This window comes from Phaseolus vulgaris, chromosome 2, assembly GCF_000499845.2.
Source record: "Phaseolus vulgaris cultivar G19833 chromosome 2, P. vulgaris v2.0, whole genome shotgun sequence".
Classification (NCBI taxonomy): domain Eukaryota; kingdom Viridiplantae; phylum Streptophyta; class Magnoliopsida; order Fabales; family Fabaceae; genus Phaseolus; species Phaseolus vulgaris.
In genome coordinates this window covers 24132509-24204597 of record NC_023758.2, presented here as the reverse complement: position 1 = coordinate 24204597, position 72089 = coordinate 24132509, and the positions used below count along the sequence as shown (strand labels likewise).

Genomic DNA, 72089 nt, shown 5'->3' with positions numbered 1-72089 from the left:
TATGTCTTTTAATTTTGTAATCATGTCAAGTTTTGTCTTAGTCATGTTATTCCATAATTGTCATTACTTCTAGTAGTACTTTTATTGCTTTCATTGTTTCTTGCTTTGGTTTACTTTCTGTTTTTTTGAGTTTATTGCTTGATCCTTTGTGCATTTTCATTTTTAGATTTGAGTTCATGCTGTTATTTTCATTCTATACAAGTTCCTTTACACAATTTCCATTATGTCTTTGTTAGTCATCATACTGTTTTTCATTCCTAAATAGGCTCCTCTGTTTTCTTACAAACGTGCTACTGTTTTCAATTTCCTGCAATTAATTGGCTGATAGGAAATTTGTGAAAATTTGGATTTACATACTTCAAAGTGTTACAAAAGCATAGAAAAAAGAATCACTCAAAAATTCCAAGTACACAAAAAATGATAAATAAAATAGGAAAAGTGTACAATACTGCCGAAAAGAATACGGTAATTGGGCAGCAATTTTGAAAAAATTTATTTCTCTCAATTGGCTTACTGTTTTACCTCATTCCAGTGCCATTTTTGAGTTAAGACATTGAAGTTTCTGTGGTTAATTTTTCACATTCCAGTTCGCTTTCAATCGGTACAGTTAAATCTGTAAACATAGCACAGTTTGCTTTAAAAAAAAAAACAAAATTCCAGTAGCTGTTTTCTGTTTTCTTTAATCTACTCTAGCACTTTTCTTTAGGACTCTTTTTGTGTGCCTTCTTTATTCATTGAGTTCCTTATTTTCTTGATTGTCTTTCATTCATATTCTTTCTAGTTTGTCATACATTACTCTCTGTTTTTGGTTTAGCTTTTATTGTTTACACCTTTTCTTGCTTGTCTTTTTGTTCTTCTAAAAGTTGTGTGGAGACTTTCTTAAGTAAGTTGGTTTGCTGTGACCTATTTCACTTGAAGCTACTCCATTCCACAAGCAAGGCTTGGTTGAGGACAGAATACTTTCTTGGAGTGGTTTGAGTGCTTTCTTGGGCATTTTCCAGCAACCTATATCTCACTGTTTTTAATTGTTTAACAAGTTTCTTAACTGTTTTGTTTGCTGTTTTTGTGTATTTTCTGCTCATGGCTCATTTCTCTAGTGGAGAGTCCTCCAAACCGTGCTCACCACAAAAGGCAGCCCTTTATGAAGACTTAAAGAATGCCAAGCAATCCAATGCTCACTATCTTGAGGTGATAAGGAAGATGGAAGCACGGCTCCAAAGTTTGGAGTTAAACCGAGAAGAAATGCATCAAAACCGTGAGAGAAGAACTCCTCCTCCTAGTCGGCATTCTTCAAGGCACTCCCATGGTTATTATGAAGACAATCCAAGGCCAAGACATCATCACCATGAAGCGAGGCGCCAACATGTGGCTGACCCTTGTTCTCCTAATGTAAAACTTCCTAGTTTTAGTGGTGAAAGTGATCCCAATGTATACTTAGGATGGGAGGCTAAGGTTGACCAAATTTTTGATGTAAATGGGGTTAGGGATGAGCATAGGGCTAAGTTAGCTTCTTTAGAATTTTTGGACTATGCCATGCAATGGTGGCATCGATATCTCATGGACATTGAACTACACAAGAGGCCGCCCGTGGTCTCTTGGAACGATTTGAAAGCTTGTTTACGCGCTAGATTCGTACCCCCACACTTTAGGAAAGACCTATTGTTGAAACTCCAACGGTTTCATCAAGGCGCGCTAAGTGTGGATGATTACTTTAAACAATTAGACACGCTTTTAATTCGAGTTAATATGGATGAGAGTGAGGAAGCTAAGATAGCTAGGTTTGTGAGTGGCCTTCGAAGGGACATTCAAGACGTGGTAGAGTTACAAGAATATTCTTCTTTGGAAAATGTGGTGCACCTTGCTAGTAAAATTGAAAATCAACTTGCAAGCAAAAATGCTTTCAAAAATTCTTCTAAGGATAACTACTACCACTCTTCTTGGAAAAATAAAAATAACTCTTTTTCAAATATCCCTTCTAAGGACTCTACTTTCAACCCTAGAGAGTCTAAGCCTTCCACTTCCAATTCTAGGCCTAAATCACCACCTAAATCGTCTAGTAAGAAGTGTTTTAAATGTTTAAGCTATGGACATATTGCTTCTAATTACCCTACTAAACGAACTATGTATATGCATGATGGGGTAGATAGTAGTGAGCATGAGTCTGAATCTTCTAGACATTCCTCACCTTCTAGATCCCCAAGTGAGAGTGAGAGTGAAAACCCACATGAGGGTGACCTATTAGTAATAAGACGCATGCTTGGTCAAGTTTTAAAACCTTTTGATGAAACTCAAAGAGAAAATATTTTTCATTCAAGGTGTCTTATTAATGATAGAGTATGCTCTTTGATTGTGGATGGGGGAGTTGTGCAAATGTGGTAAGCACAAGAGTGGTAGACAAACTTGGATTACCTACCATCTCTCATGCCAAGCCCTACAAATTACAATGGTTAAGTGAGGTAGGTGAGATTGTTGTTAACAAGCAAGTCCTCATTACATTTTCTATTGGTAAATATAAAGATGAGGTCTTGTGTGATGTTGTCCCAATGGAAGCCACACATATTCTTTTAGGTAGGCCATGGCAATTTGATAGAAAAGTTTTTCATGATGGCTTTACCAACAAAATGTCTTTTAACTTCCATGGGCACAAAGTCATTCTTAAGTCTCTCTCTCCAAAGGAAGTTCATGAGGACCAAGTTAAATGAGAGAAAAGAGAGAGAAAGAAAATGATATAAAAAATTCCAAGAGAAGCCTTCTCATGTCCACACAACAAGTTAAAAAGGTAATAGTTACTCAAAAGCCTATTTTTTTAGCTATTCCTAGGACTATTGAATGTGAGTCGGCTAAGGATAGTCCCACATGTTTGGACAATTTGGTAAAAAAATATGAAGATATGTTTCAAGATCCTCCTAAAGGCTTACCACCTCTAAGAGGGATTGAACACCAAATCGACTTCATGCCCGAGCTTTCTTTACCAAATAGCCCTGCATATAGGACCAATCCCAAAGAAACTAAAAGAAAAAATGAAAAAACAAATGAAGTACATGATAAACCGAGTCATAATACCTTCTCAACTAATTCAATTTTGTTGACTCGTGCTACGCCTACAAGGTATCCTTCTTCTTTGTCTTGTTCATTACCCAAGGTTCCTACTTATACACCATATTGGATGAAGAATGTTAAGGATGATTTTTTCATACCTTCTAGTTTTCCAAATAATATCATTTCTAAACAATCTTTTCCAACATGGGCTATGTATAGGACATCTTTTTCTGAACTCCCAACATTTCAACGTACTAAGTCATGTTTGCCTATTTCTTCTTGTATTCTCTTATCTAATTGCAAACATACTTTGTTTTATGCAGGAGTACTGAATTCGTGGACGAATTCTCTCCAACTTGGGGAGTATGATGAGAATCAAAAAGATGTTATCAATAGAAGAAATGGACAAGGGACAAATCATTTAAAGTTCTTCTTATTAGTCTTTGCAAAAGATGAGGCCCAAGCCCAAAGCCCAAGAAGGCCCAAGCCCAAGAAGCCCAAGTCCAAACCATGAGGGGCAAGGCCAAGCATTAAATAAAAGAGCATCATTTGAATGACTCTTGTAGGAGGTGTGGATATTAAATAAATAGGTGTGAATGTATTAGAGAGAGTCACTTTGTCCATGTGACTTAGTAGGGGGGTGTAGGTGTAGTTTTTAGGAGGTGTCATAGTAGAAAAAGGTCACACCTCCCATGTGACTTGTTTTTTGTGGGAATTTCAAATGAGTTTTATTTGAAATTTCCCACCTATTTTTCAGCACCTCTAGGCTATAAATAAAGGTGCTTAGCTTGTACAATTCAGATTGGAATTTTATAGTAGAGAGACTATACTCAATTTTGGAAAGAATTTGTGAGTTTTGAGTCTTCCTCTTCTTTGCCTTATCTTGTGAGCTATGGTGAGCTTCAAGTGGTGGCACTCCATCACTTATCTTGGTTCAAGGTTCCAAGTGGCGTGAATGGCTTCTTCCAATTCTCAAAATCCAGCAAGCATCTTATTCTATAAGTGTTCTTCTTCCCTTTTCTTCAATTTTCCATTCGGTAGTTTTGATTCCTAGAGTTTACTTCTTTTTCTACCATTTATTTTTGTGTTTCCAGCATTGTGTTCTTAATTCTGTTTTGGTTCAGTAGCTATCATTTAAATTCTGTCCAGTTTTAATTCTAGTTCTTCTTTCCTTTTGTTTTGATTCAATTTGACAATACATGGACTTCAATATGAGTCTTGGTTGGTGCTTAGTTTTGGTGAGTTCTTGAATTTAGAACATTGATCCAATTCTAAAGTAAAGTGCCTTTCAAATCCAGCTCAAGTTGTTCCTAAGAATGTCAAGAATCATGTGTTCTTGTAGTTACATTCACATCAGTTGGCCACCCTCAAGGCTGCAAAGGACGAGGCCGAGGACGAACTCGAGCACAACTTCGAATAGATCGAGGAGTTGCTTAGGCAGAGCTTCCTCCGCGTTGTTCGCCTGGCCCACGTGCTTTATGGAGGGCCACCGGCCTCTGGTGCATTCGACCTCGACCACGAGGTGTACCAGGGTCGGATCATGCCTATCGCCGAGATGAAGGCCTTGGCAGCGCAGGAGGATGGGCCGACCGAGGACAACGAAGACGAAGGTAATCAAGACTAGGTTTGCCTTCGGCCGTGCTGTGGCCTTTTTTCTTTGTAGTTTCTCTCTCCTCCGAGGCCGAGGTGTGGCCTCCCTCTTTTGCTATCAATGTATCAGTCTTCCTTTTATATTGTGTCTTCGATCTAACTGATTTTAAGAAGAAATTTCACAACTTTAAAGATGTTGGTCTCCATTTGATTGGAAGGTCGGCCTTCAATGCGAGACTTAAATTTGAACAAATTGAACTGGCTGTCGGCCATTAATATGATTGCTTAATCGAACAAGTTGAATGGGCGGTTGGCCATTAATGTGATTCCTTAATCGAACAAGTTGAATGGGCGATCAACCATTAATTGATTCCTTAATCGAACAAGTTAAATGGGCAGTCGACCATTAATGTGATTTCCTAATCGAACAAGTTGAATGGGCGGTCAACCATTAATGTGATTTCCTTAATCGAACAAGTTGGATGGACGGTCGGCCATTAATGTGATTCTTTAATCGAACAACTTGAATGGGCAATTGACCATTAATGTGATTGCTTAATCGAACAAGTTGAATGGGCGATCGACCTTTAATCGTGAATCCATAGACTGATTTTAAGTTTATTTGTGCCAAGTTACAAGGTTAACTTGGGTGTGTTGATCGGTTTCGACAGGGTATGCTGGTTAAGGCGTCGTCCAGACCGAACCGAGTGAAAGGTGTTGGCAGGGTATGCTGGTTAAGGCTTCATCCAGACCAAACCTAGTTGAGCAGTCTTGACAGGTATGCCGGTTAAGGCTACATCCAGACCGAGCCGAGTGAGAGGTGTTGGCAGGGTATGCCGGTTAAGGCTTCATCCAGATCAAACCTAGTTGACCGGTCTCGACATTCTATGTCGGTTAAGGCTACATCCAGACCGAGCCGAGTGAGAGGTGTTGGCAGGGTATGCCGGTTAAGGTTTCATCCAGACCAAACCTAGTTGATCGGTCTCGGCAGGCTATGCCGGTTAAGGCTACATCCAGACCGAGCCGAGTGAGAGGTGTTGATAGGGTATGCCAGTTAAGGCTTCATCCAGACCAAACCTAGTTGGTCAGTCTCGACAGGGTATGCTGGTTAAGGCTACATCCAGACTGAGCCGAGTGAGAGTTGTTGGCAGGATATGCCGGTTAAGGCTTCGTCCAGACCAAACCTAGTTGATCGGTCTCGATAGGGTATGCCGCTTAAGGCTACATCCAGACCGAGTCGAGTGAGAGGTGTTGGCAGGGTATGCCGGTTAAGGCTTCGTTCAGACCAAACCTAGTTGATCGGTCTCGGCAAGGTATGCCGGTTAAGGCTACATCCAGACCGAGCCGAGGATGTGCAGGAGAATGATGCTAGTACTTTGAGAAAAATGCCTAGTCAAAACCTCCCTGGTAGGGTGAGGAAAGAGTGCGTGACTTTATTTCATTTAGCTGTAATAAAATTCAAGGTGTTTGGCATTCCACGTCCTTAGTACCATTTTGCCCGAAAGCCATTCTAAGTGAGAAGCTCCCCCCTTTGCGACTTCTCGAACTCAGAAAGGTCCCTCCCAGTTGGACGAGAACTTCCCTTCGTTTTTTCTCGCATCGCTACGCATCCTCCAAACGAGGTCTCCCTTCTGGAAGCTTCTCGACCGGACTTTTGTGTTGTACCGTCTTGACGCCCGAAGCTTGCTCGCGATCTCCCGAATCTTACTTTTGTCACGAAGCTCACTTACAAAATTGAGGTTGACCGCTAGGCTTTCTTCGTTTAGGGTGAGGTCGAACATTTGTCTTCTTATGGTGGGCTCGCCTACTTCGACCGGGATCATTGCCTCGGTCTCGTATGTCAGGCTGTATGGCGTTTCCTGCATGGTTGTCTGGGGGGTGCATCTGTTCGCCCAGAGTACTTCTCTCAACTCCTCGGTCCATCGGCCTTTTGCCTTCCCCAAGTGTTTCTTCAATTCGTTCAGTATGACCTTGTTCGCGGCCTCGACCTGCCTATTGGTTTTTGGGTGCTCGACCGAGGTCGTGATTGACTTGATACCGAGGTCTTCGTAAAAAGACTGAAGTCCTCGGTCAATGAATTGTCGATCGTTGTTAGTTATGATTGTATTCGGAATACCGAATCGACACACCATGCTTCTCCAGAAAATTTTTTGAACGCTTTTGGTCAAGATGGATGCAAGTGGCTCGGCCTCGATCGATTTGGTAAAGTAGTCAACTCCCACTAGGAGGAACTTGGTCTGCCCTTTTCCTAGCGCGAAGGGACCGATGATGTCCATCCCCCAGATGACGAACGACCATGGGGAGATGACACTATGCAGTTCTTCTGGCTTAGTATGGTGGAGGGGGCCGATCTCCTGGCACTTGGAACATTTTTCACGTACTTGGCACAGTCCCCCTGGACGGTCGGCCAGTAGTAGCCTGCTCTCAGGACTTTAGAGGCCATCGTCCGTGCCCCCGAGTGGTTTCCGCAGACACCTTCGTGGAGCTCGGTCAGGATGTACTCGGCCTTCCTGCTGGTGATACACTTCAGCAGGGGGGCCGAGTAGCCTCTTCGGTATAAATCATCGTTGATCATGGTGTACCGGGCACACTGTTGCTTCATTGTTTTTTCTTTTTCTTGCTTGCATGTGTCGTCCTCTAGGTACTGGATGATGGGTGTCATCCAGTTATCAGTTTCGGCCTCGGCTATTGCAAGACATTCGGTCTCTGACACATTGGGGTGCCTCAGCCATATCTGTATGACTGATCTCTGGTGGCTCTTCTTGGTGACCGACAACCTAGACAAGGCGTCCACCCTTTTGTTTTCCTCCCTCGGTATGTGCTCTAAGGGTGCTTTGTTGAACCGGGCGATGCAATTTCGGGCAGCATGGTGGTAACGTATTAGTAGAGATTCCTTCACCTTGAACTCTCCCTTGACTTGGTCGACCATAACCTGGAAGTCGCTTTTGCACACGACCTCGCGTGCTCCCATGTCGTAGGTTAGGTTTAGCCCAGTGAGCAAGGCCTCGTACTCGGCCTGGTTGTTGGTCGCCTTAAATCCAAATTGGAGTACTTGCTCTAGGAGGAGGTCGCCCGGTCCTTCCAGGACAACTCCCGCTCCACAGGTTGTTTTGTTGGATGAGTCGTCCACATAGAGTGTGATGTGAGTTGAATCAAGCATAGACACTTTTCAGAATATGAAAACAACATTATATGTGTAGAAAGAGAACAATTAAGAGTTGTAAACAAGGACAAACAATTAGGAACAAGTGGAGGAACTTAAGGAATCATCATTGAAGTACACAGTCTTCTAATAGATGAATCAAACTCAAGATTGAGTGTCATTCCACATTGAACCAAAACAACACAAGGAATTGAAAACACAAATACCGAATCAAATTAGGCTACAAGTGCATAATTGAAAAGGAAACACAAGAATAACAAGAGTAATCAGTGGAAATTGAAGAACAACACAAAAGGAACAAAAACAACCGATTGGAATTGCTAAAACATGATTCGAAATGGAAATAGAGATGGAATGAAGAAGGAACTTATTTGGATGAAGACTTGAAGGAGATGGACACACCACTTGGATGGTGAAAGGTCCAAGATGAGTGCAAGTTGCCGCCACTTGAAGCCCTCCAAAGCTCACAAGATAAGACTAGAGAAGGAGATCAAATCTCTCACAGTTCTCTCTCAATTTGAGTAGAGTTTCCTTTCTTCAATTTCTAATTTTCAATTTACATGAGCATTGCCTCTCTATTTATAGTAAAAGAGTGAAAATCAAAAGGCACAATTCAAAAACTATACTATTCAAAATTGGCGCCAAAACAAGTCACATGAGAAGTGTGACTTGTTTTCCTACTTTGGCACCTCCTAAAACTACATCTTCACCTACTCTTTATGTCACATGGAAGGTGTGACTTTTTTTTGTACATAAGCACCCCTTATTTAATATCTACACCTTCCTTTTAAAGTTCTACTAAAAACTACACAAAAGTAATTACAAAAAGAGACATCCATTGATGTTCATTTATTAATGCTTGGCCTTGCTCCTCATGGGATGGGTCTGGGCTTCTTGGGCTTTGGGATTGGGCCTCCATATTAAGAACACTAATAAGAAGAACTTCAAGTGTTGTGGTCCTTGACCTTTCCTCCTATTGATGGCCTCTTTATTTGCTTGTTGAGATGACCCTTCAAGTATAACATCCTTGATCATCTTCACGTATTTTTTATTCACATTATACTCCCCAGGAACGAAAGAATTCGTCCACGAATTTAGTAGGCCTGCAAATAATAGAGTAAGTTTGCGCACATTAGATGGAGAATGTAGGGGTAAAACAAACTTATTTTCATTAAGTTTAGGGAGATGATATGGTTGAATTCTAGTGACAAGACATGTTTGGAAAGAAGATTTTGGGATAAAATATTTTGTGAAAATCCTCTTAAAAGGTGAGAACCTTTAGGAGGGTTTGGAATAGCATCCCTAAACTTCTTAAACAAAAATGTCAAGTACTTAGAATGTTTAGGAAATTAAAAAGATAAGGAAGGAAAACACCTTGGAGGTGAAGGGATGAGACCCATTGTATCATGACCTTCTTTTTCATTTTCATTTTCACTTTTGGTTTTTGTTTTAAGGTGGTATTGTTTTACCTCATGTAACAATGTGGATCTTTTAAGGGGAAAATTGGAAATGATGTGCCCAAATTTTAAACACTTAAAACATTTTGTTTTTGAAGTTTTGGTGGTTGACTTAGGGGTAGAAGGATTTTGGGTAGAAATTTTTTGGGAAGAAATGGTTTCTTTGGAAAATTTGGAAGGAGAATGTTGAGTATAAATTTTGTATGCATCCTTCCTAGAAGAGTTGTAGAAACCATCATCATGAGTATTTTTTAAAGTTGTTTTCAAAAGGTGTGATTCTACCTTGATGGCTAGGTGAACCACTTTCTTTAAAGAATAATACTCATGTAATTTTACAAAATATTTAATTTCTCTTCTTAAATCACTTACAAATCGTTTTATCTTTGACTCTTCATTATCATGCATATTTGATAAGTGCCAGTGTGTAGTTTTTATGATTGAGAAAATTGAACACTTTGGAACTTAATTGTTGCTTAATGTAAGAAAATTACCCCAATCTGAGAATTATTGAATCTGATTATATATTTTTTGAACCAAGAAACAAATGAAGAAATTTAATCTCAATTTTTGTGTAAATTGCAGATGAATATGAAGCATTGAAAGAATGTATTCAAGCTGGCATTGAAAGAAAAAAAAGTAAAAACTGAATTGGATCACAAGAAGATTTAGCTCAAGCTAGAGGATTTAGCTCAAGCTAAAACTGTCCAGAGTTGATTAAAGGTGCAGTACTGATCTAGCTCAGGCTAGAATCGCTAGCTCAAGCTAAAAATGCACCGAAAAATCTAGCTTAAGCTAAAACGGGCTAGCTTGAGCTAAAGTTGATTATATAAATTCTGAAACATAACTCAAAACCAGCGGTGGAAAACAGATTGGGTCTTTTAGAGAGACCAATGAGAGAAAGAGAAGAAACCTCTGTTCTTAGGAGAAGAACTTGCTCAGATCAGCCCTTCTTATGCAATCCAGATCAAGAATGAAGATTGAAGGAGCTATCATGAGTGGCTAAGTTCTTTCTAACTTGGGATTGAATGTAATTTATCTTGATCAAATGTATTCTTGGTGATATATATATAAAATTCTCTTTTCTACTTGTTCTTGGTATTTTCGTTTTATGCTTATTGCTTGATTCTGTCTGATCAATAGAGTCTTGATTTTGATCCTTAAATTTAATTGGAAAGTACCTTTAAGGATCTGAAATACACGAAAATGCTTGATAACTTGTAATGCTAGGAATAGATTCCAGGTTATTGATTGCATTATAATTCTGTTCCTAAAACTGGATGATTTGTTAAATATATGAGGAATCAGTGTTTGAGAAATTATCTTATGAATTTCATCTGTGAGGAATCAAGATGAATGACTTTAAATTAAGCATCAAGAATAAGTAGTTTTGAGTATTATATATTGTATTATTCAACATACAGATGATTGAGATAAATGCAATTCAATCCCAAGTATCTTTCTCTATATTTGATAAGTTGGTTTTGTTACATCCAGAATCAAACCCTAAATCTTTGAGTTCTTGTGAAATCTTTAATTTGGTTATGAACAAAGTCTCAAAATTATTTTCTATACTTAATGAGTTTTATAACAGAACATCTTAATTAGAATTGTTCTCTGTGGGTTCGACATTCGTACTTTAAAGAGTACTATATTACAGTTGATTCGGTACACTTGCCGAGAATAATCAACAATATTCATTTTAGTCAAAGTTGTTTCAAAATCTTTAAAGTATTCATCTACCGTCCTATGTCCTTGATGAAGCCTTTGGAACTTCAACAAGTGTTCCTTACTAGAAGGAAGAACAAACCTCGCACGCATACATGTCTTTAAATCATACCAAGAGACCGCAGGCGACCTCTTGTTTAGCCCAATGTCCAATACAAGATGGTGCCACCGTTGATTGGCATAATCTAAGAAAACTAAGGAAGCTAACCTAACCTTTTGCTCTTCGGTGACCTTATACACATGAAAAATGGGTTGACCTTCCTCCTTATGGACTGGGCTTGGGCTTTTTGGGCTTAGGCTTTGGGCTTGGGCCTCCATATTAAGAACACTAATAAGAAGAACTTCCAGTGTTGTGGTCGTTGACCATTCCTCCTATTGATGGCCTCTTTATTTGCTTGTTGAGATGATCCTTCAAGTATAGCATCCTTGGTCATCTTCATGTATTTTTTATTCACATCAAAGTTTCCACCCGACCGACAGGGTGGGTAGCGGTGTCAGCTCGGCTGAGAAGTCGTCCAGGGACAGGGACTTAATAGCCCCCCTTAGTTGATAACGAATGTCGAACTCGGACAACTCGACCGACCATCCTATCATCCTCACTGCAAGGTTCGGTTTAGACAAAATTTTAAAGATGGGGTAGTAGGTCCTTACGGTGATTGAATGGTTTTGTAAGTAGAGGCACATCCGTCTCGCTGTGAGGACCAGGGCGACCGCCACCTTCTCGATCATTTGATACCTCGTCTCGGCCGCGTTGAGTGTCTGGCTAACGAAGTATATTGGTCGTTCCTCGCCCTCGACCTCCTGTACTAATGCAACACTGATTGCCTCTTCCGACACCGCTGATTGGTTGGTCGGGTCTTGACTTTTGTATGACAGACGAAGATGTTAAGAAATCCTTCAACTGCTTGAAGATTTCCTCACATTTGTTGTCCCAGTTGAACTTTGCGGCCTTCCGAAGTAGCTGGACCATCGGTCTCGTCCTCTCGTCCAGTTGGGGGATGAATCTTGAGAGGGCTGTCAAGCGCCCTAGGAGTTGTTGCACCTCCTTGATGTTTTTCGGACTTCTCATGCCGACTATGGCTTGACATTTGTCGGGGTTGGCCTCTATCCCCCTATGGGTGAGCATGAAGCCCAAGAACTTCCCTTCCTCAACCCCGAATGTACACTTCTCGGGGTTCAGCTTCATGTTGGCCCCTCTGAGGGCCTTGAACACCTCCACGTGCTAGTAGAAGGAGTCGGACTTTACCACTATGTCGTCCACGTAGACCTCTACACATTGGCCGATCAACCCTCGGAAGATCTTGTCCATGAGGCGCTGGTAGGTTGCCCATGCGTTCTTGAGGTCGAACGACATGACCTCATAGTAGTAGTTGGCGTCAGCCATCATGAAGGTCGTCTTCTCCTTGTCTTTGGGGTGCATACTTATCTGGTTATAGTCAGAATGAGCGTCCAGGAAGCTCAAGATTTTATGGCCGGCCGCCCCGTCGTCCACTAGGCGGTCGATATTGGGTAGGGGGTAGGAGTCTTTCGAACATGTGCTGTTGAGATTTCTGTAGTCGACGTACATCCTCCAGTTACCATTCGTCTTGGTGCCATGACGACTTTGTCCATCCAAGTCGTGTACTGGGCCTCCCGTATGAACCCGGCCGACAGACGCTTCTCAACCTCTTCTTTCGTTGTTAGGCGCTTCTTATTGCCGTAATCCCTCTTCTTCTGAGAGATCGGTCAGGCTTCTTTAAATACTGACAGATTATGGGTGATGATGTTCGGGCTTACTCCCGACAAGTCGGTCGGTGTCCACGCAAACAAATCTATGTTTTTCTTTAGCGCAGTGTGCATTATCTCGGCCTCGACAGCTGCCATGGCCTTCCCCACAACAGTACTGTGTTCTTCATCCAGGAATGGTACTCGCCTAAAATTTTCTCTGGCTTCCAGCCTGTCCTTGGTCGCTCGAGGGTCCAGGTCTACCAACGCAACGGTTGTCTCCATTGACATCGGCCGGGCCTCCCGGGATGAGCGGTCCTTCCAAGAGGATTTTCTCTTGGGAGAGATGTCGTTCCTCAAAGGCTCCACCCGGAGGCTTTCGGCATAGTCCTCTCTTTCCTCCTTCTGGTCGACATGGACTGTAAGAATATCCCCCGTCTGTGAAGGGAACTTCATTGCTAGGTGAGGAGTCGACACAATGGCCATCAGCCGGTTGATGGATGGTCGACCGAGGAAGATATTGTAGGATGTATTGGGATTGATGACCAGATATCAGATACTTATAGTCTTGTTGTTCTTCTCTTGACCGAAGGTGGTGTAAAGCTCAATGTAGCCCATGGTACCCAACCTTTCACCCGAGAACCCGACTACATGGTCGTCGTAAGGCACCATCTCAGCCTTGGGTATCCTCATGCCTTTAAACGTTTTCCAGTAGAGGATGTCTACTGAACTCCCTTAGTCCACAAGGGTCTTCCTTATGGTAAATTGGTCAACCGATATCACCATGGGGTCATCTTGGCAGTAATCCACACCTTTGAAGTCTTCATCTATGAAAGTGATGGGTGGCATCCTCGATCGAAATGTCACAACATTCACCTGGTGTACCGCCCGCAAGTGTTTCTTTCGGGCGTTGTTGGTATGTCCTCCTCCGGCGAAGCCGCCGACTATGGTGTTGATAACCTCTCGGTTACCTCTTCTTTCGGCCTCCCTGGGAGGATCGTCCCTACAGGAAGGGTCGTCTCTCCAAGATCGGTGGTCGTCCCTGCGGTCTCATTCGTCTCGGTCCCGTAGAGGTGATCTCCTTCTCTTAGAGGGCTCCTCTCTACGAGGTGAGTATCTTGCGTCTCGGCCATTCCTGACGAATCGACGCAGGTTCCCAGCCTGGATGAGTTCTTCAATCTTATCTTTCAAAGCCTGGCATTCCTCAGTGGAGTGCCCAATGTTCTGGTGATACCGACACTGCTTCCTTCAGTCGGCATTGTTTGGGTTGGCCACCTTTCTGGGGGAGGGATCAACTCAACGTTGAGTGCCTCGTCCAGAATTCTTCCCCTTTCGACCGTCAGAGGTGTGTATCTCGAGAATCGAATTGCTCGATCTCTATTATCTCTACGCCTGTCACCCCGCTGGCCTGATTGGCCTTAGCAGTCCTTTATTTCCTTGTTTTGTTCTCTCCACTGGCCTCAACACGGGCCTGGTTGCAGAATGCTCTGAGCTCTTCTAGCTGCATATACTTAGCGGCTATCTTCCTCAACTCATCCAGGCTAGCGGCTGGCTACATGCACATGTTATCAGCAAAGGGTCCTGGGCGCAGGGCTGTCAGCATGTGATGTATGGCAACGTCCAGGCTGAGGTTCCGGATGATCATTGCCACTTTGTTGAACCTATCAACAAAGGTTCTCAGTGAATCTCCTGGTGAATGCCTACCAAGGCGATGGAGGTCAGGTGATGTGGCCTGCTGATGACAAACTGAGTCTCAAATTTTGTCACGAACTTCGTCACGAGTGTGGCAAAGCTATATGCTCGTCCGGGTTAGTAGACCCGTCATATCGGTCTCGGCTGAAACCCTTCCACTTGTTTGGTAGTGGAGCTTCAATGATTGTGTTGGTGAACGGGTGTCGGCGGGCCGAGTCTATGGTGATGGTCGTCCTGACCGACTTGTTGAGAAAGAATTCTCCCTTCATCTTATGGGTGAGAATATTGTCTTTTGTCTCCTCCACCGGTCTCAGGTTGGGAGGAGAGGTGAAGGACTTGCCGACAACATTGGTGGGTCCATGGACGGTCTTCCCTCCGTCAGCCTTTTCTTCATCTCTTCATTCTCCCTTCGGAGAGCTTGCATCTCTTGTTCGTTTTGCTGGACAGCTTCCTCTGTCCTCCTCTTCATCTTGGTCATCTCTCTCTACAGAGACAACAACAACATTGCCTGGTCGGCTTCAGTCACCCTTTCCATGCTTCTGGTTGAGACCATCTACTTTCTCTCTTCAGCTAGTTTCTCTCAGTCCAACGGTGCGCACCAATTGTTCCTGCTAGGGAGATGGAACCTAGAGAACTATTGAAGTCTTCGTCTTCCTCCTTCCTTCGCTAGGGCTTCACTGGGGAGGTACATGCAGAATGCACTCCGACACTCAAGTCAGTAAAGAGGGTGTTCGACACTCGGGTAGGTGTACGGTAATAATGGCGTACCTTGTTCCTTCAAATGTGTGATATTTATATAATTTTAATGGGCTTACCTTATTGGGCTTGATTAGTAGAATGGATCACACTTATGGTTGCATTACCTAATTCTTAATGGTAGTTTAGCTTCACTGACCTTGGTTTGAGCGTTAATGGTTATATGTGTCGGTCGGCCAGGCCGTCCGTGGGTGTCTCAATCAGCTCGGTCAGGGAGATCGAGCCACGTCAGCATTTCGGTCGGCCATACCAGTACAGGTTTGATTTGAAGTTTCTGGTAAGAAGGGATCCTGAGTATATAAATTCTAACTTGCATCTTAGCAGAGACAATCATTTTCAAGAAATTTGTGTCTTGAATGTGACAACCATTAGAGTCAAAAGTAAGAACACAAGATAATTTATCAATCAATTTTGTTACTGAAAGAAAATTAAAAGTGAAGCAAGGAATATACAAAACATCGTCTATGACATGATTTTGATTGAGGAAAACACTTCCAGAATAATTGGCAATGACTTGATTTCCATTTGATTATTTGACGGAAATAGGATTAATAAGATGATATGAAGGGAAATAAGTTAAGGATGAACAAATTTGATTAGTAGCACCACTATCAATAATCCAAGAACTAAATGAAGAAATAAAGTCATTACCAGTTTGTGTTGTCAAGTTGGAGAGAATAAGAAAGACTTCACTAGAAACATTGCCACTGGATTTGGCCTGTTGTAAAAGAGCTAACAATGTTTGATATTGCTCAGGAGTAAAACCAATTTGTTGAGACTCCACTTCTGACTTCGAACCTTCATGATTCTGCTCATTATTATTAAAATTTGTATTATGAAAAACTGCATTAGTATGACTCTGATCATGGTTCTGATTTTTAAACTTGAAATGAGGTGGAAAACCAAGCTTTTTATAGCATGTATCAATGGTATGGTTTGTCTTTTCACAATGACTGCAAATTTTGGCAGTATATTCTCTTCCATAGCTTCCTCTTCCATATCCACCACCTCTGCCATAGATGGTAGCATTGTTTTCATAACCTCCTTTGCTAGTAGCAATCATTGCCTTGGATTGATCACCAAAAATTTGTCTCTCTCGTTGTGTAACAAGAGAGCAAACTTTATTCAATGATGGATTATTTGATGAACTAACATCGTAAAGTGAACAAAGATCTTGTAAGGGATCAACAACCTCACGCATAGATAAATGTAGCAACCAGAGCTCTGATACCATATTATAAAATAGAACAAAGATAAAAGAAAGAGAAAAAGGAAGACAAATGATATGAGAATGAATATCTCTAATCTTATTCTGTTGAGATCAAAACAAATGGTCTAAATATATACAAGTAGTACACTCATTCTAAGTCTATCTAAAGAGATAAATAATCAATCAAATAAATACTAGAATCATAACAGACAAAACAAAATAAAGGTTATTCACCTCTATAAAAAGAAACAACTAATAATTAGAAAAGACACAATTAATATTAAGATCCTTCTATAACTATGCTACCCATATCCTTTAATAATTGTTCTTGTCTTCTTTGTTTCAAACTAGGTTTTTAACCCGTGCTATGCACATAATGGCCAGTCTTAGTACATCACACATAAATAACTATAATGGCAAGCTTATCATATAATTGTATTGCTTTCAAATATTGTAAAAAATTTCACTGTAAACAACATTTTCTGTCTTGTATGTTACATTCTCATCTTCATCAAGAATTAGAATTTTCAATCATTCTTTTGTTCTAACTCTAAAAATAGCTACATACAACTGCCCATATGTAAAAAATGGATGTGGAAGATATAAACCCACTTTGGTCAATGATTGACCTTGGCTTTTATTGATTGTCATTACAAAATAAAAAGCTACTGAAAATTGTCTTATCTGAAATTTGAATGGCATACCTGCATCTGAAGGGATCAAATTCATTCTTGAAATGAAGATTTTATCACCAATATTTGATCCTATTAGAACTGCTGCACATATTGTTAGAATATATGACCTTAAACAAGAGGAAGGTGAATTGTTTATAAAAGATTTTCGCAAACTTTGAAGGTATAATAAAAGCCAATGAAAAATTACATAGAAAGGAATCAAGGAAAGCAATGCACAAAGCTGTTTTAGTTGATTTCCAGAAAATCAACTGATTCTTTTGTTGAAACAATCGATTGTTTTTATCAGCAGTTAATAAAAACAACTTAAAACAGATATATGTGAGATCAGGGAAAGAGAGAATCACACAAACAGATTTATACTGGTTCACTCTTACACCAAGAGCTACATCCAGTCCCCAGAAACCACTGGGTAATCCACTATGCAATCAAAACCATATTACAAACACCACACACCAAAGTAGTGACCTTGAACCCCTCAAGAAACACACTACCTTTGGCAAACCACACCAAGAATGTTGATCTTGAACACCTCAAGAACACACAACACTCCTTGGCAACACACCTACAGAAATATAGTAATCAAGGAAGAAGGGAATATAATACACCTAGGTATTACAAAGCTTAAAGTTCAGAATTACGACCCAATCCGATTCCACACACTTAAGAATGATCCAAAGCTCTTTCAAATCTTGGAAAAACTGTTTTGATAAACTTTTTCTCTTACTTCAAGATTAGGAGCGTAAAACCACCTTTATATAGACCAACCAAGTGGTCAAAAGCATTTAATAAAGGAGCCAAGTTAGTTAGGATCATTAAAAACATATTAAAACCACTTAACGGAATTCTGTTAAGGTTTTCAGGAAAACAATCGATTGTTTCAAAACAATCGATTGATTTGGTTTGACAGTAAAGTCAACCAAGTCAAATAGCTTTCAACCTTTTTCAAAAACTACTAATGTAAAACAACCTGTTGTTTCGAAAAACAACCTGTTGAAATTTTGACAGTTTTTTAGAAAACACATCTTTTCAAAAGGTTAAAGATTCAAATGAACTTGGATCATCTTAAGGAGTGAATTAAAAAGTTTCAAACAACTAGACAACATACACACCCAACAACAAGGTCTTCAAGATTTCCTCTTGGATTTGGAGACATCAAAGCATCTTGTTCAACAATCTCCCCCTACTTGATGAAGACAAATCCCTGGTTTGTTTGTGTTGTTTTTTTTGAACTTGTAAGGTCCTGCAAAACAGAATTTGTGCATATACAAAGCAAGTATACCACCAGGATACCAAGGCACACAAAACCAGTTTTCTGCATATGCCTTTAAGCAGAAAAACCAGCCAAATAACCATAAAAATCAGTACCAAAAATAGACTTGTGTGCAGAAAAACTATGGTGAATAAGAGCATGGCAACAACAGAATATAAACCATGATAAAACCAGATAACACCAGAGTGTAGCAGTAGCACTACAACACATAAAACCACACCATTCTCCCCCTATTTGTCTTCTCAAATAGAATGAAAGAAGGGATAAAATCATGATTAAGAAAAACCAGAATACCAGTATGTGTAGCAGCACCATTGCAGCAACAAACCTGTGATACCATATTAGAATTGCAGCAAAATCTATGGTGTATCAGAGCTATGACAGCAACAGAATCAAAGTACCATAAACTCCAAGAAATTTCAGCAAGGAGACCACAATTTCTGCCCCTACCTTTTCTTCATCCAACAATTCAAGTTGGTTAAACGATTGCTCAAGAGGTGGATTTGGTAGAAATATTCTGTCTTTTGGTAAGAGCAAACCTTCCAAACGTTCCAAAGATTCATCTTTCAAAGTGATGGGAAAGGCATAATGAAATACATTCATACCTTTGCATTACCTCAAGCATGTTTAGAATCTCATTTGGTCTTATGAAGCCAAAAGCATACAACTTACTTTACATAGGATGAACATATACAAGTTAATAAGTCTCTCATACCACACTGCCTTAGAACTTGCTTAAGCCCATACAAGGCCTTTTTCAGCTTGTATACATGGTTAAGATGTTGATGATCTTCAAAGCCCGGTGGTTGTTCAACATAGACTTCCTCATTGATAAATCCATTAAGGAAAGCACTCTTATCATCCATTTGAAACAATTTGAATCCACTCAAACAAGCAAAGGCCAGCAGCAACCTTACAGCTTCTAATCTTGCAACTGGAGCAAAGGTTTTACCATAATTTATGTCTTCTTCTTGATTATAACCTTTAGCCACAAGCCTTGCCTTGTTCCTTGAAATTACTCCAGATTCATCCAGCTTGTTTATGAAAACCCATTTGCATCCAATGATGTTCTCCACTGAAAGATCCCTTGGAATTTTTCATTCCTTTGGCAGCTCTTCCTGTTGCAGAATTTCAACCGGTTGTTTTTCTGGACAGGATTCCAGCTTTCTCCAAGGTGATGTTCTACTCGTCTTCTTCTGCATAAACCTTTGTAGAACTTTGATCACTATGAATGATTTCATCAAACACCACATGGACAGACTCCTCCACAGTTATAACCCATCAACAACACTAGATCAGACTCTTTATTCTTGAAGTTTGTTTACATAGGTCATCAATTTTGACTTGTCAAGAATATGAATAAGGTGTATATGCTATTGAACCATAAGCATTACTTTGATTATTCTTCATCATAGCACCTGTACTTGAAAGGTTTTGCAACACATAATTGATGCATATACAAAGCAAGTATAGCAGCAAGATAACAAGACACACACAAACTGGTTTTCTGCATATACAACATTAGTATAAAAACCAAAAAAAGTGAAGTGTTCAAGAGCTTTCAAGTGCATAATAACAACAACATAATGCACATATTTAAAGCTAACTATACAACCAAATCAAGCATAAACTTCTCCCCCTATTTGATCTACAAATAGACAATGAGAAGGGTTGTACAAAGCAGAAATCAGAATGGTAACACAGTAGTTTGACAGTACAAACAATTATGACATTTCAAGAATAGAACATGTCATAGAGCTTTCAAGAAAATAAGTTGATATAATATTTTATTATAAGATTCTAAGGCACATTCAATGTATATTTGTCCAAAAGAAAGATTTGAAAAAGAGGAATGGTTTAATCATGCATAAGCAAACTTTGCAGCATAATACAGAGGTGTCAGAGGAAAAACAATCGGTTGTTTCGAAAAAAACAATCGATTGTTTTACTATGACAGCAAAAAGAACATTTTTCATAACCAGAAATTATCTTTTAAATTGATGAAAATGCAGTATGCATTTTGTTCATACATTTGCACAGAGAACCCCAATAGATTCACTAAAAAAGAAGACTTTGAGATGTTCATATGGTCACAAGGCACATTTACATAAATTAAGAAATGAAAACACACATACTCTCTTTTAAGTTTCTCTTTTGATCAACACTATGCATGTGCCAAGGATGTCTCTTGACATTCAAAGAACCTTGCAAGACATATACAATTGAAAATACAGGCACAGAGACAGACTTTGCTTTTGATGGTTTTCCCTTTAGCAATCACTCTTCAAGTCCAAAAGTGATTCTTGGCTGCCAAGGATACCTACAAGAAAAGATTAAGAAGCAAGATTTGGTCCCCTTATGAATTTGGGTCCTATGATGTTAGTAGGAGTCTTAGAATCCTTAGGAACCCATTTCAAAATACCTTTAGGAATAGAAAACCTTCTTACTCTGCAGAATCTAATAGTGTGGCCCTTTTTCATGCAGAAATGACAAATTTCAACCGGTTGTTTCGATAAAACAATAGGTTGTTTTTCAAAGAAACTTGAAAAGGGTTTTGAAACAGATTTGTTCTTGCTGTTTGGATTAAACTCCAACCCAGCCTTGCCAAAAACACATTTTTGAGAAGCAAGAACAGTTTCAAGATTGGATTGGCCTTTGGAAAACTTGTCCATGGTTTTTAAAAGGTAGTGGACTTTCTTTTCAAGTGATTCGCAATTTTCACAAAAGCTAGAATCACACTTGCAAGAAGAGATTTTGTAAATCATTTCCAAACTTTCAAAATCTGTTTTTGAATGGTTCAACTCTTCTTCCAAAGTCTTGACTCTATTTTCCAATGAGTTGTTTAAATCTTTCAACCGTTTATTTAAAAGGGCCAACCTATTAGCTTCCTTATGAATTTCATTAAAGGCTTGAAGAAGTTGACTATAATTTTCAGCATTTAAAGAAGTACAAGAACTTACACTACTTGCATCATCTTCTTCTTTGGCCATCAAACACAGATTGACTTCTTTTTTATTTTTCTTTCTTTTCCTTCTTGCTTGACTTGATCCAAATTCTTCTTTTGTCATAAGACAAACCTCCTTTCTGGATTTTGAAGAGAAAGATTCAGCAGAAGATTCTTCTTTGTCCATCAAGGCACTCCTTGGATTCTTGTGATACTCTTCAAGGGTATTCCACATTTCGTTGACAGAACTACATTCTGAAACTTTGGGCAATTCATTAGAATCAAGTGCAGATACAATGATGTTCATAGCTACAAAATCAAGATGTTCTCTTTCAGAAGAAACATTTTCAGATATAGGCATGAGATAGCTATTTGTAATAACATTCCAGATTTTTCTATCTATAGATTCAACAAAGAATTTCATTATAACCTTCCATAATTGACAATTCAGTCCAGAAAACAGAGGTGGTCTATTAATTGAGGCACCCTCCCCAAAAGGTAGTTTTTCAGCCATAGAAAAAAGATTTAGGATCGAAAACTTGAATAACTTTCAAGAACTTAGCTCTTGATGCCAATTGTTAGAATATATGGCCTTAAACAAGAGGGGGGGTGAATTGTTTATAAGATATTTTCGCAAACTTTGAAGGTATAATCAAAGCCAATGAAGAATTACAGAGAAAGGAATCAAGGAAAGCAATGCACAAAGCTATTTTAGTTGATTTCCAGAAATCAACCGATTGTTTTGTCGAAACAATCATTTGTTTTTATCAGCAGTTAATAAAAACAACTTAAAACAGATATATGTGAGATCAGAGAAAGAGAGAATCACACTTGCAAGAGCTACATCCAGTCCTCAGAAACCACTGAGTAATCCACTATGCAATCAAAACCAGATTACAAACACCACACACCAAAGTAGTGACCTTGAACCCCTCAAGAAACACACAACACTCCTTGGCAACACACCTACAGAAATACAGTAATCAAGGAAGAAGGGAATAGAATACACATAGGTATTACAAAGCTTAAAGTTCAAAATTACAACCCAATCCTATTCCACACACTTAAGAATGATCCAAAGCTCTTTCAAATCTTGGAAAAACTATTTTGATAAACTCTTTCTCTTACTTCAAGATTAGGAGCGTAAAACCACCTTTATATAGACCAACCAAGTGGTCAAAAGCATTTAATAAAGGAGCCAAGTTAGTTAGGATCATTTAAAACATATTAAAACCACTTAACATAATTTTGTTAAGGTTTTCAGGAAAAAAATCGATTGTTTGTCGAAACAATCGATTTATTTGGTTTGACAGCAAAGTCAACCAAGTCAAACAACTTTCAACCTTTTTCAAAAACTACTAAGGTAAAACAACCTGTTGAAATTTTGACAACTTTTTAGAAAACACATCTTTTCAAAAGGTTAAAGATTCAAATGAACTTGGATCATCTTAAGGAGTGAATTAACAACTTTCAAACAACTAGACAACACAGACACACCTAACAGCAAGGTCTTCAAGCTTTCCTCTTGGATTTGGAGACATCAAAGCATCTTGTTCAACACATATAACATTTTTCTTCAAATCAATAACTTGCAACCTTGTTTCATTACAAAGACCATTGGCTTGATCAATATTTCTCAAAAGCATAATAGGCACAACAATTTTCAAATGAAGGCAGTGATTTGGTATCCCTGGACATTTTATCCCATTTAAGAACTCAGACGTGAACCATTCACCTTCAATTTCCTGATCTTCATCTGATTGGCAAGGTGTATCTGAGCTAAGATAAGTTTTTTCTTTAACACTTAACAAAGATAAAATAAATTCATTCACTTGCTCTACTGATTCAGTTGTCGAACAAAGTATTGCTTCACCCTCAAAGAAACCAGGACACATCATGTCAGTCAACAAATTAGGATAAACAAAATTCACTAATGAAAACAAAGGTGTTTTTATGGCCTCAATCAATAGATCATGTGGAATTTCCACTACACACTCACCATTTTCTTTCAAACCAATTCTGCCATCTCCAATTTTGAGGATCCAATCAACAAATTCTTTGATATTGTCTGCACTTACATTAGATTTTGCATTGTTTAATCTCATGTTCTAAGAAAGTTTTAAGACTCGACAACTCAGCCACAAATGAGAAGAGTTGATTGCTAACTTCACAACATCATATCTTGATCCTTTTTTTTTACAATTGGCAATATTTGTCTGAAATCACCTCCCAAAACCACAACCTTCCCACAAAAAGATTTTTGGTTATTTCCTTCATTAACTATTCTCATAATATCTCTTAAAGTTCTATCAAAGGCTTCAAAACACATTCGATTCATCATTGGTGCTTCACCCCAAATAATCAATTTTGTTTCAATCAAAGGTCTAGCAGGATGACTTCCTTAAGGCATATTGGAAGTTGATTTTTCATTTATTAGAATAGGAATGCAAAATCTAGAATGTGTTGTCTTCCTTCTAGGCAGCAATAAAGAAGTGACTCCGCTTGATGCTACATTCAAAACAATCTTTCTTGTACATCTAACTGCAACAGACAATGTTCTGCACATAAAAGTTTTTTCAGTTCCACCATAACCATATAGAAAGAAGAAACCAATTTTTTAAGAAACAACTGATGATATGGTCTCTTCATAAACATTTAATTGCTCAATAGTGAGACATTTCAACAATGACGCATGCTCTTTTGTCATTTCATCTTTGTTGTACTTAAGTTTGTCCATAATAAAGCTATTTTGAAATAAAGATGAATCAGAAGGATCAAGTTGAGGAAAACAAACAAACTCTTGTAATGAGCGCCCATTTGCAATTAATAACTTTTGTATTTTTAATAGGCAAAGATCATGTAGTTGCTTCTCATCGAGCTGAAGACCTTACATTATTTATCAAAATATACATAAGGTTCATAATTTGTAGTGAATATATGTAATTAATTATAGCATTTTAAAAATTCAATACCTGGCAATCAGAACTCTTTTCGTTTGTGGTATAAGATTCTGCCTGACATTAATTTCCAAGAAGCTTTCCAAACAACTTCCGATTTCGACATTGTGTTCATGTACAATAATGAAACAAATAGACGCCTGAGTTCATGACCAGAAGCTAATACACTTGCTTCTTTTATTGCATCAATGAATTCTTTGTCATCTTTCAATAGTCCTAGTGCATAGGAAGCTTCTTCATATGTATTGAATGTTTGCTCATTTACTATCCTTATGCTCGCATAGTCAAGAAAACCCTTTTGAATAGTGAATAATACTCTCATGTAATAAAGTTCTCCACATCCAGGTGGTACATAGCTTAGTCTACCAATGTTGTAGCCTTGCTTCCTTGGTTTCCATTTTCTCTATTGAGCAATCCATACAAACTTGCTTTGAAATTCAGCATATGTCAACTTCCTTCCATCAGCATATTTTTTTTCCTCAAACCAAACTAGAAACATGGTCTTCATAGATTCATTATTTTGCCACAATTGATCAAGATTGTCATGATCTTTAAACAAAAATTGTTGTTGCTTCGACAAATGAAATGACAACCTTTGTACAGCTGGCCATCTATGATGTATATCAAAGCCAAAAGTTCGCCAAACAACTTCACACGAAGATAAGTATCTACAATCATAATAATTATTGATTTCGTCAACATTGGTTTTCTCTTCATCTTTTGTAGTACCATTTCTAATTTTCATTGTAGTCATGTTAAGTCCTTTGTTAACATATTTGAAAAGATATTTGATAGAATTTGACTTGTTGCAATATTTTGTATTCACATGTGCTTGATACCTCATAAAAAGATGTGGACTATATGGAACAACATTGTTGTTATCCATTTGGATACCATTTTTTTCACAAATATTCCATTATTCTGACGTTTATAGATTGGGTATTTGTCTTCATCAATAGTAGTCACAGTTGCAAACATTTTTGGAAAGAATTTTGAACATTTACCTTGTTTCATGCAAGGTGAATTTAATTTAGCCAATCCACATGGTCCATGTATCATGTAGCTTGTAACAACTTTGAACAATTTCGGATACAAATGTGGGTGAAGTAATTCAGCAGATATGACATTATCAATGTCTGTTGCATTATGCATCTTGTTTGATCCATCCAACCATAATAGTATATGAGCATGTGGTAAACCTCTTTTTTTGAAATTCAATGGTGTACATGCTTGAAACAAAAGAAGAGGATAAGCCAATTGATTATGGTAATCTCATACTGTTAAACATTTGAGTATAAATATTTAATCTAATAATATGCAGTTGTTTGACCAAAGAACTTATTCTTCTTGAAATCTATCATCATTAGATCAAGTTTAAGTTTGAAGACTCTGCAAACAATATCATGTCTATCTGATGGACTTAATCCTTTTGGTCCAAGAACATCACGAATTTCAAGCCAATTTACATTGCATGTTTTTGTTATGAACAAATCAGGATAACTAAATCTTCTACAAATGGTCATAGCATCTTGACAATTGTTGAACATGTAACGCATTCCATCAGTAAAAGATGAAGGCAAAACAATACGTCTACCAACGCAAGAAGGATCTATTTCTCCCTTATTAATTGCTTCTTGTAGGCTATTCAAAATTTCAGATTGAATTAGTTTTTTATTTGACCTAATGAGAGACAAACGTTGTGCTTCAATCATGGTACAACAATCCACCACAATTTGCTGAAACAGCCTACGTACATGTACTATGTTACCAAACTCACAATGTTTTGAATCCGAAAGGCAATAAATTCCCTTAAGGAAACACACATTATTTTTCTACTTTCACTACCACTATGACATTCCCTTATTGGAATATTTTCTTGATAACCATCTTCTCCAAAGGGAAACATCAAAGGATATTGTAGTGGGATGAAAGCAATGTGTGTTTCATGAAGCCTTGATAAACCACCACTAAACTTCTTCTCAATTATATCTCTGCCTACGTCCATGTTTGCGAAATCCCCCACAATTAAAGTAGCTATCTCATTTGATGACGACATGTTATACACTCTTGGATGGTGAATCCTCAAAGACAGATCTCTTACTCTTCGAAAGGATTTAGCAAGAATATTGTATTGATCAACCATCTTTATGAAATCACCAACCAAGGATTTCTCAAGTATGGATTTACTGTTAGTTAACCTAAAACCATATGCAACAATTTAACAATAAACAATGAGAGCATTTGAACGTTTAGATAGCAGTAAATACAGACATACTTACTCAAAATGGCTCATTCTATTACTTAATTCATTCTCTGTATCATATATATACAACTGTGCAAACTTGGGATTGGAACCTGCAACTGGTAACAAACTTCCAATACAGTGATAATTTTGCCTACTAAGTATGAACTGAGGAGGTGCAAAACCATTATTCATAGAAGAATCAATCTTCCCACCTATTGAAGTAAATGAAAACATATTGTTGTAAGTTCTAATGTCTAAGAAATGCTTGCTTCTAGAATCTTCACCGTTTAATAAATTGTTTAGTAGTTCTGGAGGTCTTTGTAAAAAAGGTAGTTGTACTTTTTCCTTTCGGCAATATATAGAAAATTCCACTTCTCCTGAACGTTTTGCTTTATCAACACGTTCTTCGTACCAGAGAATAACTCAAAAATGAACACATTCAATTGAAGGTTCACCAACATGAAAAACTTATGAAAATTACAAAAAAAAATCAGATAAAACATTAAACTGCAATCAAGACTTATATTACGATGTTTAAGTTCAAATATATAGGTTAAAGTCATGAATAACATAACACATTTGACAGACACAAATAACAGTATAAAAATATAGACTGCTCCTAGGCATATCATTGACTTATTCACATTAATAATCAAATGTCAAATAAATTACACATGTCTAAAATATTGTATGTCTAATACAAATTTCATGTGTTTTAAAAAAATTGTACAAACAACTTCAGTCACCTAACTCAATCGATCAGGAACTTTGCCAAATTAATAATAATATACATGAACAATCCTCAATCTTATAACAATGTCGTGGAACATTATGGTTCAACTTTGCAACTATGCTATGATAGAACTTTCAGCATACTCTCACAATCTTCAGCCATTTAGGAACAAAACAAACAAACCTACAAAATAGCAATACAAAACTATACAATGCAACATAACATGTCATACATAAGAGTAATCATAATATCCTCAAAGCATCAAATGTCATACATAAGACTAATCATAATATCCTCAAAACATCAAATAGTTCTTAAATTTTTTTGCATACAATTCAAATCTACTGCAATATTACATAAGTAATGTAATTGGTCTCATATCCTCAAAACATCAATTGTCACTTCTCAATTTTAATAGTTCTTTTGAATGTCTTAAGTGGCACATTGTCCTCTAAAACTTGCACCAGGGGTGGAGGTTGTCTCTTAAGTGGAATCACCGTAACACTATCATTGCTCAAATCAACAGTTTGAGACTGGGACTCATTGCATTCACTCCCAAACTTTTGGAACAAATCTTGTTTCAATACAGACACGTTCAAAACAAATCTTTTCAATTAATGTTATTATTTATCACAATTTATTTATACCTCTCTGATGTTCTCACAAGAAGCATCAGTCATAGCCAACTTTCCTTTTCCATTATTACCATCCTGATCATATATTTCCTTATCAAACAAATGATGATTTAAAGAAATCAGTAAAGAACATATATTTTATATTTTATATTACACACATAGTACACGACAACATAACTTACCAATGAGTTGTTATTGTCACTGATGAAACGTTGAATGATCTCTTCATCCACACAAATTTGTTTAACTTTAAATGATTGCTCAAACTTAAAGCCTTTATCCATTTTTAATCAACCTTGAACAAAACCTTTTTGTCCAATATTTCTGCAAATTCTTTTGGAAGATTTCCGTTCTAAAAAAAATGAAATTCAAATTAACCAATGAACAGGTTATATATAATTCACATGTAAAGGTGCACAACGATAACCTTATCATGGCTTTCAAATATTTTAGCATATGATTTATTCAGATGGGAGCTTGCTTCTTTGTCAAAAAGCATGGAACTTGTAGAATCAATGTCATCAATCACATGAAGTTGCACTTTATACTTGACATAGAAATACAATATGATCAAAGCAACACATCAGTATTGTACTGAATAAATCAGTAATAGATATTTCAAAGCGTGTACCTAAAGGTGACCTTCATTATGTGCTTAATCATTTTTAACAAAAAAAAAACATTTTGGAGTTGGGGTTAACTGCCTTGTTACAGATGCAGACAGTATACCACCAATCATCATCGTCCACAACATGTTTTATAGTTGCAAGAACTATGAATGTGTTGACCTGTTTTAATAAAATGTAAATATGAGTCAAAACAAAACCAAGATCAAGAATTTAAAATATATAATGAGGTTTACTTCTCTACAATCCTTCAACCCTGTTATAGTGTTCATGACGGTGATCTGAAGAAACTCATTTTCATGAGTTTGCTTTAAAGATTCACACAGTGGGCTGAGTCCCTGGCATGGAGAGTCTGTTGTTTCTAACATCCTTTACCATTCAAACAAAATTGTAATGCATTCAAAACGTCTTTTCAGCAATATCAAATCATGATATTTCTAAAGTACTTTTTCTTTAACAGTAAGGCTTCTTCAGACAGTACATTATATTCCACTCTTGTGCAATCAATACAGTTCTGGACATAGATGTTGTCTATATAATAAAAATTAACATTAACATGTAAGAACATTTTTAAATCCAAACTAATAAATAATAGAAATCAAGCAAAACCTAAGAAACAAACTATTGAGAAGGAAAAGATATTAACATTCAAAGAAGTGTAGATAAAATACCACAAAATGTATGCGAAGTGTGCACAGTGGAAAAAATACAAAATAGGAAAAATAAAATTAGGCAAAACCCAAGAAATAGACTATTGAGAAGGGAAACATATTAAAATGCAGAGAAGTGTAAAAACAATACCACAAAATGTATGAGAAGTGTGCATAGTGGAAAAATACAAAACAGGAAAAATAAAATTAGGAAAAACCCAAGAAACAGATTATTGAGAAGAGAAACATATTAACATGTAGAAAAGTGTATAAAAATTACCACAAAATGTATGAGAAGTGTGAACAGTGGAAAAATAAAAAATAGGAAAAATAAAATCAGGCAAAACCCAAGAAACAGACTATTGAGAAGCAAAATATATTAACATGCAGAGAACTCAATGAAAAGATAAAGCACAAAAAAATGCATAAAAAAATAAAAAAGGAAATACAAACGAACCTATTTGGTTGCATGACCTTCCTTGTGAACAGAGGCAGGATGTGTGGACGTAGTTTGCCATAGTAGAACGCTCCAAAAGAATAGGATAGTTAGGGATTAGAATGCAAAACAAAATACTCAGCAAAAGAAGAGAATAGGTTTAAATGAGATGTATCGCCAGAAAGAAGATATCAATGAGATGTGCACAATGCCATGTGCACAATGATACGTGGAAAAAACTTTCGTTTGTGCTACCTAGAATTGTAACAAGTATAGATTTTTTTTTTTTGCAGAAGAGTGTTTTTTTTACTGTGTTGCGCATTTTGAGTGGTGGTGGTGGTGAACTGGTTGTTGTGGTGTGGAGTGAAGCCATACTTTTAAGTGGGGTGCAAATCTCTTCTGAGAGAAGGAAAACCATTTACATTTTTCATTTTAGCTGATAATGGTGTTAAACAGTTATCGGATCCCGATATCCGAAAGGCTTCATGTTTGCTTACAGATGTAGAAATCCAAAAGAGATTGTTATATACTTCGGATTTAGATATCTAAAAGGTCATTTTCGTGCTTCATTTAAACTTATGGATGACCATATTCGAAAGTGAGTTACGAGTTTTGGATTTCCATGTCTGGAATGGCATGTTGTAAATTGTTTTATGGATCGAGATTTGGAATTCATATATGTTTGCTTATGGATCTTGACATCCAGAAGGTCATTTATGTTGTCCAGGTAAGCTTTTAGATGGTCAAATTCGAAAGTGACATATTAGTTCCGAACTTGCATATCTAAAACTTTGTGATTTGACTTACGGATATGAATATCCGGAGACAAAATCTTTTAAATCATTAAGCATGTGTTTGCTTATGGGGGTGACACTGTTGTCGATAACGGATGTGTGAGTGCCACCCCCGTTTGGTTCCAGGGTTGCATGTGGGTGAGGGAGGTGATGGAGAGAAAGTGGAGGGACTAGGGGATCATCTGAAGAATGAAGAGAAAGGAGAGAGTAGTGAAGGGAAATCCACATCACACATGAGAACTTACGAATCTACCCTTCCTTTTCTTCATTTATTCTTCACGAGGTTGTCTTCCATGCAACGAAAAAACACTACCACTGCCATGCATTGTTGCATTGTTTACGCATGACATGAGATTCCTGATTTTGGCTCAGGAATCGTTTGACCACAAAGTGCATTTGAATGTTATCAATGTAGCAGGTGAGAGTAGATGTGTGCCAATAAATTGTTGTTTCAGAATTGTGAAACTTCATAATTCACTCAAAGTATCTTTACAGACTTGTGAATTGGTTCACTGGGCTTGGAGAGGTTTGTGAGACATCATAGTGGTAGGGGAGTGAGTTTCGTAGTGGTTTTTTGGTCTCAAGTTAGCATTGCCTTGGTTTTGTATAGCAGATAATTGATTATGAGTGAAAAAGAACAGAGTACATAATCGATTATGCTGTTAAAAATAGTGGATAATCGATTATGCTCGTGGCATAATTATTTTTTTCGAACATAATCGATTATGTACTCTGTGTAAAACTGAGGGTAATCGATTATGTTTTTGAATAATAGATTATGTTGGTTTTTTAATTTTAGAAATAATTGATTATGCCTCTGAAATTTTGGATAATCGATTATGGTGTTTTTATAAGACATGGGTTAATAAGTTATGTTCAAATTTTTTTCAAATTTTTTTGTTGCTTATTTTTGTTTTCAAACACAACTTTGTATTGTGTTCTTGTGGTGTTGTTCTTCATCCTAGTTGAATTGATCTTCTTCGGTTGTTGTTCAGTTTTTTTTTTATATTTTTATATGTATTTTTTGTTTGTGTTTTAAATTTGTGGTTTAGATTTATATTCTATTTGGATGATTATGGTTTTATAATTTAATTTGTCTAGGGTCTAGAGTAGTTATTTATATTAATAAGTTAGTAAATTAATTTTTCCTATTGAGTTGTTTATGTCATTTATTATTGTATTTTTTAAGATTTTTATTTTATGGAAAGATTTTAATTTTTAATAATATGTATAGATAGTTATTATTTTTTTAACATTTAATTGTTTATAAGAAAAAGATTTATTTATTTAAAATGAATATTTTTACATAATGGAAATAGAAAATTGTAATGTTTAGTTTTTTTTTTACAGTTTACATAAATTATTAATCTTATAATTAAAAAAATTAAAAAAATTAAAAAAAAATGTTGTAGTAATTTAAGAAAGCAAAAAAAGTTTAGATAAGAAATTTGAATTTTTAATAATAAAAGTAGATAATTATTATCTTTTTAACATTTAATTCTTAAAAAAAATAGATTTATTTATTTAAAATGAATATTTTTACAGAATGGAAATAAAATTTGTGATTTCTAGGGTTTTTCTTTTATATTTTACATAAATTATTAATGTTATAATTAAAAACATTATAAAAAATGTTGTAGTAATTAAAAAAAGCAGAAAAAGTTTAGAGAAGAAATTTGATTTTTTAATAATAAATGTAGATAGTTATTATTTTTTTAACATTTAATCCTTTATAAAAATTATTTTTTTTATTTAAAATTAATATTTTTACATAATGGAAATAAAAGTTGTAATGTTTAGGTTTTTTTTATAGATTTTATATAAATTATTAATGTTATCATTAAAAACATTATAAAAAATGTGGTAGTAATTAAAAAAAAAGCAGAAAAAGTTTAGAGAAGAAATTTGAATTTTTAATAATAAATGTAGATAGTTATTATTTTTTGAAAATTTAATTGTTTATAAAAAATAGATTTCTTATTTAAAAATAATATTTTTACCCAATGAAAATAAAAATTTATAATGTTTAGAGTTTTTTTTATAGATTTTACATAAATTATTAATCTTATAATTAAAAACATTATAAAAAAAGTTGTAATAATTAAAAAAAGCTGAAAAAGTTTAGAGAAGAAATTTGAATTCTTAATAAAATGTGTAGATACTTATTATTTTGTGAACATTTAATTATTATAAAAATAGATTTATTTTATTTAAAATTAATATTTTTACAGAAATGAAATATAATTTTTTTAATGTTTACGGTTATTTTTTTTACATTTTACATAAATATTTGAAATTTGAATATTTGTACGTAGTTATTATTGTTATTTAATTTTATGTAATTTTTTATTTTGTTTGTGTATATTTATTTGTTCTTTGATTAAATTATAATATTGAAAAATATAATTTATGTATATATTTATATCATTTTTGTTATATTACAGAAATGAAATTATAAAGTCATTTACCATAAATTTTTTTATTAAAATTAGATGTTAGGGTGACTGTATTGGTGTAGTTTTACATCAAAACGGTAATCGCGTTCAGTATGTTGTATTGACACTTGCACATAATCATGGTTGTGGATAAAAGTTAAAGATTACATGGATAATATTATGAATTCGGCAAGGCATTATGACGAGGCAGAAATGGTACATTTTGAGGAAATAGTTGCAATTTATGATGATCTTGTTCCGACGAATATGAATTTAATTTCACAAAGCCAAAAACAAATTAAAAAAAAATAATGAAGGTGCATTAGTGATAATCCTTTTTATGATTGCTTTTGGATTGAATTTGTTACGCACGGTGCGTACTAGAAGCAACTCTATGAGTGAGTTTCAACCACAAAAAGAGTGTCATAGACAAGAATTGATGGAGTACTTGGTTCACACTAAACAATGTCATGATATTATTCGCATGAGACCAGAAGCTTTCCTTCAATTATGTCAAAGAATACGGGCAACTGTACTTGTTCTGCACATTATTGGGCCTAATGTGAATAATCGAAGTGTGTCATTCTTTTTCCATCGGTATGGAGAAACAATTTCCCGTCACTTTCATAATGTTTTAAGTGCAATTTTAAGGTTGGAGGGAGAATTCTTAATTAAACCAAATGGAACGGTTGTAGAACGACACATCCTTAACAACATTCGATTTTACCCCTACTTTAAGGTTTGTTTATGATAACATTACTTTAAATTATGTATAATGTTTTATTTATTTTTTGTTTAATTAAAGTTATGAAATTTGGTTTACATTAGGATTGTTTAGGGGCCATAGATGGGACTCATGTACGTGTTAAGGTTGCACGTGTTGATGCACCTCGTTTTTGGGGGAGAAAAGATTGGTCAACCCAAAACATATTTGTAGGTTGTGACTTTGACATGAAGTTCACATGTCCTAGCCGGTTGGGAAGGAACTGCCTCCGATTCAAGGATATTGAAAGATGATTTGGTACGAGACGATCCTTTGGTTATTCCAGAAGGTTAGTTTTAGGGGATTAGGTGTGCAGAACAATAAATAGGTTATAGTCGTATATACTACTAATGCAACTTTTCACAATCTTTGCACGAAAATACTATCTTGGTAATGCAGGTTTTATGTTGAAACCAAATATAATAACACCTTATCGCGGGGTTAGATAGCTTTTGAAAGAATATTCTTGAAGAGGGCCACAAAATGTTAAAGAGATGTTTAATCTTCGACATTCATCACTTAGAAATGTAATTGAAAGAACATTTAGGGTGCTGAAAAAACAATTTCCAATTATAGTCAGTGGGACTGAGCCACATTATAAAGTCGATACTATGACAAAAATTGTTTTAGCTTGTTGTATTCTGCATAAATTTCTTCGCGGGGTCGACAATGATGAGTCTCTGATTGAAGAAGTAGATCTTGAATTGTTAGAAGAAGATGTACAACCAACCCCTACCATGCTCGTGAGCATGATATAGGCTAAGGTGTCATATTAGGGACACTATAGCAAATGAAATGTGACAAGATTATGTAAACAATTAATTTGATGAAATAATATATTTTCTCTTTTGTTCCAATGTTTTCCATCCTAACTTTATTTAAGTAAATTAGATGGATCATGAGAAGAATGTTGCTCCAGATTCATAAGGTGGTTATCGAGAGTTCACTAAGTGGACGACAGAGATGAACCTAATTCTGCTAAATGCAATGATTGAAGAGGTACGTCGAGATTGCAAAATTAACGGTAGTTGGACAACTCAGGGATATACTAACATTTTTATGGCTCTACACAAGGTTGGATTATCCTCTATTAAGAAAAACCATGCCAAAAATCATCAAAAAGGCCTGAAGGACAGGTGGAGGGAAGTACATGATTTGTTTGGTGCAATGAGTGGTTTTGCATGGAACCAGACCACCAAACGTTTTGAAGCAGAGGACGAAGTTTGGAATGACTTGATTAAGGTACGATGATAAGTATATTTTACAACAAATACATTTGACTGCACATTGGGCATAATGTACTAATATGTGACATGTATGTAGGCCAAACCATCTGCGGCGAAATGGCGTGTGAATCCCATTCATCATTATAACCTAATGGAGGATTTGGGATCTAATGACAGAGCCACTAGAACTCGGGTCAGGACAGCCCGTGACATCAATTCACCTCCTGACATAAGTAATTTCAGTGTCAACCTTGACGACAATAATATGATTATATACCTGAGCAACCCAACTTTGAAGAGGCAGATGACTACGTCCCACGGTCATTTGCTCCTCATATTCAATCAAGTGACACTCCTTCTGACACTCCCTCAAACACTCCTTCTATGCCTTCTGCGGGCTCTGCAAGCACATCCACCATCGACAAAATTTATGAACATTTTGCTTTGTTGAATACAAATCTTCAACACAATGTGTTTCGTCAATGAAGGATGGAATTCAGAATGCCTCTCAGTTGGTTGACATTGCTCGTGCACAAGCAACCGCAGCACAAGATATACCTGCGGAAATTAGACGAAAAAATGACTTATATGTTGAGCACGTACTCCATCGTCGTTGCCATGCATCGTATGATGTGAATGTAACTACAAGAACACATGATTCTTGACATTCTTAGGAACAACTTGAGCTGGATTTAAAAGGCACTCTACTTTAGAATTGGATCAATGTTCTAAATTCAAGAACTCACCAAAACTAAGCACCAACCAAGACTCATATTGAAGTCCATGTATTGTCAAATTGAATCAAAACAAAAGGAAAGAAGAACAAGAATTAAAACTGGACAGAATTTAAATGATAGCTACTGAACCAAAACAGAATTAAGAACACAATGCTGGAAACACAAAATAAACGGTAGAAAAAGAAGTAAACTCTAGGAATCAAAACTACCGAATGGAAAATTGAAGAAAAGGGAAGAAGAACACTTATAGAATAAGATGCTTGCTGGATTTGGATTTTGAGAATTGGAAGAAGCCATTCACGCCACTTGGAACCTTGAACCAAGATAAGTGATGGAGTGCCACCACTTGAAGCTCACCATAGCTCACAAGATAAGGCAAAGAAGAGGAAGACTCAAAACTCACAAATTCTCTCCCAAATTGAGTATAGTCTCTCTACTATAAAATTCCAATCTGAATTGTGAAGGACCTAAGCCCTCCTTTTATAGGAGTAAGGGCTGGTCATTTACATAGCTTATTCCCTAAGCTACCCAAAAAACTCCTAAGATCACACCCCCCTTACTAAGCTCACTCCCCAAGCTTCTAGAATTTGCTAAACTAAAGCCTAAAGATGCTTTTACAAAAGAGGTGTCTCATGTTTCCCTCTAAGCACCTTTCTAAACATTATTCTATATTATTTACAATTTAAAAGAAACTATAAAGAGAGATATTTAATATGAAGCCTATTATTTGAGAGTTTGTAGACTTCTTTATCTTTAGGCTTGATCTTCTCTTTGACTTCTTTTAATTTGTGAGAAGACTAGAAGGAAGAACTTCAAATGTGTAGGTGAAAATCCTCTTCCTTCATTAATAAAATCCTCTCCTAGTGGATATCCATCATCGTACCAATTCTCTGAGTCTGATATTTAGGCAATGCTGCTGGAGCTTAACATCCAGGATGAACAGGTCATGGATCAGTGCTACGGGTTTTTATGTGAGCATCCAGGAAGAGTTAAGCAACTATTTGGGATGTCATATGACCGTCACATGACAAATTTGTTTGCATTTATGACTAGGCATTGATTTCATATTTCTGTGTTCGCGTTATCTTCATGTCTTTCAATTACATGTTGTCCTTCTATTTCATTTGACTTGTTGTGTAATTTGTCCGTGTATGTTTGTTATTGGATAATTATGATCAGAACTTTTAGTATTCTAGTTGAGGACTTCTAGTATTGTCTTTTCTAGGGTAATGTAATATTTTGTTTGTCTTTTCTAAGGTAATGTAATATTTTGTTTATGAAGTTGTACTATTGTGTTTGGTAACTTCTACTATTCTGTTCATGATATTATAATAACTTTCGTTTACTTAAAATTGAGTTTCGTATTTGATGTCATGAACATTTCATTCATTTTATATATTGTAGTAATTGCATTATACATGGCATCATCATCCCACAAACGCCACAGAACCCGTAAGGGTAAAGCTCCAACAAAAGCTCATGTCGTTCCTCCTCCCCCAGCAATGGGAATTGAAGAAGTTCTTGTTATTCAAGATACTTTAGTACAAAACGTCAAATGATGATGTTTGAAAAATTGTTTCACGAAAGAGTAGTCTTATCACCAAAAGTTATGCATACTCACATTTTTGCTGCTCCAGGGTTTGAATTCCAAAAACTTCTAAATTTCCAAGGTTTACAACCTTTCCTTGGAATGAAACTTCTGTATTATGAGGACTTGGTTAGAGTATTTTATAAAAATATGAAGATCACACCTCTTGGCCACCTTGCCATTGAGATTTGCGGAAAGCGAATAAACATTAATCAATTGGATTGGACGAACATTGCCAATCTCAGGTATGACGGTGTTAAGTTAACCTCTGGGACGATCCCTGAGAAAGTCAATTTTGATCGAGCACTAGCATTACCGTCCATGATTCGTGAAGATGTTCAAAGTCAAAATGTCAGAAATGCTAGTAGTCTGAAAATGAATGACCAACTATTACATTACACATGGGTGCACATCTGGTGCCCTTCAGGGAGCAACTTCGCACAACTATTGAATGAAGATATTTTCATGTTGTGGTGCATCAAAAATAATATAATGATTAATTGGCCTCATTACATCATGCAACACATGATCAAATGTCGGAATAACAACATGCCTCTTCCGTATGCAATTTTGATAACACGAATCTTGCAAGTCTATGGCTTCGACTTGTCAAATAAGCAAGCAATAATGCTATGCTGGAATCGTTACTTTGGGAAAAGAAGTATGACAAAATTAAATATATTTCATGTCAATGGTGTATGGCAACTTGGTAGGATGACGAAAAAGATGATGAAGAGGATCAATTGCCACACCAAGATGTTGAAGGTCATCAACCTGAGCCGGCAATCCCCAGTCAAATTGAATTGTTACCCCAAATTTTGTTCGGGATATAAAACATGAATACCCGCATTGACAAGGTTGATCAAAGGATAGACCGAATTGAGGATACTCTGAATGACATTCGACGTCATCAAGGTCATTAATTGTCTTATCATTATGTTATTGTCATTGTTATTTTTATTTCTAATTTTCGTGTTGAACATTAATGAATTCTTATTGTTATTGTTATTGTTATTTTTTACGTTGAACATTGACAAATTGTTATTTAATATTAAAGTTTTATGGTACTTTTCATGGTACTTATTTACATAATGATATTATTTTGAATGTAACTTTTTTAACATTTTATATCTATTATGCATAAATCAAATTTGGGTTCCATTACCTAATACGCGCAACTTCAACAATATTGGTTAACTGACCTTCAATGTTTGCATATCACAACACATGGTCGTCTAGTTGTACTGGTTGTAGTGTGTAAAAACGTGGTACTTTTACCCATGCTACTGGGAACACAAGTGCCTTCGTTGCTCCTATTTGTGATTGTGGACAATTTGTTGTTTTGAGAATAACAACAACAACAAAAAATATTGGAAAACGATTTTGGGGTTGTCTCAACTAAAAGGTAAAATTTATTCAATTCGGTTTGATACAAACTTAAGAATGCTATTTTAAACTTATTTATTGTTCAATTTTATTCTTTTCTTCAAAATAGATTAGAAGTGGCATGATTGTAGGAGACTGTAATTTTTTCAAATGGTTTATTGAAGATGTTGCCGATGAAAATATGCAATTATTGTCATACAACGGAATAAGATATGTCATCGAGAAAACCATTTGAAGGTCTCCACAAGAAGGATTAAAATATTATTAGTGGGGATGTGTTTTCTTTTTCTAATTAACATTATTATGTTCTTCATTTTTTTCATAATTTCAAAATTACAAACAAATTAATATGTGTTTATCTCTTTCCGGATCAAATGTAATGACTTTATATTATATATTTTGACAACTACTTAATATTCATGCTATGTTTTAAATAAAAATTTACTTTTTAAAATATATTAATTTTGTTAATGATAATAATAAAAATTCTTAATAATAATAATTTTGTGTATATATAACATACTTTAAAGAATCATAAATAATATTAAAATTATCTAAATAAATTAACTTAAGTAGCAAAATTAATTTAAATTAATAAAATGGAAAAAATAAAATTATATTTAATTATTTATTTCTTTGAATTTTACATTACTTTTTCTTTTATTTATAATTAAAATTTTAAATTATTTTAATTAGCTAAAATATGAACGACATTAATAATTATTTATTTATTTTTTATATACAAGGGTAAATTTGTAATCTTACAATTTACACCATTAAAAATAATTTAAAATACTTTTATAATCATCACATCATTCACGTATTTCGATAAACTTTCCTTACACAACCATTCTAACATATCCCAATTCAAACATCATCAACTTTCTTCACACTTTTTTCTCATATTCTCACATTTCCACTCCTCCACACTCAACTTTTCGCTTCCCAATCCAAACAAAGCAAGGGTAAAACGAACATTTTACGTCAATGTGTTGGATATAAATTTAAATTGATTTGGTGCAGGGAGAATCAACCATTTTTTTTATTGACTTTAATTCTTTTAATATTTCTCATTATTAGTATATTTATTGGTCAAATGTCAATGACTTAAACTTTTAATATTTTAACTTATTTTTTGTTAAATTTTGACAATTATTTGATAAAAAAATTAATGATTTGAACTACAACAATGTTGCCATGTGACCGAAGTATAAAAGTACAAATATGGATTCTATTCTTTATATGGATATCATAATGGACATATAATAATTAAAATAAATGTAAAAAAAATATACATTGATATCATAATGGACATATAGTAATTAAAAGACATCTAATAATTTATAATTTATAAAGTGGCAGTATTATAGTGCAATGAGAAGGAATTTGTAACGTCACATATGCCTAAAAAGGACAAACTACTCATGTATAAGCTGTACAATGTGCAACTAAGAATTCTACAATGCTATCTTTGTTACTTTTAGTCCAAGCCTTAACTAGGTTGAACAGATTGGTTATAATCAGACACTTGAGCCAGCTCCGATAATTCTTGCTCACCACTTAGAACCTGCAGGAGAAATGGCAAGCCATATATACTTAAAATTGGGGTAGAATAAATAGGAATGCATAGCTATAATCACAGCTTATTGTCTTTTTACCTGGCCCTTAATAATCCACGTAGGGAAACCTTCAAGTTTGGCGTTTATGCATGCCTTGATCATTTTAGTTCCTGTACGGTATCCTTCGGGAAAGCATTCCACGTAATCCAATTCCTTGGCGGCCTCACGCCCAAACATCTGTATCAGCAAGTTAAAGTGAATAGTTATGCTTCCACAATTTAGGAAATAAACTGCAGCAAGCAAGGTTTATGAACTGTAAGTTCTGGACATCATCAAGCATAGCTAAAAAGTTGTGTTAGAATACGGGGATAGATCCAAAGCAGAGGAGTCTAGTAACACTAGCAAAAATAGGAAAATTGTTCATGAAGAATAAGCCATGATATTTATGAATACATTGACAACTAATCCTAAAACAAGGGTCAAGATCTTCAAGGCCTTTTACAAGTAATTCACTTCCCACTACAATGACAACAATTCCATCTTTTCAAGGTAGAGAAATGCAAAGCACACATCATGATTATTTTTCTTCCATTCAGTATGGCCAAGATGCAGGTGCCAAAGGCTAGAATGGATTGCATGATGGAAGTAATGTCATTCCAGAAGTTACAAGCTAATACGTGATTGAACTATGAAGACTAATCCCGTTTCACCTTGCAGTCCTCTTGGGTCAAACATACATGTGCATGCCTTAATGCTCCTATAGTGCAGTGTTATCTCTGGTATTATTTTGCCGTGAAACAGAGTATCCGAGCCTCTGTATGTAGATATGATAAGAAGGAGCCATGGCTGTGTCCAAGGTTATTAGACTCGAAAGTCTACTCAGACTTGTGGGAGACCTGTCAACCCGACTTATGGAAGGCCTGTCAACCTGACTCGTAGACTCGAGTCTACTTCATAAAAAAAATTTAATAAATAAAAAATTCATGATCAGCCCAAAAATCCCCAATCTGCCAAAAAATTCTTAATCTGCCCAAAAATTCTCAAACTCAACCTAAAAATAACCTTAAATCCAATCAGCTAAAAAGCTCCAACCCAATTTAAAAATCTTAACCCTAACCCCAATCTGTCCTAACCTAATTTACTAAACCTAAGAAAAGAGAAACGTGAAACCTGGGAGGAGTGTGACGCGGCGTGCGGCGAAGCGAGGCGAGGAAGACGACGACAGTGATGAAGATGAGAACGTGAACGCAACTATGTGAACCGTTTTGGACTTTTTTTTTCTAGACTCGGTGACTCAGCCTCGAACTCGCGAGTTTGCACCGAGTTCACCGATTTTGACTGAGTCTACTGCGAGTTTACTTACAAACGGTTTACTCACTAATCAACTTGTGAGCCTAAAGTAGACTCTTAAACTCGTAAGGGTTTACGAGTTAACCCTAAAATTTGATAACCTTGGCTGTGTCACAAACTGAACTACTACACGTGGTTGTAACTGAGAATTATCATGATCCTCCACCTTATTGTGCTTCTGTAGTAGGTTGATGGTACTACCCAAACATAGGGTTTCCCTAAAATATTGCCTCCTCTTTGAAACTCAAATAACAGAATAATCTCTTTCCCTGTAATTCTTGATTTAAAGAACTTCATTTTTGCTTCTATTCTGATTCTTTATCCGGATCGTTGTTGGGTAGTTGAAGATTTTATTGGGTTTCTCCCAGTTTTAGTACCTTTTATGTATTCATTTCTTGCCCTTGAGCCACTAGTTCTATTCTCTCTAATTCTTCATCTTGTGCAGCCATTCTTAATCAGCTTTTGCCCCCACTCCACCACTTATTGGCTTTCTCCTTGAACTTCATCTCCAGAATTGCTTTCTTGCTCCTCAGCTTCTGAGTCTGGAAGACAAGGTGAAGTTTCTAGTTGGAATTTCTTGAGCACTGTCTTATGAAAAGTCCACCAGATTGCATTTTGATTGTTCTCCTTCAAAGAAGACCATCATTTGAGAACTTCTCCTTCCTGCTTTGATAAGTGACTGATAGTTTTTCCTTTCATCAATAATCAAATCAATGCCTCAGACTTATCCTAACAACTCCTCCCACAACTTTAATATCAGAGCTTTGAAGAAACCCGTTTAGATAAATTTTATCAAAAAACCTAATTCCCAATCATAGAAACTGGTTTAGAAAAAGCACACCAGAAATAAATTTTAAGAGCCCCAATTTCTCCTGACCCCAGTGTCGTTTCAGAATTAAGAATATCGAAAAGACAATGAAATGAACACTCCTGCACTTTTCAAGAGGTCCAAGTCACTCCCAATTCATTTACAATTTACTACACAAAGAATGACTCCCCTCTCAAACCCCTCTTCCTATTTATATGCATAATGAGCCACTTGACTCACCAAATAAGCAACATACTAACCAACTAAGTAACTAACACTAATTATTCTACTGAGTAATTATGGGAGTTAGCTGTCAATTTCTCAAGTTGAATTCTAAAAACTTATTCTGAACTTACACGAGATATGCACTTCTCACTAAATTCACGACAAATTAAACTTTTTAAGGTAGAGAAATGCATAACACAGATTTTGATGATTTAGGTTTCATTTAGTGTATAAAAACTTTGAAAGGAATTATAAGTGACCATATACCTCTTTTTGTTCCTGACAATGTGAACACCAGAAAGCACCATACATTTTAGCTCCTACGGAGTGCAAGTGCCTTGCAAGAGATAGTGCGAAAGGGCTTGACGGAGTTGTAATCTCAGTTGCATAATATGGCAGTTCAATTTCAGCCAGGCTGTCAAAATTAGTAGATAACAGAAATTTTGAGCATTTCAGATTGTACATTGCAAGCACAAGCTTTCACTTTGGTTTCATTTCCAATGGGAATAGGCAAAAACAAACATATAACCAGGCGTAGCTTATTTGAAAGAATAAACCTAACATACACACCAAAATCCTGTAAGTAAAAAAATCACCCTTTTCTTACCGTGCGCATCATGTTGTTATAACATTATATAAATTAAAATGTCATAGACAGGGGCTCAATTTCCATTTTGATATCTATCTATGCTGAAACTCTAATATGTGGGTTTTGGGCAGATAAAAACGAAGGACAGTTAAAATTGAAACATCCAATAAAAAGAAACACCAGGTAAGGAAATATTGACCACGACCTAAAAGCTAGACAGTAAAATTTTATGGGAAAAAAAGGTATACCCAGAACAAGAAAATGTTGGCAGACAGTAAGGAAAGCCAGGAGAAAATGACAGTTAGAGATTAGATTTTCATCTACTTTTGTCCAAGCTTGAGACATGGCAATGTGATCGATTGATACATTATAGTAAAATTGCACATTTGCACCACATGGAATAGACAAATTAAAGTGATCTAAAAGGTCCTAAGCAAGTGACAAATTCACCTTGAGGATCCAGATTTAGAACTGTTATAGGAGGTGTTCAGCGTGAGAATCACTATGCTAGCAACAAGAAGTTGTAGACCCAGTTTTTTAGACACCTCTTGTAATCCAAGGTCCTATTATTTAAATTCCAAAAAAGAAAGTACCAATTAAGCAACAACACGGGAAATAAGTATAAACACATTGATAAAAGATTAACAGAACGGACCTTCAGTGTAACGAAAAATAAGGTGAAGGACAAGAAAGCCGAAAGTAAGCAGTAGGAGCAAGACGAATCAGAGAATCTCGTGGTTAGAATGTACAAAAAATACGCACTAGCAGCTGCCATGGAGGCTGTCGCTCCAAGCAACACTGCTTGTGCAGTTGATTTGTTAATCCCAAAAAGCAACTTATTCGAAGCCAATTGAAGACCTAGCGCAGCAACCAAGCCATACGCAGCCATCCCAATCAACGGAAGAGGAATACCTGAAAATTGCAAAACAACCATATTGTTCATAACGCAAATTCCAATATCAATTTGTTAAATTCAGTTAGTTATGGCGCATTTCACGTTAAAAAGCAATACCGAAAACAATTGCGTAATCACTGTTGAGTACGTCGGAGCAGGTGCCACCGCCGACGGGGCAAAAGGCGTCGTAGCCGGTGAGCTTAAGGTAAGTGAGGTACGAGGTTTCGAGGAATCCAAAACCAGCAGCCCCGGCAATCAACTTGTGAGTCCAGTCTGCGGGAGACATGGCGGTTTCCGGCTCGGAAGAGGAGCATTTGAGAGGCGGCAACCTGAGGTGGTTGGGAGAACGGTGGTAAGGAATCGGAGCGCGACGAACAAAAACGCGAGAAGAGGAAGATAGTGACGGCGCGGCGAAGGCTAAGGTAGTAGCCATTCAGAAAGCTTTAACAGTCTCCGGTTACTCTTCACTCACCATTCCTATCCTTCACAGATCCACAATCTCAAGACCAAGAGTCAAAGAAAAATTATTATTATTATTATTACTATTAAAATTACAAATATATGTATTGATATTTTTTACTTTTTTCATTTATATATAATTATATTTAATATTAAAATTAAATAAAAAAAATATTATTATTAACACATATTATTACGATAAATTTATATTTTATTTTAATAAATATAAATACATATTAAAAGATGCATACATTTTTTTTAAATGGATTTACTCATATAATGTGAATAGGTTTCTATTTTTAGTCTACTAATTCCTTAAATGGAAAAAATATGCAAATTGAAAGATCGTTATAATAATTCAAAAAATATAAAAAGAAAAAAAAGTTAAGGTGATTTTGAATATTTTATACTAATCAACGTAGTAGTAGTTAGTTATATATGATAATAATTTAATCTTAATTAATCTTAATTAGATATATTTAAAATTTTAATTTATAATATTAATTGATTTATTATAATAAAAATATTTATTATATAATAATTATAATTTTTTAGTAATTTATTCATATACTAATATTTATTATAATAATTTGTGGTATAGAATTATAAAATTGATCATTTATAATTTTTAAATGAAGAAAAAAAGGGACTTATTATAATTTTTTTTATAGAATAATTTATTTCTAATAAATAATTATTTTGAAAATTTAAAATTTTAAAAATAATTATTAAATTAATTAATTTTAAGATCTATTTTATTTTTCTTTTCTCGTATATTTTCCATCTCTCCTTTGTTGTTAATATTTTATGTTTATAGCACGTTAACTTTATAAAAATTAAACAAAAATTGAATGTGAAATAAATTAATTAGGATTAGTGGTACATTTCTTCTCTACATTATCAAGATGTCACATAGGGGAAATATGGAAAATAATAATTAAGTTATCTTTAAGAAGGGCATAGTAAATTGTGTGCAAATTTTCATGTTGGCACAACTTAAGGCGTGAACATGGATATCTAGTCAAGAATATTCAGTTGCTATTACATATTTTTAATAATGTATGGATTTTAAGAAATGTTTGAGATCTCTCAGCAAATCTAGAAAAAAAAGAGAATATAAAATAAATGACAAAAAAACATTATAAGGTTATGAGATACTATTTTAGGTAGGTTGTAATTTTTTAAATAATATTTATTTATAATGATAGTTCGTTTAACACGAGGGATATTTAGTAAATGAATTAATTAAATATATGGTCTAATAATTGTTAGAATTTGTATTACTAACTTTATCTCTTTAATAGAGAATTTTTGTGTGATTTACGATGAGAAAAACACGAGTAGAATAAATAATATTATCTTAAATATATATTTATATTTTATACTAAGAGTAAACTGATTTAATAAACTTTGAATCAAAAAGAGAGAATACGGCTTTAAGAGTATGTTCACATGGACCGCATTGAACAAAAGTGAAATCGAAGCCTGTTTTTTTTTTTAAAGAATTACAAAACATAACATCTACAGGGAGAAGAGAGGCTAAAAAATAGACAAAAAGTAGAATGATAAATAATCTATAATAGTAAAAAAGTAAAACGGAAAATTTGGATAAAGTGGAGAGGAGAATATGCAAAAACACATTCCCAAAACAAAATTATTTTATTTAAATCTAAAAAACTGCTCTCTTGCATCTATTCTACCAATATATTTTATCTAAATTCAAAAAACTGTTTTTTAAATCCACAAGACTGCTTAGTAATTATTTTATTTAATTCTTTAAATCCAATCTCCGATAACTCTCTAATCATTAGAAAATAAAAAAATAATTAAAATAAAATAATAAAATGAAATGACAACATAAAAATAAAATAAATAAAAAGTTGTGTAAAAGAAAATAGTTTTAAAGAATTTATAGATATATTATTATTATTATTATTAACGGTAATTATTATTTGCTAATCCTCTTTTTAGAACATGTTTGAAAAAAGAAACTTTCATAAGTTAAAATTAATTTTTGTTCTTTTAATATTACTCATGAAAAGTTACTAATTCCAGAAGAATAATTTCAGAAAATATTATTTTTTAAAATATAATGTGAGTTAGGTTATTAAGATGGGTGTTAGTTTATTTTGATGACATGGAGCTGCTACACTCCATTAGGCTATTGAATTTTCAGTTTTACTTTTTAAAAATTTGTATTTTAAAATGTTCAATAAAAAATATAAAATAAATATATAGACAGGACAGAGTTTATAAAAATATAATGCTATTTTTTTAATAAAAAGCACCAGTATAATATATTTCAATATATATATATATATATATATATATATATATTGAAATATAAACTTCTAATGAGTAAAACTGAAATTCAAGAACCTGAATATACGGGTGTAGGAGCTCCATTCTCATAAAAAATAAACTAACCGACCCACCTTAATAATCTAACTAACATTATATTTTAACGAATAATATTTTTAAAGCACAGTGTGAAAATAATATATATTGAAACTTTGGATTCTAATATCTATATACTAACAATTCTATACACTACATATGTACTTATATTATTTTTTCATACAATTTTGAATACATGAATGGTCGTTTTTTTTTAAAGAAACAATCTATTTATTTATATACAGTTGTGTGAATTATAAAAATCCATCATCTCTATATTTCTCTTTATTTCAAAATATAAATTTTATAAATATTTATTTTTTAAGTCTTTAATTAAGATCAAATTGATTATTTTACAAAATACATTTCTAATACAATTTTTTTAAAATAACATTTGTTTTTTAATACAAAATTTATGTTTATTAATAATGACAATATTTTTATAAATTAATGAAAACATTTTCATAGACTAAACTAGTGTACAATATAATTTTGAATTAAAAATGAAAAAGAATCTAAGTACACAAAAAAAGTATTTAAGTATGTGGTCTTGAAAAAGTCCCGCATACACTATTTTTAAAGTAAGGAAGGAAGGAAGATAAAGTAAGAAAGAAAAGAAAAAAAAGTCAGATTTTTTTTACAAATGTGAAGCAAGAGTTGAGACATTTCACTATCTTCATGGGGTGCAGCTTAAAATCCTGGGGTGCAGAAAGCAATGATCTCAAGGTGGTGAAAGCCCATTAAATGATCTAGGTGTGAAAATATGTAGGCCGAAGAAAGAAGGTCCATGAGGTGGGTAGAGGATGTGGTGCCACGTGTGAAAGAATCTCTCCACCCAAATCCGATGGGCTGTGTGAGGTGGATACTTATCCAGAGTGGTGGTGGTGGGCCAACTCCACTTCCTTGTTTATCTAAAATACCACACATTTACGTGTCATCTCGCAGATTTTATCCAAAACAATAACTGCATCTCTCATTTTTCTGCACAAATTTCTATATAACAAAACAATCAATAATACACTAAGATGAAAACTTTATTTTAGAAACCAGTTTTATAAAATTAATTAAGTTTAAAATTCATCTTTTAATATCTATTATCAGATACTTAACTCACGATCAAATTTATTTCACAAATTAGCTCATACAAATATAAAATGACCATTGTGAACATTCACAACAACACTTTCCAATAATCCATTTATTCACAAAAATGTTATATATCCTATATAAATAAATCAATCATTTCTTGTGTAACAGTGGAGATGGATTAATATAAGAAAAATCAAGAAGAAGAATCTTGAAAAAACCATTTGCGTGGTCGTGACGAAATTATCAAAGTCATTGTCTCCTTTATGTGTGACTCTAACTCTTCTAATATTCTCAACAGTTATATTTTATTTATTCATAAATAAAAATTTATACTGTTTTCATATCATATATCTTGATCTCTGGCTCATTTTCACACTTATTATTGTAAATGAAAACTTCACTTAAATAAAAATCAAATTTATAAAGTGAAGTTTACATGTATTTATATATTATATATAATAAATTATTATATCTCTAATAGATTTGGATCTCCAATTTCACTCACACACCAAAGTTCTTCATGATCTCATGAACATTTAAGAAAAAATTAAATATCAGTTTTAAAACATTATATTATATGAATATATTAATATAAAGAAATACAAAGGTGTGGGGCCAATGGTTTTGGAGCACCCTTTCAAATATGAGCTTGGAAGCGGCAACCATAGACACTGCATTTGGTACCACATTCCATTCCAAAATAGTATCAACAAATGACGACAACAACAGCAACGTTTGATGTCTCCGCCGCTTGTTTCCGTGTCCCTCCCTCTTGTTCTCCTCGTTTTTCACCCAATCTGTGCCGCACCAGGTTAAATAATTTACCCATTCTTTCATACAATAATCATATCATCTTTCTCTCTTCTTTTTCATTACATTTTCTAAAACTTGAAAGTGTTGTCACAGGTTTTCAGTTCTGAACTCCATGAATCCTCATAGGGGACGAATAAACGTGAACGTTCCACAACCCAAGTTTCCAAACTTCCGGTAAGCGTGTTCATGAGTGAGTGTAAACAAATTATTTTTATGAGTGAAAAAAGGAAAAAAGGTGTAGAGTCACTTGTATTCTACCTCATCACACTCTTAGTAGAAGAAAAAGATGAGAACAATATTAAACAAAATAGGATCATGTTTATATTTGGAAGCTAAGGTGCTAAGTCTAAATAGAGTGTTAAGTATTATTATATTTCATTTCACTTATTTTATTTAATCTTTTCAATCAAATGAACCTGGTTTTTGGTTAATTGAAGGAGGGAAGTTGCACTGAAGGGGACTTTGGAGGCTGTTGTTCCAACTTCTGTGCCTGTGCGTGTAGCATACGAGCTTCTTCTAGCTGGTCATAGATATTTGGATGTGAGGTAAGTGATTGAATATTAATTACAACAGGTAACAGAAGAAGTGCAGAACTTTTTTTAAATCATATTGTAGAATCAACCCAAATTTTATCTTTTCTTTCCCCTGTTTTGTTGCAGGACCACGGAAGAGTTCGTTGAAGGACACGTTCCTGGCGCAATTAACATACCTTTCATGTTCAGAGTTGGATCAGGTTCCATTTCAATTTTCAAACTTAATTCATAATAATAATCTAAGTGATACTGGGCTAGTGGTAATAACTACTTTGTTCATTCCTAATCTCGAAGTTTGTTTTCATTACAAAAAAGAAAAAGTATGATTGCTTAATATCTATTTAAAGATTTTTTTTCACTATATTTCAATAGTGATTGCTTAATTTGTTAATTTTTATAAAATTATTTAAAAAAGTTAAATAATTGCTAATTTGCTGACAGAGTAAAAGCTTTATACAACTCAGAAAAAATAGCTACCTGATCCAATAGCTTATTCTTCTTTAAATTTAGATTCTTCTATTAACTTTTTAACCCCTAGCCAATTTTTTTTTCTATACAAATCACTAGAGACTCGTGGTTCTAGGTAATTTTTTTTTCTAATATCTTACGATACCAAAACTTTACTCTATGATCTGAAAATTTCTTCTTGCTGTGTTATTATATTCCATGATCTCAATATAGATTCTCCATCATTCATGTATTCAGGGATGACGAAGAACAGCAACTTCATTAGAGAGGTGTCCTCAAATTTCAGAAAAGATGATGAAATTATAGTTGTGAGTGCATATCTTCTTAAAGCTCTTGTTGAGTGATTAAGTTCTATGTTATTTTAAGCACTTTTGCTTAATTCAGATGTTGACTTGTGGTTTCACAGGGGTGCCAGCTTGGTAAAAGATCTATCATGGCTGCAAGTGACTTGCTAGCTGCTGTGAGCATTTTGTTTTCTTCAACGGCTTAATTTTTGAAGTGACTAAAGATTGTACACGGCGTGACTAAAATTTCTTGATTATGCAGGGGTTCACAGGAATCACAGACATGGCTGGTGGTTTTGAAGCTTGGACACAAAATGGACTTCCAACAGAACGATGAAGTGTTCCTGTTGGACCTGCAGTTGTATATAGAATAAGTTTTGGGAGGAGTCGCATGCATGGAAATGCGGAAACATCTCACCAAGACAGTGTTAATCAGCATGAAAACAAAAGGAAATCTGATACCAGAAAAGTTCATGTAAATGTGGAAAAAGGAGGGTTGTGTGAATTTGTCAATATAAACAATAAAAAAGTTTAATGTTTATCAAACTTTGCAAAGAAACTCTCATGCCTTGACGTGGTGTTCGTCTTCCTCTACTTCCAATTCGAACCATGATATATTTATTAATGAAAAAATGTGAGGCCAAAACTTGATACAACTTGGTAACAAGTTTCATTTTTCTTTCCAAAATTGGGTAAGAAAAAAGTATTGGGTAAACTTTGGGTTCATCCAATATAATAGGACTCGGCTCTCAGTTTCAGCACTCGATAGTTATTATAATTTCATAAGTTAGAAGCTCATGGCAAATTTGCTTAAGATCATTCCATGTGCACATGGTAAACATTGGTTAGTGGATTACTGATTTGAGAATGGTGATGATACATTTGCAGATGGTGGTGTTCTCTGGATGCCAGAACATTTTTGTCTTTTCGGACCAGCCCTGTATCAAGATAATTTTTTAAAATACAATTTAAACTGGGGAATTGTTTTATACTATTACATATTTATTATTTTTGTCAATTCGTATAATACCTTTTTTACTGCATTCATTTTTATTCCTTTCCCTCTTTTCTTTTTCTTATTTCTTTTTTTATCCACACAACAATTCCAATTGAAAAATTATTGATTAATTCTTGATAAATATTTAGTTAAACAAATTTGATAATTCATTGAGAAAAAAGTAACGTGAGAAAAACAATACATGTCAAAATTTGTACATAGTTCTATTTCCTTATGGTCCCATTTATTTTTAAAGAAAAATATTTATTGGAATTTAGTGCTTAGCGTATTTGGTAGCATCAGCGCTAGCAGAAGACTTGCATCAATATAAGCTTGTGTGTTATTTGCAAAGGAAACGTGTTTGAAGAAAAATAATTCACGACTTGTTAGGACGAAGAGAGAATAGTTGAGTAAATAGTCTGTTACTATCATCGAATCACAAACTGTTATATATAATAACTTTATTTACTTTTATTATAACCACCTTTAAAAGAACAACGATATTTTCTTTTAATTATTGATTGCTAATGTCCAGTTTCTAAACTGCCATTAAAAGAACAATTTTAATACAAATATACAAATATATATATATATATATACATATATATATTGTCATTAAACAAATTATGACAACCAGTGTTTAATACCCTTTGAATAAAATTGCATAACATAATATGCCGATTTTATTACAGTTAAACTTGGTAAATCTCAAGTATCAACATACAACGCCTATACAAGTCCACTTAAAGGGTTTGGATACAAGGGAGTGCATCGAAAAAACTCCCAGTCAAAACACATGGAATACAATTAGCAAAAAATTAATTGTAAATGATACCTTGAATTTTCGACCTTCACTAATCTTGTATCCATCCTATCCACAGGCGAACAAGTTGGAATAGACAACTGGGAGAAAGACGAAGATTCTAAAAGAAATTTAAGGCAAGCATAATAGAACCGAATCTTTTCAAGAGTAGAAACAACCAACTCAATAGATATTTGGTCAGAGTCTGACTACTATACAGGACAAAAAGGCTATACTGTCGTGTAATAATCTAATATCAAGATCAGTATCAATGATGGACCCGTCTAAGAGCTGAGAGAAAGCCATGGGGTGATTTATCCTTGTGATCATTGACCTGGTAGAAAAATAAAACTGAATTACTCAGCTGGTCCAACTCTGCATTGGTTTTCAAATTTAATAATTAATTTTACCTCTTTTGCTATGAGCTGAAGAATTTCTATTGTTTCAGAGAAATCTGGTCTGAGAGTCGGATCTTGTTGCCAGCACCGCTGAAGCAGTTCAGAAAGTTTTGGGTGTGTGGTTTTTGGAATTGTAGGCCTTAGGCCCTAATAGTAATTTAAGCACATAGAATCATTATGCATACACAAGAAATTGTTTACGATGAAATTATTTGCAAAAGAAAAAGAATAAAAACCTTCTGCACCACGCCGACTGCTGCTTGTAATGGGGTCAAGCAAGAGTATGGTAGCTGGTTAACAAAAATAGCATATCAATAAGTATAAGACTGATCATCATTTGAGACAAAAAGAGAACAAATCACAAAGCAGAAAACCCACTGTCTGGCATGAAAGTACTCACTTCTCCAGTTAAAAGCTCCCAGAGAGCTATTCCAAAACTGAAAACATCTGCCTTCTGATCATATGGTTTGTGTTCAATGACCTTCAAATAAAAGTCAAATCGATGGAAAGGGATCTAAGGTACCACTAACAGCTGAATTCTTAAAAAATAGCAAACCAAAGCACATGCCCTAAATTGTAAATGCCTTATAGTCCAAGTATTAAGGCACGTTATATAAAGATGTAAATAAGAATGGAACTGAGGAATAAGAATCAAACCACTGCATACTTTGTAAGGAAATAGCCAAGAAAGAATAAAAGATAAAATTGAAATAAAATCGTAAGTATAAGTTCAATACTCAAACACAATAAATTCAATATCTATATGACAAAATATTCACATCAACAACAAAAATTCCATATCAATATAACAAATATAAGATAATCCCAACGAGTATATTTTTAATAGTTTAAAATTCTCCATCACAAACACTCTAGTGGGTCGACTTTGCCCAGAACTGAATTCCACCTGGGATGCTTTTCTTACACTCATGCTCACCTTGCCCTCACCACACAACCCAAAATTATTAAAAAAAAATGTTTTCCCTGTCCACCACCATATTTCTCAATTTTCAACCAGGCAGAACATAAGTGCCTACCATAAACAAATACTGATCCTGAATTGGTATTTCACCATGATCAATGATGTCACCAAAAACATCAATCAGGAAGTACCATGAAATCCAAGAAAATCCATACCTCGGGAGCCATCCAACGGTATGTTCCAGTTTCAGCTGTCATCACACCAGACTGAGTTTGCACTCTAGCAACCCCAAAATCAGCAACCTTTACCACCTGTTGAAGAACAACAACCTATTTTAGTGATGTTTTCATCTCAGGTCCGTGTTCGTACCTCATATTTTACTGTATTCTAACAAGAGCCCAGCATCACACAGTTACCCATCTTAAACTTATTTGTACAAATAATAAACTATAGTGATTATTGTGATTCAAGATGACAAACAATTTTCATTCAATGATAAATATAGGACCAAATACTAGTATGAATAAGAAATGTGAAAGATACGCACAAGGCTAGTAGCCTTTTAGATTTAAGCATTTGGCTCCTCAGTGATGGGTTAAAGTGCAGTTAGATCTGTTGATTTGGAAAACAATGATTGAGATATGTGCATGTATTTTATAACAATTTCAACCATTGATTTTGTAATCAATGACTACAGTTGTTCTTTATTCAGTAAAATGTACTCCCTTTCTTTAAAGGAGTTAAATCCCAAATTCAACTTATAATACCTCCAATAGGGAAACAAATCTCCTTTAGTTTTGTCGAAAACATAAAAGATTATAAGTATGACGATATTTGAGAATAGAGAACATAAAAGTAGCAAAATTATATTACAAAACCAAAATATTATACACAGAACATAGAAACATGGACCTAATAACACAGAAAATGCAACAGACAGTATCAATGTGTGCATTCAATATTCATGGAATCCTCTTACTTCATTTTCATCCATCAGAAGATTGGCAGTCTTGAGGTCCCTGTGAATTATATTATTTTGGTGCAAATAGTTCATTCCCTTGGAAACATCAATTGCTACTTTTAGCAAAGATGGAAGCTTAAATACACCTCTTTGTTTGTGCAGAAAGTCATATAAGCTTCCCCTAGACATAAACTCTGATAAAGTCATAAACATGAGCACATAAGCATTAACATTGCATTACCAGGGGACTCATTAAGGCACCCAAATCATCTTAGAATTACTTGATAAAACATATATAGGTAAGCACAGATATTATACCAATTCTAAAACTAGTATAAATTAAAAATATAAAGCAGGAATAAGAATATAAAAGGAAGGCATCACACGGCTTCCAACATTAACGGGTGTGAGGAGGGTCAAAATGTATGCAGCCTCTACTTATGGCAGAGAGGTTGTTTCAATAACTAAATTCGTTGATCCACAAAACAGTAGCGTTATCATTAAACCAAAGCACACCCTCTAAACAAACAAATTCCTTGAAACATAATTGTGTGACATCATAAAGTCTCAGGATTCTTTCCTATTTACCAGTAACAATACAAAGATTTGGGGGCCTGGTACATGCGCCGATGAACTGAACAACATTCTTGTGTCGAATCTTCCTGCAACCCCAAGATAAATGGTAGTTGGTAAAGGAAAAATGATTGCTAGGGACTACAAGGATACCATATCACCACACCAACCACTAATACTCACAAACTAGGATAAATAAAAAGTTTCATGAACTAGTGAAGTTGTCAGGATTGAAATAATATTAGATATTTTCAGAAGAATTTGATGCAGTGAATATCTGAAATTGAGATATTATTTTTAGTTAATATATTCCTTTTCAGAATGGTCTATAAAATAAGTCAGACAAATATGGAAGTTAATGCCATAATTGTAATTCAGACAATGTTCATGAACCTTTGATACAGGCATTTTAACAGTCTATCTATGATGCCGATTTCATGGAATTGAAATCATATAACAGAATTGTCAGCACTTTTAGAAACAAAATAAATAAATTACAGCATGATTCACTTTAATCAAGCAGCAGTATAGGTTGTTGGTTTTCAAACTGAAATAAAAATAAGTCAGAAAAGATCTAGCCAGAAGTATAATGTCGGACTAGTTCATATTTTACGGGAATGGTAAGAAAGGCATAATCCTCAATAGAAAATAAGTAACTAATAGCACAATATATCAAAGAACATCAAGTCCTCCATCACTTCCATTCCTCCGTTGTAGTTATAGGTTGTGCAAGCCAGATTATCATCTAATATAATACAAAATGAATAATTATAAACAAGAAAGTGGAAGCTACAAACACAAGGCAGGAAAGCATGAGAAATAAATATCTCGGTAATGGTAAATATAAGCTCCCCGATTACATTCAATCATGTAAACAAACCTCATGATATAAACTTCTTGTGCAAACTCCTTCAGCATATCTGTACTTATGCGCTCAGGCTTGAGAACTTTGATAGCAACATCTTGACTGCAATATGTACCTCTGTACCTAAGGAATTTCAAAGAAATGCAGAGAGAGACCTCAGCTACAAAGATCAGTAGAGTTCCAATATAATCAAGCAAAAATAACTTACAAGTCACCAAATGACCCAGAGCCAACTTTGTTTTCATATTTCAGCTGGTTGGTATCAAGTTCCCAGACATCCGCTCCATCAGTTGGTATTTGAATGCAATGAGGGGATGGTTCTATCCTTGTCTGGTAATGTTCATTGGCAGCATAATGTATGCCCTGATTGGACATATTTTGCTCCTGCAAAGCAAATAAGAAAGTTTATATCATTAAGTGCTTAACAAAAGGAGGAATGAAATTCAGTAGTCTGCATGAAGTGCATGGATGCAAAGAAAACTTTATTTTAACAGACATTGTCATTACTCAAATGTAGTTCAAACTTCAAATTAATATCAATCCTTTCTAACATAACCAAACTACAATAATCTCATCTTACCTGATTAATCTTGAATATGTGTAATTTTATCAAAGTTCATAGCACCTATTAAATAATTAAGATATTTCCAAAAATACTTGTTATTTTGAAATTTTCATGAGTTCTCAATCCCAAAAGTTAAGGTGTTAAGTGTAAACTTGTGAATGGTTGTCATATTACATCTCCAGCAAAAATAATTAAAAAGGAGAATATACCTTAACCTTGTAAATTTCCTTTTCTAACACACCTTTCAGCTCCTCAGTTTCCTAATGGCCAAAAAATATACAATAGATACAATAAGTTTGGATATCAAAAACACAACTGAAAACGGAAATAAAATTAAATATTAGATAAAAATAGAGCAATCATGAACATGTAAAAACTGCAAGTAAAACAAACAATGTATTGAATAGCAAAAGATTCAAAATCCTGATAAATTACGACAGCTCAACACTCTTGCAAGGAGCCATTACATTAGTAAACAAAAGAAGTGGAAAAGATAAAAGCTTGCAAATAAAAAGGTAACTCAACAAAATGTTATTTGTCAATTTGGATGTACACAAAAAGAGTCCCCAAACCTTCCTCTAAAATTTTATTGATATAGCAATTCCATTATTGCTATATCCCTCTTGTCACCATGCCTCTCTGAGATGGTAAGGCTTTCTGACATCTGAAAACACACATTTTGGCCACACATGGTACTTCTCTATGTACGCTCCTGTTATCATCCTATTAAAGGCAGCATGAAGACCCATCAGACTTGAACCCATGATGGGTATATCCTCTTTGATCTTATCCTGCATTGCTCTTTCTGAAGCACTAACATCAAGTACAGAGTTGCCCTAGTGATTTCTTATGCCAAACAGCCCACTCAACACATTTGTAGATTAGACTAATGTCTAGTACTCTAGAACACAATACTTTTTTCTAATATCTCTCGCAGATACTAGAATAGACTATATAAAACCTTCACCCAGGTTCAGAGGATATGAGCCTGGGAATGTTACAAACTATTCAATCACCATTGTTTCAAATTCTCCAGGAACAGTGTATGCATTATAGTGGCATTCATGGATTAGCTCATCATCCAGGTATATATCTTCCTCAAAACAGAATATGATGGCAGAACATCAGTAGGATGGATCCAAGTCAGTAAGTCAGCGTACCAACGAAAGAAGGCGAGATGAGATTGTGTCAATCAACATAACAAGTTGATGATAATTCATCAATGCAGCTACAACCCTGCATCGCAATAAGGACCTATAGAGTTTGGGTGGATAGTGATCCAAAAAGAGCAAGAGGTGTGTTGGACTCCTTCTATGCCTTACTTGAGTCTTCTTGTTTGTAAGCCTGATGATAAAGACTACTGAGACTTATAGATGCCTGTCTTATTTGAACTATGGGAAACAACTATATTTTAATGGAGTGGAGTTTCAATAAGCCAGAAGAGGATATCCAAAGCAGTCAGTGGCAAAGTCTAATGATGCATTCCCTATTACTAAAAACACGCTAAAGACCACAAAGGGAGCACAATATGTTGTTGGACTATATATCAATCCTAGTCTTTGGCCTTTCTTGTAGAACAAAGTTTGTACTCCTCTTAATTTTTACTTTTAATTGAACCATGCTCCACTTTTATCGGGCAATGATGTAATGAAATCCTCCTTCCCTGTTCTACTTAACAGGTGCCCAAAAATTTGGCTCCAACACCAACAACAACAATCATGCTTTGGCTATTATTGGGATGGACATCAGGTGGCAGCATCCCTCACTTTGTGATCAGCCTCGTTCTCCCTCTCCTCACGTTTCTCTTTTTAATAGAGGAACAAAAAATCTCTTCATTAGCTATGATTTCAAATTATTTTGCATCCTTCAAAATTGTTTAAATTGGAAAGTTTTACATTTGTTGGCTGAAGATATCGTTTGCAGCATGTTAATAAAGCAAAAATAAATTAATGACACATTATTCAATAACATACCCCACGGTCTTCTAAATTTGTCATAAACCATCATATTTATCAATTTATATCTGTAAAATAAGTTTGTCAGAAATGCCACAGAGACAACATAAGTAATCACACATCATCTATTGAAATGAAAAGGTAAGCATACCATGAAGAGATGAGAAGTTAAAGGTATTATATATCCTTTTACAAAATCAAAATTGCAAATACTCATGGCTAGATGTTGATCAAGGCATGCATAAAGTCTTTCTATTTCCCAAAATACTTGCTAGTTATTTTATGCGGTAATTATTTGACTACTTTCATCCTACCTCATTGGGCCATCCCTCAACAACAAAGACATCTAGAGAAAATCCATCAGTGGTGGAAAATGCATGAGCTTCTTGAATATTCAATCCCATCTCACCAAGTATTGATGTTAACTGAAATGCAAAGTAAAGGGTGATAGACTGCCATAATATAAAACATAGTTGTTACATTCTATCTTACAAATGAAGAATTTAATTTCAATCCACTCTTCATGTGAAAAATATTACATTGACATCCAATAACCTTGTTAAATCATGCAATGAATTTGACACCTCATGCAAGTGTTATTTAATAATGTGATAAATCATCATTAGATGTTGTTGAATGTAACGAACTTAGTCCATAGTGTTTGTTATTTTGTTATGTTGGATTGGTATGTCATCTTCGCAAATCTCTATATGGCCTCAAACAGTCTGCTAGGGCTTGGTTTGGAAAGTTTAGTAGTGTAGTTCAGCAATTTGGTATGAATCGCAGTGAGGGAGATCATTCAGTTTTTTACCGTCACTCAAGGTTGGGTGTATCTATCTAGTAGTATATGTTGATGACATTGTTTTTACAGGTAGTGATCATCATGACATCTCTCAAATAAAACAACATATTTGTCACCATTTTCAGACCAAAGATCTTGGCAAACTCATATATTTCTTAGGGATTGAAGTAGCACAATCCAACAGTGGTATTGTTATCTCTCAAAGGAAGTATGCATTGGATCTTTAGAAGGAAACTATATTAATGAATTCAAAATTTGTTGACACACTTATGGATCTTAATGTCAAACTCATACCTAGTCAGGGGGAGCCTCTCTCAAATTCTGAGAAGTACAAAATATTAGTTGGAAAATTGAACTATCTTATAGTTACTCGTCCTGATATTTCATTTGTAGCTAGTGTGGTGAGTAAATTCCTTAATTCCCATGTGTTAATATTGGAATGCAGTCATTCGTATATTTAAGTGCATCAAAGATTCTTCTGGAAAAGGCTTGCTATATGGTCACAATAATCATACTGTAGTTGTATCTTATTCAGATTGGGCAAAATCTCTGTCTGGTAGAAGATCCACTTCCAGATAGTGTTTCTATTAGTGATAATTTGATTTCTTGGAAGAGTAAGAAACAAAATGTTGTGGCAAGATCTAGTGCTGAAGCAGAATATAGAGCTATGGCCTCAACTACTTGTGAGCTTATTTGGCTTAAATAGTTACTCAAAGAATTGCAATTTGGAGAGGTCACTCAACTGACACTCATTTGTGATAATTAGGTGCTTTTCATATTAGCTCAAATCTCGTCTTTCATGAAAGGACCAAACATATTGAGATTGATTGTCATTTCATTCGAGAAAAGATTGTGTATGGAGAAATCAAGATGAGTTTGTTAATTCGAATGATCAATTAGTAGATATTTTCACTAAATCTATTACGTTATTATACTATTATTTTCATCTATAAATAAACAATCCTATGTGTGTATTTTATACAAGGGATTTTAATCCTATATTTATTTTCTTTATTCTTAATAGATGTGAATGAAAAACTATTTACATTGATAATGTATCAAAACTAAACTTGCTTAAGAACTCCAAAGATTTGTATCCTAGTGTGAGGATATCAATGAGTTGGCCACAACATTTGCAAAATCAAGAAGTAGTCCTCTCAGTGTTTGGAGGTCTTCTTAAAACCTATTAGATCTAGTTATCCGGATAATACAGTTTTGAGCACAAGTGAAATTATCCCTTTTCAGAGTATAAAAGAGAAGTTATAATAGGCCCAAGTAATCATTAACACCACTCCCACCAAAAAAGAGTTAAAGTAAAACACTCCTCTCTTTGCATTTCATATTACACAATTAATCATATATTTACAGGAGTGCATCCCTATTAGAGTTTAAAAAGTTACAATAACAGAAAATGTAGAGATGACATCTGAAAATATTATTATATGCGTTTGTGAATGATTTTCTTAGTTTTTGACAGTTGTACCTTCATAAACTCTCAATCTAATCTATGTGAAAAAATAATATTTGGGCAAAATTACAACTTGTAGTACTTTACAATGAAAACTCTCTAACATATAATTTTAATTTGACAGCAATTGGCAAATAATTTGCCCATAATAAATACAAAAGACACTACAGTCATAATTGTATCCTGCATAGAATTACATTACGATAAGTGCTCTAACCCAATTGATGGTCGAGAAAAGCGAGTGATATTGCTTGTTATCATGTCAAAAGCTGAATAATACAGTAGAAAAGAAAATATAACAAGGATTATATGAAATAAAATAACAGTAATTTTAAAGAACCGTTTACAAAAGCATCACAACATTTTTAAAAATAAAGAGAATTAACCACCTGACTAAGGAGTTTAGGCTTGTCAACTGTTGAAAAGGTAATCTCGTGCATGGGCCTAAAATTTATAAGTAAAAGATTAGTACTAGTTAAACTTTTAAACATTATATATTTATTAACTGTTAAAAGTTAAATATTCTGCAACATCGCTCTCTCTAAAAACTTGGACAAAAATAATAAACCAAGAGACTTGCAGTTCAAAAATATTATATTCAAAGTGTGAGATTTTATCCTAGTCTATTTATCAACCTTATCATAAAATACATGTTTCTACTTTATAAACAAAAGACACATTTTAGCGATACTAACTAAAGCTGAAGAGAGATACCCATTACCTGTGAAAATATGGTGTTACACTCATAGCACTTCCCCCATCTTCAATGTTATTTTTGGTTGTTTGAAGGGCAAGAGCTTCAAGATTAGAGGATGAACCAAATGTGGGCGGTGGATGAATTCTGTTTTACCCAAGAGAGAGACAAAGAAATGACATTAAAAATTAAATAATTGGCACAAATGAAAACATAAAAACAAGAGCTTAGATAATAAAAAAGGATTGTACTTATTGAGCAACTGCAAGGATGGAAATAAAACTGATAACAAAATTACACATGCCATACCCCTGCTTTAAAGAATAGTTAAGAGAACTCTGTGCATCTTCTATTTCAGAAGGATCTGAATGAATGGAATCAGCATAATTTGCACCACCAAAAGGATATACCTGCATTAAGGATGAAACTGTTATAAACTAGCAAGTCTCTGTACTTGAAGTAGAGCGCATAAAGTAAATGATTGCATAGTTCCAAACTTGCTAACAGCTAACAGCGTAGTCAAGGAAAAAACAGTTCCATGTATCCTCCACAACGTCTAAAAAACTGAATTCTTCATTTGATGGGAAAACATCTAGCCTTAGTCAAAACTAGGGAAAATACAAAATAAAGAAAATAACCTTATATTACCATTCATCGGTGTTTTATGAATGTGTGTTTTAATTACCTGTACTAAGCGAACTTGAAATGCAGGTCGAGATGCAGGATCTTCCGCCAACTTGAGCAATCTCTTATGAGCTAGAACATCTTCTGCCCTCTCAACATTTACATCCAACGCGTACCTATGTAGTAGCAATCAGAGTGACCAACCAGCAGACTCGTACAAAAACCACTCTGGCAAATCCACTTACAAAAGTAAAGTAAAAAAAGGCCAAAAAAAAGAATCACTCAGATATCTTCTTCCTTGTTCATCTTTTTTTTCTCAAATCTCATCAAAATTAAAAATAACACGAAAAACACTCGAGTAGCAGGAATCAGTTAAAAAACACAAACAATCAGGAATATACAAAATCACTGGTCATAACCTCCCCTATCAATCATTTTCACCGCTTTTACAAAAAAGGAAGAAGCGAGAATCAAATATAGAGGAGAACATGATAATAGGGGTTAGTTATCGAGTTAGTTAAATAATTCGGAAACATCGTGAAAGACCTAGCAGGAAGGCGATTGAAGTGAAGCCAAAGCTGATCATCGAAGCCGGGAACATGCGCCTCCTCGCAATCGGAATCCTGAATCCGCCGCAGCACCTCATTGTACACCTCCAGTTTCTGGCGTTGGTGTCGAGGGTGGCTAGCGTGCGACAACTGCACTGCTCTGCTCCCGCAGCTCTCAATGTCATGCTCGATCACCATGAATACAAGCGATCAGCACCACACACAGTAAGAAGAAGAAGAAGCGAGGGAGAGAAACAGAGAAAGAGAATCGTGAGAACGGAAGAAGAAGCGAAATCGAGAGATGAGAAAACGGTAGGAAGGGAAGGAAAGGGGAAGGGGAGAGACGATAGAGATTCAGTTGACGGAAAACTCTTTTTGAGTCTCGTTTTTATTTTAATCTTGTTGCTTCTTTGGTTGGGTTCTCTTTCCAGGTACTAATGAGTGTTTTTGCTTCGGCGCTGAGTGTTTGTTCCCAGCTATCCACGTCAGCGTGGGCCCCGCATTCCGCCCAAAGTGGGCACACACAGCAAATTGAAACTTTGCTTATTGGATAATTAAATATTTCTTTTCCGCATCTCATCTCCGAATAAATCAAGATGCTTTTTTCTCTCTTTTATTGTGGACTAAATAAAATAATAATAATTGTAATAATATAATATCAAATTTGGAAAACGAGTGAAAAATAAGTAAATACAAAAAAAATGGGCCCACGGGGACTCTGTCTATGGTTTATTCGGGAATATGGGCTTTTTTGTAATCCTCAATCCTTATCCTCTCGGATTAAAAATTGTGGGCCTACCAAACCATAGAAGCTTCTTTTTCATCGCACTACTACTAGGACTAGGGGTCGTTTTGAGAGCACGATCTGTAATGGGAAGAATATAAAACAAACAAAATTAATAGCAAAAGTTTAGGAATCTGATGTAATGTACCTTTCTCTGAGGGATTTTTCGTTTAATTTAACTGTTTTTTCATCTAGATAATTTGCTTTAAAAAAAGTTACTATATTCCTGAAAAATAAAATTGGAAAGGATGTCTTTTACTGGTAATGAAACTGAAAAACGACTACAATTAAAAGTGCTGTTTTTAGGAAAATTAATAAACATGTTTAGTAATATTAGAGTTTAGCATTTATGGAAAAAAATTTAAAACTTTAAATTATTGAAGATATTATTTTGTTTATATTTCCAACCTCCACAACTTTCTTAGATGTTTTTAGGATTATTATTACATCTAAAACATTTTCTACTTTTAGACTTTTAACTAACCTTTGTTATAATTTTATATTCATCTTAACTCCTAAATTATATTAGCATAGTACCAAAATCATGTCTAACAAAATTATTCTTGAAGAATAAACTATACTCTAAAGCTTAATTCACCTATCTAAGAATAGCTTTCCGAAGCTTTGAAATGAGTATTTTACTATTTGAGAAGGAAAAACCACTTCTAAAGAATTGTTTTTTTACTATTATAACTATATTTTCTTACTATATGGTAAAATTATGAAATATAGATATAATATCTGAATTTTGAAACCATGTGATTAAACCTCAGTCCATTTCTATTTATTGTTATTTCAATTTACATGAATTATCACACTTTGTATATAGATGATAAATGAATATATGTCTTTATGATATTGTCTGAATTTATCTTAATTTTAACAAGAATTCTATTATTGACATTTATGCAGATGGTCATGTCCCTTGTTCTGAAGAAAGATAAAAAAAGTGATATGCACCTCGTGGTGCCTAGACCTGCCGTTATGCTTATTAAGTTGTATTTTGTTTATTAATTTTAAGAATACTTTTGAAGTTTTTTTGTTAGCTGTTATTTTGATAAGGTAAATGAAGTTTATGGTGCGATAGTTTGACCTGAAAATATTTGCAGGCCACAAGAATTGAGCTTAACATGTGAAATTTCAAAAAATAAGACATGTAATTCAAGAAAGCAAAAATAAGAACATGTTTATGAAAGAATGGAATGGAAATGGATTAATGGAAGAGATGATGAAAGAAGAACTTATGGATGGTAGAGTAATGGTGTATCACGCCACTTGATGGGGTGGAACCACCAAGATAAGTGAGAGGACATTAACAAAGCTACTAGCAAAATTTTAGGACATTAACAAAACTACTAGTAGAAAATATTATGGCTAAAGACAACAGGAATAGAACATAAACATTGGCAGTGGGTTATATAGTATTTAGCTATCTAGCTACTTTTACTCTCTTGAGTACCAAAACGACAATATCTTAATTACCAAATCACTAGAAGAAAAAAATATTAAATAAAAGATAATATTTCATAACCTTTACACTATACAGTTCTAAAATAATCTTCTCAAACATAATAGGGAAACTACGAAAAATGTGTTTTAGCAAGAATTAAGTGTCGTGACAGTTAACGATTTTCAAATAATAGTTAATGAGTCATTTATTTACTGACTTGGCAGAGACCACTTAAGTGGATAACTGATGTGAGTTGATTTTAGGATTGTTCATTTAGGTGACACTTTTAGAATTATATTGAGATTGTTAAACAATTAAGAGTGAAAACCTAAGGAAAATTCTCACTGGACAAATGGTTAAGTAGATGTGAAGGTTCATTTCACAAAGACAAAAGGAAAACACAATTATATGGTGAATATGATGACAATTATGGTGCAGAATTGAACAAGCAAAATAAGAACAAAAGAAAAGACCGAATGTAATTCAAAAAAGCAAAAATAAGAACATTTTATGAAAGAATGGAATGGAAATAGATTAATGGAAGAGATGATGAAAGAAGAACTTATGGATGGTAGAGTAATGGTGTATCACGCCACTTGATGGGGTGGAACCACCAAGATAGGTGAGAGGAGGCCGCCACTTGAGAGCATCATGACCCACAAGATAAGATCAATTTGGAGGAGACTCACTCACTACTCAAAAAAAAATTGTGCATAATTTTTTTACTATAATTTCAACTTGTAAAATACACCAGGTAGGCATTCTATTTATAGGTGAAGGAGCCTTGGAGAACAAGGTAGAATGGGAAAAGGGAAAAAATGGGCAACCTTAGGATTTTTTACTAAGTCAATCCCGCATCCTAGATTTGTCCTTCTAGAAAACTAGGTCAAAATGTCTTCAAAGGGGCTAGGAACAAGCTAAAATGTTACCCACACCCCCTATTATACTTAAGATACCTTATTCTAGCCTATATTTGCTATTTGGACCCTCAAGTGAGCCCAACTTATTTACAACATATTCTAAACATTTAAGAAGACTAGCAGGAAGAACTTTAGGTGCTATGGTTTAGCTTCTTCTTCTGTTGATGCTTTCTCGAGTTTTGGTGGGACCCAACTTTATATAATGAGATGATTGACCCCCTTTTGAGAAGTTCTTGTTGTGTCCTTAGTCATCTATCGGTTTATATCAATAATAGTTCTTAAATTAGAATAATTCCACTTCCTTTTGTAAATTTTACAGCAAATTCAGAACAAATTTAAAGTGGAATAATATACTTCAAGACACATCTTGGGTTTCAAGCAAGATGAACAACAATCAGATGATCTGCTCTTGTAATAAAATTTGATTTTTGTGTAGTAACTGCATACATTTATTCTATATTTGATAAATGAGTCATTAAATTACATAGAATAGTAATATTTAATTGAGGAGTCTTTAGATAACATAAAATAGTCATATTTAATAAATTAGTCTTTAGACATTATAAAATAATTATATTTGATTGATGAGAATTTTAATAATAAAAATAGTGACATAGATGAATCTTTAAATAACATAAAATAGTGCTATGCATTTATTATATGTTTAATCAATGAAAAATAGCATAAAATTGTGATATGACTTTTATAAGGGATGAGAATAGCATAAATTTTTATAAATAACATAAAATAGTCATAGACTATGACTTGCAAAACATTAACATAAAATAATGATAATAATAATAATAATTTATAAGGGATGAGAATTGTTAAAACTAAGCAAAAGCCAAAACACAAACCAATCCCTTCACTCATGATTCCCACCACCACTCCATGGTGGCGCCGTTGCTCTCCCCTCTCTCCCCGCGGCGTTTCTCCACACGCGCGTGTAACCTACCCTTATTGTCGCTTTTCACTTCCACATTCCACATGGGTTTCGTCCGTTAATTACTTTCATTAATTACTTTTAATCGGCATGAGGTTCGGTAAACCGAGATAACATGCCCAAGGTAATAATAACAAACACTCGCACAAAAAGTGTAATATTTTTTTCTTTTTTTTTCCCTTATTTGGTTAACATTCTCTGGTTATAATAGGGACATGAGTTATATGACAATTTGTTATATTTGTTTGTCTGAAATCTTGTATCTGAGGTTAACAACTATTTATATGTTTCCGTGATGTTGCATTTGAGATGTGGTTCTCTAAGTCTAATACCATCACAATTAATTTTAAAAAACCTTCTGCCAAACCAAAAAAAAAAAAAAAAGAAACCAAAATAATTGTATTTATAATTGGAACTTCGTTAACCTGTTATCATGTTTTTCCTCTTTAGTCCTTACTGTTTAGTTCATTATACTAAATGATAGCGATATCTTTGATCTGGATATATTTTTTACTGGAATCTTTTTCCATAAATAATTGGGAAGACCTTCAAACATAGCTTACCTTTCATGATTATCAGTTATACAAATTATGAAAAAAAAATTTCACTGAATGTGTATGGGTCTGACAGGAATTGGATTCTTTAGTGTTATTTCCAAACTGACAAGTTTTTATTTTGAACTCTGTTGTTCAAAGTGAAACCTGCGAGCTTTTTCTGTACTGAAGTAGTGCAGTACTCTTAGTATGAGTAATATTAATGCCTTTTTGTTGATTTGTAGGCCTTACATGGGCTATTTTTTCTTTGATATTTATGTGATGTGCAACTTGAGTGTGGCAACAAGGGCCCAATTATTTATTCACTGTTGTATGGCTCTTTTCCTTAGGAATAAATTGTTTGACATGTTGGATCAATCTTGAATGTGCATGCATTTTACTCTGAAACAATTCTATGATTCATTGGTGAGCAATTTTTGCTATCCAATTTTGTATTTGGGTTGAGTGGAAAGCTCAAATTTTAATTTTAAGAACCTCTGATTGTCATTTCATCTACAGTGAGGTCAGCTATTTTACAAATAAAAAAGAAACACTCGTTCAAAATTACAACATACATTAATCTTTATCTCCCACTAGCTATCAACATGCCAAATAGTTTTGAATTAATGGTGTTATCATGTAACCTGTCTACAAAAAATAATAATACAATCAAACGTAATGCAATAAACTGACATAAGATATTAACTATAGAAGTACAACTAACCATGTTTTAAATAATAAATAAAAAAACTGATCATTCAGCACGTATCTAGTTATACATATTTAACGAACTCAACAGTTCCATTGGATCAAATGAATGTAACTCAGAACAAGATCAAGAGATGCTTCTAAACCAACACAATTCAGTAGGAAATCAATCGAATATCAAATATTTCACTCTTCACAAGCTCAACAATTATATGAACAGGTCCAAACCTTGATCTGATGGCATTCCTATGAGCTCTTCTTGGATTTTTGTTGATGATGGTGCAGAAGCTTAATGGAGGAGATGGACAAGGTCCTTCTAAGAGGTGTGGTGACCTTGAAGGTGCATGAAGAGTGTGGAAATGGGGAGGTTCGGCTAGCCCCTTTGAAGGTGGTGAAATGAAGATTAAAACCTAGAAGCTAGGCAAGGAGTAATGTATGGCACTAAATTGGCAGCATAACAATACTCTATTCAATCTTCTAAATACATGAGCCAAGCCCTCTTATTTATAGTGTTTAGAGGGCTGGAAATTCAAAAGAAAGTGGAGGGAAATTCAAATGAGAAGCATTTGAATTTGGAGCCAATTCATAGTCACAATGAAAGTGTGACTTGGTTTCTTTTTTTTGGCACCTCCTAAATCTACACCTACACCTTCTTTTTATGTCACATGGAAGGTGTGGCTTAGCTTTATACATTTGCACCTCTTATATTTATATCTGCACCTCCCTTTTATGTTCTACTAAAAATACTCAAAAGTAATTACAAAAGAAAGACATCCAATGATGCTTAGTTGGCCCATATCTTCTATTTGTTGGGCTTGAGCTGAAGCTTGAACTTGTATTTGGGCTTGGGCTTGGGCTTTTTCTATCATGGGCTTGGGCCTCTTCCATCATCCCCTCCCTCTTGAAAAGGATTTGTCCTCAAATCCAATGCTTCTTCTTCATCATCATTATGTGGATGTATGTGGCTGGATGGTTTCCATCATCCCCTCCTTCTTGAGAGGATCTGTCCTCAGATCTACATGTTTGATCTCGAACAACAATCTTATTCTTATTTTGAAAACTAGGCTCGTCCTCCAGGATCAAATGTCCATCTATGGGAATCTTGAAACAAAGCAAAAGAGTTAGTGTGAGCAATTGGAGAAAACTTGATTGTATGAAGTTGCCATTTTTGTTTTTCTTTTGTTTTTGGCAACTTTTCACAATATTTCCCTTTTGATGGTTGTATGTGTCCTCTAATCCTCTTATGTTTTGTAAAATTTCGAATAGTAGTTACTTTTTCCTTAGGCATAGTTCCTTTAGGAAATGCTAACAACTTAAAAGGAGAAAGAGAATTAAGTCCACATATAATTTCAAATGTAGAAATATTAGTAGTCTTGTGGACTACTCTATTGTATGCATGCTCATCTCTAGAGTTGTGTGTGCACTTCATGATTACTCTAGGTATAGTAGAAAGAGCTATGTTTTTAATTTCAGTTTGACCATTCTTTTGAGGATGATAAGAATTTGAAGAGTTGTGTGTGCACATCACGACTCACCATCACCTTCTTGCTTATTGGGTCAAGGAGCTTGTATCCTTTTGTCTTCTCATCATACCCAATAAAAACATACCTTTTGCTTTTTTCTTCGAGCTTCGTTCTTCGTTGATCTGGTACGTGTGCATAAGCCACACTACCAAACACTTTGAGATGAGAAACTGTTGGCTTTTGTCCGCTCCATGCCTCTTGTGGTGTTTGATCATCTAACTTCACATGTGGACATCGATTTTGCACATAGATGGCGCATTGCACAGCTTCCGCCCAAAATTCCTTTGGCATCTTTTTGCTCTTAAGCATTGATCGAACCATGTCGAGAATGGTCCGATTCTTCCTCTCGACCACACCATTTTGAGGAGTGTATGGTGCAGTTAGAAATAGCCTTATGCCTTGCTCCTCGCAATACTCCATGAAAGCCGTTGAAGTATACTCGCCACCTCTATCAGATCGTACAACTTTGATCTGTTTATCAGTTGTCCTCTCCACCATCACCTTGAACTTTTTGAACACCTCAAATGCCTCGGATTTTTCCTTCAAAAAATAAACCCAAGTCTTTCGTGAGAAATCATCGATAAAGGTAATGAAATACCTTTTACCGCCGAAGGAATCAGGAGTAATTGGTCCACATATGTCGGTATGAATCAATTCGAGAGGTTGCTTAGTCCAATATTGAGACTTCTTTGGAAACGAGGTTCTCACATGCTTGCTGAGCACACATTCTTCACAAAATTTTCCCTCGTAGTCCATGTTGGGTAGCCCGTGCACCATATTCTTCTTTGCTAATTCTTTTAGTCCACCATGATGTAGGTGACCAAAATGGAGATGCCACAACGATGCCTTATCTTCTATGTTGACTTGCAAACATTTTTCTCGTATGCTTCTCAAATTCAGCTTGTACATCCGATTTCTTGCCATCTCAATTCGAGCAACCAAACGCCCTTGCTTGTTCTTCAAGTGTAGGAGTCGATCTTTCAAAAATATCGAGTAACCTTTCTCCGTGAGTTGCCCCATACTCAAAATGTTGGTCTTGAGGTCTGGTACATAATAAACATCTTGGAGTGACCCAATTAAGCCATCCTTTTGTAAGTAGCAAACCGTACCTCGCCCTTTGACCTCCACCTTTGATGCATCTCCAAATGAAACATGACCATCTTCAATCTTTTGCATATCTTTGAATAGGTACTCGTGACCGCACATATGGTTGCTTGCTCCTGAGTCGAGGTACCACAGAGTGTCATTGTTAATGTTGACTTCATCTTGAGCCATCAAGAGAACACCTTCATTCGTTTCGACTTCCAAGGCTAGGTTGGTTGTTTCTTCTATCTTTATATCAGCACGACAATCTTTTGCAAAATGCCCTACTTTTCCACAATTGTAACATTTGCCAGAGTTACAATCCTTCGCATAGTGACCATATTTGTGACATTTGTAGCACTCGATGTTGGAATAATTCGATCGGCTGCCTCTTCCTCTACCACGTCCTCTTCCACGCCAATTTGGTTGGCTCGACTGTTCCTTCTCCTTATAGTACCCTTCATGGTTGCTGCCTTTTCCACCACGACCGTTTCCACGACTTCCACGACCACGCCCTCTATATTGAGAATTTTGATGATAGAGTACCTTTTCGTCTTTGATTGACGCCTTGGTTTGAAGTGCTTGCTCGAGTATTTCCTCCTTCTTCTTCTTCTTTCGTTGCTCGTGTGCCTCGAGAGAACCGGCGAGCTCGTCGACTGTGAGCGTCGCAAGGCCCTTTGACTCTTCTATCGCGCACACAATACTCTCAAAATTGTCTGTTAATGTTCTCAAAATCTTCTCCACAACTCGTGCATCGGTAAGAGTTTCACCGTTTCGGTTGAGTTGATTCACCACAGCCTGTACACGCGTGATGTAGTCAGATACACTTTCTGACTCCATTATCTTCATGTTCTCCAACTCGCAACGCAGAGTTTGTAGACACACTTGCTTAACTCGGTCAGCTCCTTTGAACACCTTCTCCAATATGTCCCATGCTTCCTTTGAAGTGGACGCACCAGCAATCTTCTCAAAAATTGCCTCATCAACAGCTCTATACAACATGTACAAAGTTGCCTTATCTTTCGATCGCATCTCTTTCAATGCCTTGGTTTGAGCTGCCGTATAACCCGTAGTATTTGTTGGTTCTTCAAAACCTTCTTCGACCACCTCCCATGAATCCTGAGAACTGAGAAGAGCTTTCATTTGAATGCTCCATTTGTCATATCTGGTCGCCTTCGTTAACCGTGGTAGCGGTATTTGACCCGTCACATTCGCCATTGGCTCTTGATACCAAATTGTAAAAAAACAAAACAGACAATCACTCACACTTGAATTTCTCTAAAGAAACACTCTTCTTTGTAATTCTCTTTATTGTATTTCTTTCTTTGGGTGCATCTTACAATTGAGAGAGCATCCTATTTATAGGCTTTAGGAAGCTCTTCTAGAAAAGTCTTCATTATGGCCTTAAAACTCCACTAACAACACAATTAAAATCTCACTCACAAATTTTGACCTTTTACATATCCAAACTCCCATTCTACTCTTTTCTAGTAACTTCTAACTTTAAAAACCACAAATTACATTAAAGTTTATTCAACACCACCATTGATAAGCAGCTATAGCATTAATCGCATCAACAAATGTATTGACTTCACTCTCACAACTGCCATGTCAAGTGTTGGAAAATCTCCATCTCAATATCATAACCAAATAACATAGTTTACAAGTAAAAGAGCTTAAATCCTCAAATTTAACCATGGAATCTATATAATGATCAAACAGAAGAATGCTTTGCTTACACAACATCCATTATTTGCTCTGAAGCTATATGTGGCAGATGCCAGGGTTCACTGAAAGTATTAGGTCCCATAAAGTACATTCTGTGAACATGACTCTGGGACTCCTCAACTCTATTTGTCTCCAACACCTATGCAACACGTTGTCATCATGCCAATAATAAAAAATCTTGAAAATAAACAGCGTGGTGAGGTAGGTCATTAACCGGACAATGGCATCCAGTAGTATTTTTGTAAGTCCCAGCAGGACATTCCTGGAGGCAAGCAAGAAATATAAAAGCCTGTGAGTATAAACTTCAGAAGTACAGGC

General features: G+C 34.9%; 3 protein-coding genes across 4 annotated transcripts; 1 reads left to right on the top strand and 2 right to left on the bottom strand.

The window, feature by feature from the left end:
• Positions 1-39775: 39775 nt before the first annotated feature.
• Positions 39776-44420, bottom strand: LOC137811003 (thiol-disulfide oxidoreductase LTO1). Its single transcript, XM_068612542.1, has 6 exons — positions 44000-44420; positions 43643-43899; positions 43438-43550; positions 42666-42813; positions 40115-40252; positions 39776-40023 (listed from the first exon to the last, which is right to left on the bottom strand). The coding sequence occupies exons 1-6, from the start codon at positions 44313-44315 to the stop codon at positions 39949-39951; spliced, it is 1047 nt and encodes a 348-aa protein (XP_068468643.1). The 5' UTR covers positions 44316-44420; the 3' UTR covers positions 39776-39948.
• Positions 44421-47996: 3576 nt separating this feature from the next.
• Positions 47997-50484, top strand: LOC137811007 (thiosulfate sulfurtransferase 16, chloroplastic-like). The gene is made up of 7 exons (XM_068612547.1): positions 47997-48638; positions 48734-48814; positions 49078-49185; positions 49300-49373; positions 49879-49949; positions 50048-50101; positions 50188-50484. The coding sequence occupies exons 1-7, from the start codon at positions 48541-48543 to the stop codon at positions 50260-50262; spliced, it is 561 nt and encodes a 186-aa protein (XP_068468648.1). The 5' UTR covers positions 47997-48540; the 3' UTR covers positions 50263-50484.
• Positions 50485-51561: 1077 nt separating this feature from the next.
• Positions 51562-62538, bottom strand: LOC137811005 (serine/threonine-protein kinase STY17). Of its 2 annotated transcripts, none has more exons than XM_068612544.1 (16): positions 62098-62538; positions 61613-61727; positions 61237-61337; positions 60955-61074; positions 60623-60677; positions 58278-58388; positions 56218-56268; positions 55652-55827; positions 55459-55566; positions 54594-54667; positions 54024-54199; positions 53260-53355; positions 52523-52603; positions 52359-52412; positions 52135-52269; positions 51562-52058 (listed from the first exon to the last, which is right to left on the bottom strand). In XM_068612544.1, the coding sequence occupies exons 1-16, from the start codon at positions 62295-62297 to the stop codon at positions 51993-51995; spliced, it is 1719 nt and encodes a 572-aa protein (XP_068468645.1). In that variant the 5' UTR covers positions 62298-62538; the 3' UTR covers positions 51562-51992. The 2 variants fall into 2 exon arrangements, with proteins under 2 accessions (XP_068468645.1, XP_068468646.1); XM_068612545.1 differs by having other exon boundaries at positions 56224-56268.
• Positions 62539-72089: the final 9551 nt, after the last annotated feature.

Coding starts and splice junctions, on each gene's coding strand:
- LOC137811003 (XM_068612542.1), bottom strand. CDS start 44,315: ATGGCTACTACCTTAGCCTTCGCCGCGCCGTCACTATCTTCCTCTTCT. Junction 42,814..43,437: donor TCTAAATCTGGATCCTCAAG/GTGAATTTGTCA, acceptor TAATTTTGACAG/CCTGGCTGAAATTGAACTGC. Junction 40,024..40,114: donor CGTGGATTATTAAGGGCCAG/GTAAAAAGACAA, acceptor TTTCTCCTGCAG/GTTCTAAGTGGTGAGCAAGA.
- LOC137811007 (XM_068612547.1), top strand. CDS start 48,541: ATGACGACAACAACAGCAACGTTTGATGTCTCCGCCGCTTGTTTCCGT. Junction 48,639..48,733: donor CCCAATCTGTGCCGCACCAG/GTTAAATAATTT, acceptor GTGTTGTCACAG/GTTTTCAGTTCTGAACTCCA. Junction 48,815..49,077: donor CCCAAGTTTCCAAACTTCCG/GTAAGCGTGTTC, acceptor GGTTAATTGAAG/GAGGGAAGTTGCACTGAAGG.
- LOC137811005 (XM_068612544.1), bottom strand. CDS start 62,297: ATGGTGATCGAGCATGACATTGAGAGCTGCGGGAGCAGAGCAGTGCAG. Junction 61,075..61,236: donor AACTATTCTTTAAAGCAGGG/GTATGGCATGTG, acceptor TGGGTAAAACAG/AATTCATCCACCGCCCACAT. Junction 53,356..54,023: donor TTCTGATGGATGAAAATGAA/GTAAGAGGATTC, acceptor GTTCTTCAACAG/GTGGTAAAGGTTGCTGATTT.